Source organism: Lygodium microphyllum, chromosome 18 (assembly GCF_053477565.2).
Source record: "Lygodium microphyllum isolate KBCC chromosome 18, Lygodium_microphyllum_v1.1.10, whole genome shotgun sequence".
In the NCBI taxonomy this organism is placed as follows: Eukaryota; Viridiplantae; Streptophyta; class Polypodiopsida; order Schizaeales; family Lygodiaceae; genus Lygodium; species Lygodium microphyllum.
Genome location: NC_141152.1, coordinates 108,847,934 through 108,920,022, shown reverse-complemented (window position 1 = coordinate 108,920,022; position 72,089 = coordinate 108,847,934). Strand labels below are relative to the sequence as shown.

Below are 72,089 nucleotides of genomic sequence, written 5' to 3'. Positions count from 1 at the left end.
CAAAGCAGGTCTCTTTGTTTTTCTCAAAGTAAAGGCGATCCTTGCAAGAAGAAGGTAAAGATGGCAACTGATGAAGCATCTACAAGTGAGCAATTACAGTCTCAATTGACAGAGTATCATAGCTTGTTGGAGATTCTTGAAGTACGTCAATTGATTGACAGCTTAAGGGCAAGGGAAGAAGCTACTTATGAAGGACCGAGTCCTCCAAAAGATGGTGATACTAGAGGAAACACCATTGCACCAATTGATGGTGAAGATGCAAAGCATCCAATTGCTGAGAAGCTTCCTAGAAGGAAGAAGGATTCTTGGGTCAAGAAGAGTAAAAAGACCTCACCTCGAGTGAGGCGGATAAGGAGGAAGTCATCTCCCTCAGCAAACTAGCTACTCCCCTGATTACTCAAGTTCCTCCTCCTCCTCCTCATCATCTTCTAGTTTCTACTCTCTTGGTTCTAAGTCTCGTGCAATCTGCAAATGGACAAAGAGGGACCATAAGAGGAGCAAGCTTAAGAAGACTAAGACTTTCAAGTCTGGGGATAAGGACATAAAGTTTGACTCTTACTCCAGTAAGAGAGATCCTACTAAGGTGTTAGTCTTTGTTAGGCAATTTGAAGTTGCTTTTTCTGATGGTAAAAAAGTCCAAGCTAAGGTATGTAGGCATGCACTTGAAAGACACCGCTAGCAATTGGTGCTTGACTCTCATTTTGGAGGGAAGGAAACCTATGACTTGGGAAAAGTTCAAGAAGAATTTTTATGCTCAATTCTTGCCTCCTAATTTTGAGAATGATGTCAAGAAGGAGTGAGATTGGCTAGGACAGAAAGAGCATGAAAAGGTCACTAGTTATGTGGACAAGTTTTGGTCTACTCTTCTCAAGGTTACTCCTTTCATGGAGATCAACAATGAAGAGAAGAAAAGGAAGTTTGAAGCTGGCCTACTCCCTCATTTACACAAAACCATGAAGATGTATCCACATGAAACCTTATCTCGCATGATGGAGTTTTCCATCATAGCTGAAAGTTTGCATACACCTGGTACATCTCGAAAGATACAAAAGTACAAAGAGGAAGGAAGGTGCTTTCTTTGTGGTGAGTTAGGGCATATGAAGCCTGATTGTCCTCACAAAAGGAAGGAAGAAAATGTGGTTAAAGATCCTCCTCCGCCATTCTCAAATTATGTTCCGGATGTGCAAGCTAACACTCATTTAAATGAGAAGAAAAGACAACTCTTAAAGGGTTGGGGGACACTCAACAATCAAGAGTTTTGATACTCTTTGATCCAGGGTCCACATATAATTTTGTGTTAGCAGATACTATCGAAAGGCTACAAATTCAACCGGATTGATTGGGAACACCAATTGGATCAGGTTTGGCATTTGAAGGACTTACAGCCAATTCTACTCCTATTCAAGGGAAGTTTAATCTTAGAATTGGGGATTACCGCGACCAAGAATCTTTTCTACTTGCACCCATAGGTAACTGTGATGTTATCTTAGGCATGCCTTGGCATTACAAGATTAGACCTCTTCCTGATTTTGTTAAGAAGACCCTTGCATTTCAATTCAAGGGTTGGAACATAGTATGCATTGCTGATGTTGGAGATTGGCATGTGCCAATGGTTAGTCATGTTAGCATTTCTAAAGAAATGAAGAAAGTTATTTTTGCGTATATAATTTTTGTGAGAGAGTCAAAAGAAACTAACAATTCAAAGGCACTTGGTGCCTTTAATGAACACACAATACCAACTAGTGCTTCTAAGTCTCAGACTTTAAAAGAACCCTCTCTTTAATTGATCACGCTAGACATGATTTTGTTAAACAATATGAAGATTTTTTTAGTGATTCACTCCCAAGAGAGTTATCTCCTAAGTGCCCGAAAGATCACACAATTGATCTTATCCCAGGTAGTTCACCACCTAATTAATCGCCTTACCGAGTAAGTGCAAGTCAACAAGAGAAGATCCTAGCACAAGTAAACTAATTTTTGGAAAAAGGGTTAGTTCAACCTAGCTCTTCTCCATACTGCTCTCCAGTCTTACTTGTTCAAAAGAAAGATGGTTCTTTTCGTATGTGCATAGACTACATATCTTTGAACAAGATCACAATCAAGAATTGTTTTCCTATCCCAAGGATAGATAATATCTTGGATAAGTTGTAAGGGGCTAGTATCTTTAGTTGCATTGATCTCAAGAGCGGCTATCACCAGTACGGATAGCACCTGAAGATGTTCATAAGATAGCTTTTCGTACGACATTTGAACTATAAAAGTTCTTAGTCATGCCATTTGGTTTGAGTAATGCACCCGCCACATTCAATCGAATGATGGAGATACTTTTTAGACCTCACTCAAAGTTCACAGGTTCTTCTTTGATGACATTCTAATATTTTCACAATCTGAAGAAGAGCATAGAAAACATATATCTATTATTTTTCAAGAGCTTTGCAAGCATAAACTACAAGTCAATGCTAAGAAGAGTGAAATTTTCCTTTCAAAAATTCATTACTTAGGCCATATTGTTTCTCACAATTTGGTGGGAATGGATCCTGAGAAGATTCGAGCCATTGTTGAATGGCCTACACCTACTTCTGTACATGAAGTTAGCAGTTTCTTGGGCCTATGTTCATACTATGGTGGTTCATACGAGGTTTTACGTATGTTGCATTTCCTCTACATGACCTTACTAAAAAGCGAATGCCTTTTCACTGGGGATCAAGGCAACTACAAGCCTTTGAAAGAATTAAGTTTCTTGTGACTCAAGAACCAATTCTCATAGTTCTGGATCTTCAAAAACCTTTTGAAGTTCATTGCGATGCTTCTAGGGATTGCATTGGAGCTGTGCTTAACCAAGAGCATCATATAGTAGCATTTGAGAGCCGATGCCTCAAGGACCATGAGCTACATGTTCCAGTATATGAGAAAGAGCTTATGGCGGTGGTACATGCTCTTAAGTATGGAAACACTATTTACTTGGTGCAGATTTTGTTATTAAAACATATCACCAAAGTCTAAGATACTTTCTCACTCAGAAGAAGCTCTCAGAGAAACAGATGCGTTGGGAAAATTTCTTATCTATGTTTCATTTTCAAATCCTTCACACATCTGGAACTAAGAATGTGGTAGCAAATGCTCTATCACAGTGACCTCGAGTGAATGCAATTACAACTGTTTACCATAACGAGTTCATGGATTTACCCAAAATGTCTGCAATTGATTCCAACTTCTCAACCATATGGGATCAGCTTAACTCAGGTCAGTTGATTACACCTTACTTGAATCGAGATGGTTATTTGTATCATCATCAAGAAATTTGTGTAGCATTACCATTGCGACACAAGGTAATGGATGAAGCACATGCATCTCCATATGTTGGACATAAGGGTATTCTAACCACTACTCAAGCATTGGAAGATATTTCTTTTGGCCCACTCTTAGAGCTAACATTGAAAGATATGTCTGCGAGTGCAAGATATGCCAAAAAGTAAAGTATGACAGGCATAAACCACCTAGACTACTGAAGCCATTACTTGTTCCCAATGAGCCTTGGGAAAGTATAGCCATGGACTTTATCATGGAGCTTCCTCGCACACAAGCAAGCAATGATGCAATCTGGACTATCATTGATAGATTTAGTAAGCAAGCTCACTTTATACCTGTGCGAAAGACAATCAAAGCTGATTATATGGCTAAGCTATTCATGGCTCATATTTTCAAGCATCATGGCATGCCTAAGTCCATTATAAGTGATCGAGATCCCCGCATGACCAGCCTCTTTTGGCAAGCTCTCTTCGAGAACCTCGGGACAAAGTTAAAGTTTTCATCCTCTTATCATCCTCAAACGGATGGGTAGAGTGAAAGTGCTAATTCTATTGTTTTGGACCTTTTTAAATCCTATGTCTCTGATAATCAAAGAGAATGGGAAAAGTATTTGCCTTTAGTAGAGTTTGCATACAATAATACAGTGCACTCTAGTACTGGTAAGGCACCCTTTGAGATCATCTATGGTAAGCCTCATTTACCATCCATTCTTCTTACGAAGGATAAGATCTTTGCAACAGCAGATGAGTTTGTTAAAGAAATTGATACAACTTTCACTCACGTAAAAGCTATTATCCAAAGGACACAAGAGAAGCATAAACACGAAGCAGATAAGCATCGTCGTAAGTTAGATCTCAAGTTGGGGCATTATGTTCTTCTTAAGTTTGAGAAGGAAGAAGTAGAAATGTCAAAAGGGTAAAGTGGTTAAGCTTTCTAATCACTATTATAGCCCTTTCAAGATCATAGATAAGATAAACTATGTGACTTTTTGTTTGGATCTACCAAGTCATTGGAACATTCATAATGCTTTCCATATAAGTTTGCTGCATCCCTATATTGGAGAACCTCCAATGGAACCAATCAAGGAAGATTTACTTGACATAGAAGAAACAAAAGAGTTCCTTGTGCTGGAAAGAATTTTACACCATCAGGACAATACTCTAAGGTCAAGCAAGGTATTACCGAAGCATCTGGTAAAGTTTAAGAATTATCCCTCATTGGACGCTCAGTTTATGATGACTGAGAGAGAACTACAAGACTTTCCAGATTTTCTTAAGGACTATGTATCCCCTCTATAGTTGAGGTCAACTATTTTGAAGCCAAAGGGATGTCACTAAATTGATTGCTTATTACACATTTCCTATTTAATAAATTCATGTCAATAAATTAATGACTTACTTTTTCTTTAAGTGTTGATGATGATCTAGCATGGCCATGAGACCATTTAGAGACCAGTATTCCTAGTGCATCACTTAATGGGGTGATCAAAGCACTGTGACGAGGATATCTAGTACAGGTAGTACAAGTTATGAAGGGGAAAAGAAGTGTCTGCCAAGTGTAAGAGTGTACACAAAAATCAAGGAGTTACACATAAATGAAGATGGATTGAGTTCTAAGAAGAGGAAGTGCATTAGCATTGTGTATATGTATTTATGCGTGCATCCAGGGACACCTGGGAATGTTTTACTTGTGTGTAATGAGCATTGCATTCATTTGGGGTCATCCTCTCCCCTATAATTCAAGGGGTTTAAGGTCTTTTCTTTCATTAAGAAAGACGAGAGAGAGGATTCTCTCACTAGGAAAGACGAGAGACGTGATCCTTTGGAAGTGAGGAGAGGTCATTTTCTCTTTCTAAGGTCTAAAATGACACAAGCTTTTGTGAGGAATTCAATCTTAAGGTTGAGGCCCAAGGCAATCTAATGAACTCTCCTTATCTATGACTCAAGGTGGTTGCATGGAGCACAAGTTAAGAGTACAATTTAAAAAACAGTTTTTTGGAAAATCCATTTTTAAAATATCTCGCAATAGAAAAACAATCTCTAAAAACAGGCCGCTGGCATTATCGAAAACAGCGAGATCTACAACTTTTGTATTGGACGTTTTTTCATCCAAACATCGCACAAAGAGATATCTCAAAATTAGTGCTGTAGAGTGGAACAACCACAGCTCTCCTTGGGTGTAAGGGAGGGGTGAAGGAAGCATCACTTTACATGTATCCAAGAGGAGAAGAGAAGGTGCAAGTACTGCAGAAGCCCTATTGAAATCAAGTGCTACGAAAGCTCTACTGAAATCAAGTTCCAAGAGGAGAAGAGAAGGTACAAGTGCTGCGAAAGCTCTGCTGAAATCAAGCGCCAAGAGGAGAGCCCTACACATATTGTGTAGGAGAGAAGGAGACTCAAGAAGGATCAAAAGGTGCCAACTTCCAAGTTGTGCAAGTGTTAGCCGGTTGTATACCGTGCAAGGAATCGTGATCTTATTTCCAAGATCTACAAGTAAGAACTAGCTTATGTGTAATGGAGGAGCTTGCTCCTTATCAATAATATAACTACACAAGGGGGGGACTGGCTCATCTTCCAATCCCTAGTGTGTTGCCAATTTCTCTATCTCTCTCTCTACATCTTTCTTTTCTCTCATCTAATGTCCCTATGTGCCAACATAATATTCACCATATATATTTTAAGTATATAAGAAAGTCGAGCGTGTATCTCGGATTCTGTAACACCAATAAAATCAAGGAGTTTCTAGAGATAGTATTCATTGAGCCTAGTTCTTCATTGTATGCTTCTTCGATCTTACTGGTGAAGAAGAAACATGGATTTGTTAGGATGGTGTGTACTTCGTAATGGAATTTATGGAAGAAGGTATATGAAGGATTATGAATAAGTGAGAATATACAAGGGATGGTGAGATTCAATAATGGCACAACATAGTGAAGTCATAAGAGCAGATTACATAAGTGGAGATACTCAGGATGCCAGAATACCATTTGGATCAGAAGTTTGAAGACATTGAGGAACTTATCATTAAACTAAATTGGACTTTGAATAATGTTTGTCATTATTTTAGAGGTACTAAACTAGAAAGCATTAGCTGGAGCTTTTTCAAAGCTAAAAGTTGACATCAGCATTGAAGCATATTTACATGCATTCTTCTCTGAAGGGACTGCAAATGCAATCAAGCAAATAATAAATACACATGCACCGGTGGTCAATTTGAAGCTTCCCCTAACAACTCTGCTTCAATCAATGCGTGGAACTCTTCAATAAGTGCTTCAAAAGTATTGCAGGTGGGCAGAAAAATAGAATTGTCCTGAAACTAAAGAGAGATGCCAGAAAAAGTATCAAACCTCATCAACGAATGGCAAGAATATGGAGCATGATGGCAACAAGAGCTCCCAGCTACATGATTGCACTTCTTCTGGGGGAAGCAAGTGTGTTACGTCTCCTATTCAAGTGGTACATCATGGTGTTCAGTGTGATAATTGTGGTGTGTACTCAATTGAAGGACCTCGGTTCAAGTCTATGAAGATGCACAACTATGACCTTTTCTTGAGTTGCTTTCAATCCAAGGGAAATTAAACTGATTACCACAAGATTGAGCATCCAATACATGCTCCACCATTGCATGGTTGTCGCCCTTAGCAGTGCCCAAGAGGACCAAGGCCTTTTATGGGTTCTCATGCTTGGAGATCATCTTTTACTCGTGGCCCATATGGCTGGAAGAGTAAATGCCCATTCATTGACCAACAAATAGATCATAAAGTACTTAGTGATGACAATAAGATATTGGATGCCAGGCTTGTGGAGGATGTTACTATTGTTTATGGAACAGAGTTTGCCCAAGGTATTAAATTCACAAAGATCTTGCACCTCAAGAACAGTGGCTTGATGGTGGTTCCAAAAAGCACCAAGTTAGTGCATGTTAGTGGGGACATAGTGAGTTTGGAATCAATGGAGCTACCTGAAGGTGGTGTTCCATGTGGGCAAAATTTTGATGCTTCTATTGACTTTGTTGCACCAAGTAAAGAGGGGCGATATATTTCATACTGGCAGTTAGTGACTCCATCTAGCAAAAAGTTTGGCCATTTGTTGTGGGTGGAAGTCCAAGTTGTACCTCTGTGCGAGGAGTCTCTGCAACACCAAGGATCTCTAAGTGAAGAGACTGCAATGATTGAAGTCCCGACGCCCCTGTCGACCCCCCTTCTTTTGAGAAAGAGTATTATTGCATGCAATTAGTGATTCGAAGGAAGGAGGTTGTTGATATATGTAAGATGGTGACTTTGATGATGTCAGCATTAATATATTGCATCCTGACAGATAGGATGATGATGAAGTTGACGAGCTATCGGTTGGTGTTTGCAACATGAACACGTGGTGTAGATCACGGCACGATTATGACGACGCTTTAAAAAAACTATATACTTTATTAAAAGCCTTAAGGCTTTTAACTTTGGCAAAAATGATAAGGTTTTTTTTAGGAAGCTAAAGCATGAAAAGCTTGATGCTTTAAAGAAAACTCAAACGTGGGTGTCTAGGAAAACTATATAAGAGGTGTATGAGGAGTTTAGCCTCGCCCTCCTTGAAGATCTCACATCAAATTATATGAGAGTGGCTTGAGTTTGAGCTTTGAGCTCCTCGCCGTCCTCGAAGTTTTCTCCATCAGTCACATTCCACCTTCTTCTCTTCTCTCTTAGATCAAGATTATGACCTCGTCTTCTAATTGGCAAGTGATCCTTTGCTTGCTTAAAAGAGACATCGAGAATTTCTCTACAATGATCTCATCATCTTTGTTACGTGGCATTATATCAATGAAAAATTTATCATCACAAGATTCATCTCAAGCCCTTCATATGTCTTTTGATCATATCCTTGACCAAGAGTCTTTTGAACATGTATCTTAACCATACCTTTAATCAATGAGTATGTTTTCACATTCGCCTTGTATCTAAGCTTCTTCTTCTGGATAATTATTTTGTGTTAAGTACTCTTCAACATTCTTTGCTCCCATCTCACAAAGCATCCCTGGGGCGAGGACTTTCACGAACTTCCACGCGTTTCCCAAGCGACACCGTCTTGCCACTCAATAATGTGATAACCCTTACTCCACTAGATCACTTTGCCTTGGTGGTAACACTAGATGCTTAAGATAAGAAATGACTTTCCCCATACAATAGTCTTGGTACCCTCTACAAGTTTAAGCCAAATCTCGTTAATATGTGCAAGGGAAGTTAGCATTTCTTGTAATGCTTCCTCTTCACCCAAAGAATGATTTAGAGGAAACCTTACTATAGGCAGCTCAATCTCCAAAGGTAAAACACACTCTTTCCCATATACTAATTTAAAAGGGGTGTGTTTTGAATGTCGCATTATAAGCCTAAATAGCCACATATGACTTCTCATCCCAATCACGCTTACCTTCTAATACTATCTTAGATAAAATTTCCACAAGCTACTTATTAGTACTCTCTACTTGCCCATTAGCTTGGGGGTTGTAAGGTGTAGTTTTATTATGTTTAATCTTCAAAGCTTCCATCAAAGCCTCAATCACTTTATTCAAAAAATGTGTCCCATGTTCAAACACAAGCTCCTTACGAGGACCAATATGGCAAACAATTTGTTCCAAAATAAAAGTAGCCATTTCCTTAGCATTATCCTTCATCTAGCATGGGCTTTAGACCACTTCATGAAATAGTGTGTTGCCAAAATGATATACCACTTTGTGTAGTTGACAAAAGGATGTATAGGTCCAAGGAAATCAATGTCCCACTTCTCAAATGGTAGTATAGCCATGATAGGAGTCACTGGGCACTTCCTATTCTCCTATTGTCATGTCTCTAATATGTATCACATCTTTTGACATATGCAAATGCATCCTGGGAAATGGACAACCACCAATATCCAGCTCTCAAAGCTTTCTATGCAATTAACTATCTGGCAAAGGTGCCCTCCATACAAGAAGAGTCATGATACTCTTCCAAGATAAACAGAACCTCATCAGGTATGAAACATTGGAGATAAACATCATCGACCCTTACCAATATAGTGTTCTTGTAATCAAGGAAAATTTCAAGGCTTGCTACCTGATTTTCCTCTTTTCAGCCTTCGATAAAGTGACTCTAGCCTCTCTAGTGGATAAATAGTGCGTTATGGTAGCATATCACGATGGAAGCCATATTGATTTTGAATAGACCCTTGAGGTCATTACCTTCAGCTAAGACTTCATTTGGCTCCCTGAAATCCACACAGCATTCAATGATGCCCTACAACTTCGATAGCTTACTCCTAATTTCATAGTCAAACTCATGCAAAGTGATTAGCCATTTCACTAGGTGGTCAAGTGATTGTAACTTATTCTTCAATAGCCTCAGCCCCTCTACCTTTGAATATAATGCTACATTTTTATACAAGACGTATGGCTGAATATCTTCATTGCAATGAGCATCCCAAGGCATAATTTCTTCATGTAGGTATAATCAATCTTGGATACCCCCAATTTAGGATTGGCAAATGCAATTGGATGGTGCCACTTCTTCTCCCAAATATGAGCTAAATAGAGATGATACTATACATCATAGCCACTGAAAATATATAAAATATCTCACCCCTTTAGGTGCTTTCAGAACTGGTGTTTTTGCCAATTCTTGCATCACATCCTCGAAGGACAACTTGACACGGATTACTCCAAACAAACAAATAATTAAAGAACAATAGATTTCTCAATGGTAATGTCCTCTCAGCCAGTGCATTAACTAATTGTCGTCAATAATATTTGACTGACAACAAAAAGCTATGCACTTCTTTAGGAACACATGACATACTTATAGCTATGATAACCTTTATCTTTTGAAGATCAATCACAATACTAAAGCCGAGCTAACTACATGGCCCAACAGAAATCCATAGGGCACTCCAAAGATGCATTTTCTTGGATTGAGAGCAATGTAGAGCTACTTCCAAGCATTGCTTGAAACATTTTCTCAAAATAATCAATTGTCTCTCCCTTGTGGTGACTGCCCCTAGCTCATCAATAAAGACTTTCAGCTGCTCTTGAAAAATATCACCAAAAGTTTTATCAGTCATATGTTGCCATTGCCTTGGCACATTGCAGAATCCAAAAGCCATAATATGATACACAAAGGTGCCAAATACAATGATAAATGCCATTTTCAACTTATCTCCTTCTGTGATAGCTATTCGGTTATAACCAGTGAAGTAGTCCATAAATGAATAGATATCCCTACCTAATAACAGATTTAGAATTTGATCAATGAGAACGACAACAAATAGTAATATTTGATCATCTACTTATTGAGCTCCCTAAAATGTATGCAAAGCTGGATTTGTTTATTATTTTTTCCTGATAACTATTGGCAGGCATCACTTTGTATGTTGCACAAGAAATATCAAGCCAGCCTTACGTAAACTTTGTAGCTTCTCAAATAGGGTGTCCCTTAGCTCAAAAGGTATATGCCTCACTTTTTGTCAAATAAGATAGCTATCTTCCTTTAAGAGAATAGTATGCATGTCTAAACTAGGAGAAAAACCCCTCAACTCATCATAGCTCCAAGGCAAAATATCATAGAATTCTTGGATCAAGGACACATAGTCCTTCCTCTCTTCTAGACTAAGCATAGATCCTAATTTGATCGGTCATGGCTCATTCAATGTACCAAGATCTAGCTCAATAGAAAATATTTTAGAGAGGAAAATCTATTGTATAAGAGTTTCCTAGCAATAGTGGTGGCAACCTTATCAAAGCAATGCCTATCATCAACACCACTTAGACTTCCAATTTACAAGCCATTACAAGAGGATAGAAGGTCAAAGAAGGCAATAGGGATAATGTAAAACCTATTGAGGCAAACCCTAAATAGGATGATAAGGGGATGTAAGTCCTTAACCCTAATGTGGAATCTGGTCCTTTAAAATCTACTGATGGCAAAGCTAACTCCAATAAGGAGCTACCAAATAACAAGGTAAAAGCCAAGAAAGAGGCACCTAAGCCTATTCAATAACCAAGAGAAAGAATGGTTTGGTAGGAGAAGAGAACCATTGCTAATTATTATGAATTTGACTTAGCCAATTCTCTTTGCGAGGTAAAGCCAAATGTGAATCTCCTACAACAACTAATCAAGTTATCTCCATAAGTGCGTAGAGAGTTTAAAAAAAACTTTCGCACTAGGTATATCATCAAACCCTTAGGAATAGTCCATGTGGGAGATGACTGGTTTGAACAGCATATGTTGATGGCATATTAGTAGATCATGCCATTGTGGATAGGGTATCCTCCATCAACATTATGAGTTCAAATTTGATGGAAAGGCTAAGAGGATTGGAAATGCAAAATGATACCTCCACAATCCTCCAGATGGCTAATGACAATTTAAGACAACTAGAAGGTTGCATTACCAAAGTCCACATGACTATTGCTAATGTGGAATGCATTTTGGACTTTAGGGTTATTAGGTTTCTAGGATGGCCAAGCTATTAAGTATTATTAGGAATGCAATGGATCTTACAATCTGACTGTCAAGTTGATATGCTCCCTGGTCATCTGATTTTTGGTAGAGGTGCCAAATGCATAATAGTGGATGCATACCCTAAATCTCCTCAAAGTGAGAGAGTACCCCTATCTTTGACAAAATTAGATGCATAAGAGGATCCTTCTAGCTATGAGACTTTGTCCTAATGATGAATCAAGAGAGGGGTGCACCACACACAAGATGTCTATCAAGTGACTCTGAATGAGTTGATAGCTCAATATAGAATCAGAGATGCAAATGTGATGTTATTCCCTTGTGCTTGATGATTAATCTCGCGACTTGGTTGCCTATTCTCTTGTTGAAGAGAGATAATCTTACTCTAGCACAAGTACTACTAGCTAGTTTACTAGACTTCCCACATATGGTGCATTTGACATTAGGGAAGTTTCTCGAAAAGTGCTGACCACCACACCACTTACAACTAGATCTTGATGGACCACCCTCTTCAGGACGTCGAATTTCTATCAAATTTTGTTGCTTCTTTTGGAAATTAACATCTGCAACTATTTTTTTATACTATTTCATTATCATATCAATATAATGCTTCATCATGTCCTTGACTTTGCAGGAACATTTGATGCACTAGACTCATAGTTGTGATCATGCACTTGGCGTTCAATTGGTCTAAACACCTTATTAGTGATTGGCCATTGATTAGTTGGCATGACATTAGAATTTTTCATTTGGCTTCCATTATTTGGTGCAACCATTTGGCTAGCCATTGGCATAGCAACATTAAGAGAATCCGATAGCATGGGCATATTTTGATTATGCTTCCTCTTCCTTTTGAATTGGTCATAGGTGTACTAGTTGCACATTGACTTCCACTAATCAATGCCACATTATGTCGACTTAAACTCAAATTTAGGTTGGCCCTAGATGCGTAGGCCACTTGTAAGCATGAATCTACCTCCTCTGCTCATATAATAGTAGTGTTTATATCAGCAAGAGTAACACTACTCAACTACACTTGGATATTAAAGTCTAATCCATGTAAAAGTACTACAATTGGACAAAAGATGGAATAGGAATAGAGATTTGAAATTTTGAAACACCTCTTCTAGTTTCTTGGCGTACTCTTGAACATTCTCATGGGGCTCTTGATGTGTCACATTTAGAACACGCAACCTATATTGACCACCTCTCTTAGGGGCAAACTCTCTTCGAAAGGCTATAAAGAATAAGTCGATTGTGGTTATGGTCCCAGCTTCCAAGCCATGATACCACATTGTAGCTCCTCCTTTCAAAGTCATGTTGAAAAACATCATAAGATGTCCTTCATCCTAAATTTGGCAATTGAACATTAATTTCTAAAACTCACTCTTGTGGAGCTTTGCATCTTCCTCTGCTGACCCATTAAAAATGGATAAAGGGAAACCTAGAGTAGGCAAATCTGGCATTCCTATAGGGATTGCAATTGGTTGCATCATAACGATGACTAAATTTGCTATAGGTTTTTGTATTGATGAGACTACACCCCCACTCAAAGTTGGCTAACTTATTGGGGTAAGAGGCATGCTAGAGCTTCCCCCTTTCCTTAACAAGATGGCTAGGATAATAGGGTTAATAAGACCTCTCTTTCTCAAGGATATCAAACTATTATGCTTAGAAGAATATCTCCTAAGAATCTCTACCTGTCGACTAGCCCTTTTGTATCTTTTTTGATGTTGGATCTTGGCTTGATGGTATTTATCAATAAATAACAGATCTATTTCAATGCTCTTTGGCATACACTGAACAACTAGTTCCTAACCAAGATTCAAAAACTGCCACCTATCAACAACTTGCGGTAAATGTACCACCTATCATCAGGACCAAAAATGGGCTGACACTGGCACTAGGGCTCTAGCTAGGCTACTATACTCATCATCAAACCACCCTCATGGTCAAGAGTGTCTAGAGACTATATACTAATCTAGTTGAATCATGTGTTTGTATTGATTTGTAGTCCAACGATTTTTTCCATTCCAACTCCAATAGAGGGAGTATCCCACACATACAGGCGACTAACACCTTGTTGCATACACATAGAAAGCATCCCCTAGCCAACTATTGTGGGCTCTTAATAGCTCTCCTACACCCCGAGGATTGGCCCTAGGATACATCGTCTCAAACATAAAATACAATTGTAACATTGTCCACTCTTTTTTCAATATGCACATTTCAGGATATATTTTTGTTTCCTCACCTAATCACTCCCCAAAGAAAATCGTACTATCCTACAGCTCAGGGATCCTCATACTCTCATCATTGGTTAGTGGTTTTAGCAACCAATTACAATGCATCCAAGAAACTTCCTCTTTCTTGATACCATGTATAAGAATGCAAATGCAAGGTGTAATACTATATATTTCTTAAACAAATTAACCACAATTAGCGAACGTGTCGTGTAAAAAAAACATTCTTTGAATGATTCATTTCTAACATATTGCTACATTGTTGAGAAACAACATCGGACTAATCCATGCTATTGTCCCTTTAAACATAAATGAAGTAAGTCCTATATGTCATGATATGCATGAAAATCAAAATTCAATTGCTACTTAACTTTCCACGATCCCTCCCCCCACTACCGTTTAGGTTTTTGCAATCATGCACTGGTTTAAGAGGGTGTTTCATGTCATTTTCGTTCCATATGTAGAAAAGTGGTAAACACACACTTTCACATAAAGATAGAGGTAGGCTAAGGCAAATCCTCATGCCTTACCTTCACCATACATCCATACACATATACCTAATTTATTGTAAAATTTTACGCATAAAAACTAAATTTTCATTAAAAAACCCATTTTTATTATTTTAATAATTTATTTTATTTTTTTTATTTTTAGATTTATGAAGCTTATCTGGATTATGCTTCAGCATTATATTCAACATAACTCCATAGAAACATCATTTGAACCATAAAAATCCATGAAATTATCACTTTTCTACTAAATCCCGCATTGTGGGTTCTACGGTTTGCAAATGGAGAGTCATTTTGAATGTTTGCAAGACAATAAATTCAAAGTTATTGAACATAGCCAAGATGAATGTAACCCTTCTATCTTTTGCTTTTAAAATGAAAGTCCCTTGTTATTTCAACTAACTTGTTATGTATTCTATTACCATGTAAAGATTATCTTGAGTCGTCCATATGGTGAATAAGATATCAAAGTAGTCTTCGGGATCATGAAGGCTCAACTTCCAACCTATCTCCATATGATTATCAGCATAGGCTTGTATCTTCAAGACCAAATCTCTACAACAATGTCTCAACATACTTTATTTGACACAAAATACGTCCATCATATTGCTTGAATTGAATGCCCAAATAATGTTGCAATAGAGGCCCAAATCCAACATGTCAAATGTTGAATTTGACTCAGTCTTGAACTTAGCAATATATCTCATTAGGACTAATGAGCAGCATGTATCAATATAGACCACAATGATCAGAGATATATCACCCTCATGTTTAACACATAAGGTGCTTTTGGTTGTACTATTCTAAAAATCATGTTCAATCAACTATGCATGTATCTTCTTATGCCAAGTCCCAGATGCTTCCTTTAGGCCATAAAAAGCCTTTTTCAATGTGCAAACTTTGTTTTCTTGCCCCTTCTATAGAAACCAAGAGGTTGAAAAACATATACTTGTATAAATCACCATTTAGAATTTGAAATTTTGATGTCCAACTAATGTACATTCTAAGCATTATGAGCTGCTAATGCACAAATTTTATGAGTAGTTATCATGCAATAAGTGAAAGAAAAGGTCTCATCCAAATCAAAACCCTTCTCTAAGATAACCCTTTGCACAAGTCTAGCTTTATAGTCCAATAGTATTCCAATGGTCTTCTTGCAATGAGACAAATCACATAAGAACCAAGCACAATTTTTCCAATAACATCATACTCAAATTGCATGATAGCCATCCAACTTTCTAAAATTTTCACCTCTTCAAACGGAACAGGCTCATCCTAATCACACAAAATAGAAATAGCCAATGCAGAACAATCTAATGGACAAGAGGCACATGATACATCCAACTTACTATCACACAATGTTTGCACTAGCCATTTGGGCATAGTCCTAGGGATTGCTTAATCTCTACTCTCTCATCAACAAGTGCATTATCATATCTGCATAAACAATAGATTGCTTTATGTTATCATGAGAAACCTACATAGGTTGAAGAAGTACCTCATTTGGCATTCCATACTTACAACTTGTGAAGCAAACAATCACCTCGAAGCTAGCCTAGACTAATACAATTCATGGTTAACTTGCTTATTGTCAAAATTGAGAAGTAGATCTCAAGTATATTCTATTACTTAAAGGTATGCAACCTAGGATACTTCTTTGAGAGGGTAGTCCTTCCATTTGAGTAAGAAATCTAGGTGCTTCGAAATGAAGCATGTTTCCAGGATGAGTTCCAACTCTAATGGAAGTTGAACTAATTGTGTTCGGAGTAGCCTTTCCCTATTGAACCTATTATCTACATGGAAATGTCAAAGAAGTTGAACATTGAAGGCATCATGAATAAGTAGATGGAGCTCGAGTTGAATTTTGTATGTGACATCTTTGAGCTAGATGATGACCTTCTATGGACCATAATACTTGATATTGAACTTGGATGTGAGATTCTTGGGTAATTTGAAACTACTAAAAAGTGGCAACAAAGTATCATAGATATCTTGTGATCATACATCTATCTCTTTCATACATTAAAGTAAGGATTGAACAACATCTTCCATAAAGGCAACATCACAGATGATCAATATATACTTACTTTGTGGATATTATAACTTATAATCTTGCTTTCATTATTACATCTAACAAGAATACATTTTATAGTCTTGTAGTCTAACTTCTTGCATTATATGGAAGTGATAGCCTCATATGGAGTGATAGACTACCAAAAATGCAAGTGATCCAGAAATGGCTTTGTACCATGCCAAGCCTCATATGGAGTGATAGGCTACAAAGCCTTTTTGGGACACCTATTACTACATAGGCTACACATAAAACAACTTCAAGCTAGAAACTATATGGCAAAGCTTGATTCTTAATCATGCATCATGCAATCTTTATAAGTGATTTGTTTATCCTCTCAACTATACCTTTTTACTGTGGTGTATACGACATTGTACATTGGTGGTTTATCCCATGGTTAGCTAGATATGCATTAAATTCCTTAGACATATTTTCATCCCTCGATCAAAGTGAAGAGTGTCTAGTTTACATCCTAATAAATTTTCAGCCATGCTAACAAACTGCTTGAACTATAAAAACACTTTGGATTTAGATTTTAAACCATTTACCCATGTATGCTTGGAGTACTCATCAATGAAAGTCATGAAGTACATTTAGTTGCTAAAAGATGCCACTTGCATTGGACCACAAACATCACTGTGTATAAGATGTAGTGTATGAACAACTCTCATTGAACCATCTTTTTGAAATGAAGCATGATGTATTTTACCTAATATGTAATCTTCATAGCTGTGTTTTCCAAGTACCTCCAAAGTAGCCAATGAGGACACCATATCAATTTTTTGCAGACATTGTTAGGAGTCAATAGAGACAAGAAACTTGTGCCCTTGTAGCCACATACCTATATAAGGAGAAGTTTAGGCACAAAAAACCCAAGACTAAAACACTATATAAACTCATCTTTCTTTACAAGGGACTGAAGTCTTGCATTACAAGGCTTCTTTTCCGTCACAATTTGTTACAAGGTAGAGGAGCAAGCTAACCCATTTACAATATAGCAATGACACAAAACCATTTGAGGAAAAATTCCTCTTTTGACATAATCTAAACACCATATACAACATTAGGTAGTTCATCTCAAATCCTCACACTTTGCACACAAGCTAGTAGTTCTAAGAAAAGTGCCTACTTATCTAAGAATGGCATTGATATAACCTTCGTACAAGGGCAATCTTGCATGATTATAGCTACAATTGTAAGTAGTGACAAAACAAAATATTATGTCATGAAAAATTATACAAACCAAGAAATTCTTGGATAGGGTATGATGTTAATGATGGTCTCAGGAAAGCTGGAAGGACTTACAATTTTGGTAGAAATATAGAACATAATAAACCTCTTGATTCATGCAAAAACTCAAAAGGATTGTTGACCACATGAATAATCTTCACTGATAACTCCAAACACACCACATACAATAATAAAAAATCTAAACACACCACATAAAATATAAGACTCTTTTTTACAAGCCCACAAGGGGGGACTTCAAGATCAGATTTAAAGTTCTTTGTGGTCATATGATGAGCCTCTTTGAATTTGTCTTCAAGATTCCAGCATATTCTTCAAGCATAACCTTCAAAAGGAGAAAGTGAGGTACCAAACAAGCATTCAATATAAACACCAAGAATAAGAAGAACTCTAGGTTTTACGCTTGTTATTACAAACCTCTTGATTTGTGCAATAGCTCAAAAGGATTGTTGACCACATGAACACTATTCAGCCATACTCCAAACACACCACATACAATATAAAAAATACAAAAACACCAAATACAATATAAAAAATATTTTTTACAAGCCCACAAGGGGCCTCATGATTAGATTTAAAGTTCTTTGCAGTCGTATGATGAGCCTCTTTGAATTTTTCTTCAACATTCCAACATCTTCTTCAATCATAACATTTAAAAGGAGCAAGTGATGAACCAAACGAATATTCAAAATAAACACCAAGAATCAATAAGAACTCTCGCTTACACCAGTAGCCATCAACCCTTTCCACTCTCTCGCCTTGGATCAAATGGCTTAATATCTAGATTTTCTTCATCTCTACTACATTATTTTTCTCTCTCATGATTCACCAAGTGTTTAACATACAATGCATATAGATCAACAATTGATTCATCACCAAATAGCCAAGGTCACCCACATACTACTTTCACTACAATTAGATGCATGTTGCTTTGTTGGTAGATCTCCCATGATGCCATGCAATACTTTTTGAATGAAAGTAAGTAATTGCTTGATATCTTATGGAGAAGGTAGCAATAGAAAGCATTTCATTTTGTCATCATATGACTAGATTCCATTTTTTGAGACAATACATGTCCCAATAATTTGGCTTTTTTTTTTTGTTTTTTGGATTAAGCTGTCCACCTTCTGCATCAAGTTTCTCCAGAACATAGTCCAATGCAAAGCTTGAATAGAGTATACACAAATGTCATCCATAAAAAGTTTCAAAAACTTACCCAAAAAAGGAGCAAACACACAGTTTAATCTTCTATGATAATAATTCAAACCATTTGCAAGACCAAAGGATAATAATCGATAGCAAAAACATCCCTATGGTGTAATGAAGGTTGTCTTCTTTTGATCCTTTGGTGCTATTCTTAGTTGAAATTACGCTAAATACCCATCACATATACTATAGCATTTGTGACCATCCATAGAGTCAAAGATACCATCAATATATGGCAATGGATAATGATCGGTCTTAGTAGCATTGAGAGGTTTGTAGCAAATGCATATTCTCCATCTTCCATACTTTTTAAATTGAATCAGAAATAGAACTACCCATTTTGAGTTGTCAATTGGATAGATGATGTCTACCTTGAGGAACTTTTCAAGTTATTCTCTTAAAGCAAGCTATTGGTCAAAGCTCAAGGGTCATAGTCTTTAAGAAACTACCTTGACCCCTTTCCTTAATTCAATTTGAAGGTCCTCTCATTTGAATCTCTAAATTTCTTCATATGATGTGATGAACATACTTACGCAACACCTTCAACAAAGTTTCTTGGTCAACAAAGGATGAGTCAATAGGCAACATTTTTTCAATAAGATCCTTTGATGAATTGGCTCTTGGCTATAGAAAAGACTCCATCTCTTCTATCATCTATTTCTTAGTTGCTTCTAGTTAATTGACATCATTCCTCTCCTCCTTATCAAGCGAAAGAATCTGAACATCATCACAACTACTATCTGATCCACTTTCTTCCTTACTACTTCCCTCATCCACACTAGTGTTCACTTCTTGTTCTTCTTGTTTTCTCTCACCTTCCATAAGTATTAAACCTCTGCAACACTCCTCTTTTATCAACCAAGGTAATCATTTTCCTCCCCTAATCTTGTATGGCTCTCACTTTCCCTAACTAAGCTGACTCAAGTTTTTAAATATATCAACAACTTCATGGATCTCCTTCCTTAAATGATCATTAGTTGGCCCCTTTTTAGGACTAGGAGGAGAGGGTAAAAGTATTCTCTACTCTCTTTCATATATTTTGATGCACTTCTTTTATTAGTTCCTCAAGTTGAGACATTTTCCAATCTTTCTCTTTGGAAAGGTTTACTACCTCTTCAAAAGTTGAAACTAATTTGAGTTTCAATTTGATCTTGAGGCATCCTTGAAGTCCTATAACAAATCTATCTTTTTTAAAGCATTTAAGGAGGTTGATCCCTCCCCAAAGCTTGAGGCTGAAAATCCCAAAATTTTTCAAAAAGTTTAATATAATCATGCAATCAGTTTTGTTCATTTGCAATACTTAAAGTTTCATGTCACAATCCACTTGGATTTTCCACCTTAATGCAATGAGTTTTGTTTTGTAATACTTAAAGTTTCATGTCACAATCCATTTGGATTTTCCACCTTTTGATAGTGCTCCAAGAAGATCCCTTTAACATCTTCATATGTCACTTGAAGTGGAGGTTCTTGCCATTTTAGAGTTGTTCTAGTTTATTTTTTATAAGGCAAGTGATTTCCAATTGCTCAATAAACTTATCTACATTTTGTTTAGATGTCCCATTAAATAAGGGAAAATCTTGAGCCATAGTGAAATGTTACAACACCTAGCCTTGGCTGATTTTGGCTATATTGTTAAGTATGAGGACTCCTCAGAAGTAGAGGAATCAAACCATGTCAAGAGCCAATAGAGACAAGAAATCTATACCCCTATAGCACACACTTGTACAAGGAGAAGTTTAGATACAAAAAGTAGAAGCCCAAAACACTAGAAATTTCACTTTCTTTACAAGGGACTAAAGTCTTGCATTACAAGTCTTCTTTTCCATCATGATTTGTTACAAGAGAGAGGAGCAAGGCAACCCATTTTACAATACAACAACACAACATAAAAACCATTTAGAGGGAAAAATCCTCTTCTTCTACAATATCAACACTATATACAACATTAGATAGTTCATCTTGATCCTCACACTTTTCACACAAGTTGGCAATTCCAAGATGGGCTTTCGCTCATCTAAGAGCAGCATTGATATAACCTTAGTGCAAGGGCAACCTTGAATGGCTACAACTATAATTTTATGTAATAATGACAAAAAAATAGTGTCATGAACAATTATCATAACCTAAGAACTGCTTGGATAGGGTAGGATGTCAATGATGCCCTCAAGAAAGATAGAAGAAATTACAATATTGGTGGAAATATAGAACCTAATAAACATCTCAAAAGGAGTGGCTATTTTGTACAAAATTTCAAAAGGATTGTTGACCACATGAACAATCTTCACCCATACCTCCAAATTCACCACATACAACATAAAAGCTTTTTTTTTAAAGCCCACAAGGAGCCCCATGATTAGATTTAAAGGCCTTTGTGGTAATATGATGAGCATATTTGAATTTGTCTTCAATATTCCAACATATTCTTCAATCATAACCTTCAAAAGGGGCAAGTGTATCTTTGCAAGATCGTGTAGTAGGTTTGAAAGGTAGATAATTGATGGGTGCATAGCGTCACAACATCCGCCCCCTCCAAACCTGCACATCCTCTGAATGGGCCATAGCTATCCATCCTCATCACTACCAAGCTCAATGGTCAATGTGATCTCCTCATCTTCTCTAAAAGCATCCGCAATATCCACTTCCTCATCTACATCATCTCCTACCTCAAGTCCATCATAAAACTCATCATCCAACTCCTCAACTACATAAGCTGCATCATCTCTCCTCTTGAATAATTTGATTCTCTTTCCTACAATCAAAATCTATAAGGCCATACCATCAAGCTCTACTAAGGAATACGTAGCATTGTCACGGACATGTTGCACCAAATAAGGCCCAAACCATCATCTTGAAACCTTGTGGATAGCACTATATTGGTTGTCTAGACTACTGTCATAGACCAATACCCAATCTCCCTCCTCAATCTCTCTAGGTCTCAATCTGTGTCTACTATCAAATTAGTCTTTGCTTTGAATTCTGGTCTCTCTGAGCTTCTGAACGACTCTCTTAATGTCCTCAAATCTCCTCTCCAAGACAAATACGAAGAGCCAAAAGATCCTCTCTAGTCATTACATATTGTTGCCACAGTAAAGCACTCCAAGTGAGTGTGCAAGGATCTGTAGGCATGACTGGTTTCTGTCCATAAGCTGGCATATATCTTGTAGTCACACTTAGTAGTGTGATTAGCCCATAAGGCATAAGGCAACAATCTAGGCCACTCCCTAATCCATCCACCTCATCCTTTGGCCAAGGCTTTCACAATTGGCGGATGGCCTCTTTCTCTCTTTCCATTGCCTTCTGTATTATATGCTAAAGTCAAAGCAAGTTTAATGCTAAGGTGAGAGAAAAACTCCCTAGCCTCATTAGCATTCAACTCACCTCTATCTCCTATAATTTTCCCAATGCAACCATATCTACATATAACATCTTCCAACAAAAACTTGTAGACCATTGAAGTAGTCTTCATTCTCAATGCTCTTCCTTCCACCTGATTCATGAGATCCTCTTGTGCCAAAACAATGTAACACATCCGCCACAATTCAATAGGCATAGTAATCAAATCAAGAAGCCACTTTAGTGAATACATAGCAGGTAAGTAGGGTGAAGCTCGCCTTTATGCCTCACTGAAGAAAACAATTGACAATCAGTGCATGTTTCAACAAACTGTGAGATATCTCTATATATGCCTCTCCACCAATAGCGCTCTCTAATCTTCTCATGAGTCGCCCAAACAGCTCTATGTCCAGCCCAAAGATTTTCATGAAACTCTTTCATGATTCGCACTTGTGAAGATCTATCACATAGAACTCTCAATGGTTGTCCTCCTCGCTTTCGTGGATGCTTCCAAAGTAGCCCACTCCATAAGAAGAAACCATAAGCTTTCCTCTTGATCTTCTTTAAATCCTCATCAGTACATTCATCCTGTCTAGACATGGTACTCAAATAATGACCAATCTGTAAATACTATCCTGTATACAAAGACCCATCAAAGTTCTCCAAAGCAGATACATAGCAAGTATGATCAACATGCATGGCTGAAAGATTAGCCCCATCATCAACTTCATCAATGCAAGAAAAATCCATTTCATCATACCTGGCTCATGAAAGTATATCAGTTGTTGAGTTGTCTTTACCTGTTATGTGCCTGAACTTAGGATTCATGGATTTTATGTACCCAACCCACCTAAGCATGGCAATATCTGGAGTAGAACAACTCCTGATCATACCTAAAAGAGGCAAGCAATCAGTCTCGACCACCATAGCAGCACCAATGAAGTACTCTTTATCATTCTTGAGAGCCATGACAACTCCCAAGAGCCCCCTCTTAATCTGTGGATACCTGCATTGTCACTCGTTTAGGACTTTCACCCCAAATCGAATAACATACCTATTCCCATGTGCATCGTCTTGGCTAACAACACATCCAATGCCGATAGGACTAGTATCAACAATGAGTACATTAGTTCTTCCACACTCATAATCTGATTTTCGAAGAGTTAGAGTAGCTCTCAACAATCTGTTCAATTTCAGCATAGCTCTAATGTGTCTCATGTCCCAAGAAAAACATTGCCCTTTTCTCAAGAGCTGGTAGAGATCATATGCAATATGAGCAAAATGAGGAATCCAAATAAGATAAAATACACAAGCTCTAAGAAACCTACAAACCTCCAAAGTAGAAGAGCAAGTCTTCGCAATCTACTCTATGGCATCAACCTTCGTAGGGGAAGACCTCTTGCCATAATAACCACACATATGTCCAACAATCAAAAACTCTCCGGCACCAAAAATAGACTTCAGTCCCTGACAATGTCAAATTCACTCCTCGAGCCTGCAAAGAATCCTCTCAACATCTCTGATATGCACGACCACACAAAACCTGCATCCATGATCATCTAAAGTCTCATCCTTCTCTTTCTCCAAACAACCCTTAATAGGCAGATCATCAATGAAAGGCATGGTAACCTCAGGAATAGAATCCCAAGGCCTAAAGGTGTCTTCATCATAGTCAAATCTCTACTCTCAAGAACTAGTCATAGATGGAATAAAGATTGCCAAGTGAATAAATAGCACATCCACGAAAATCCTTTGCAAATTCATCCACAATAGGTCTTGCACTAGCATTCCAAATAGTGACCTTGTTCACCGGCTGTAAGTCCTGTATGAATTTGAGTGTCCCATTGTGAACCATCTATAAGAATATGAAGTTGAAGATGGTTATAGAATCCCCATCCTAATCTGCTCATTCAAAAGCTCCACCAATTTGGGCAAGTGAGCTCTAGGCACAGGAATAGACTGTAGATTCCAAGGGGCATGTGGAATGGTAAAAATAACCATATGTATCACAACCCTAGGATCAACACATCCAATCTCATGCAGGAAAAAAGAAAAAGCTCTCCCATGTCTGCTCAACATCTCACCTCTACTGGAAGTAGAAAATCTTTAGTCCGAATCTTCATCTCTTTCAGTGTCTCAGTTGAAAACCTGTGTCCAATACCTACAGGATCTCATAAAGGAGGATGCATAACTACTCTCCTAATCATCTCATCACTGTCCAAAGGTAGCGATCCTGCCCCAACTGATCTAACCTTCTTGTCAACTGTCTTATATATTTTTTGTACTCTGGCTTCTTTGCAACAACCTACAAATTTCAACTTTTTTTGTAAATACCTTGGTAAACACAAACTTTGCTATGTATAAACAACACCCAACTCTTTTTGCTGAAATATTTCAGCAAACAACACTTTTTGCTGAGAATTCTCAACACCCAAATTTTCTTGTAACATGAAATCGGCAATTTCGCAGTACATCGCAAGAGAATGAACCTATAAGACATATGAAAACTCTTGATTTTCAGTTTTCAGTAATGTTGAAAGATCCTGCATAGTATCCGAGCATGTCAGCCCATCATAAAGACCAGCTACCATGTTTTCATCTTGTAAAACACATGCAAGCTTCAATTCTTTTTCTTTTCTCTTCACATACTACCTGGCAGCTCTAGGCATGTCCGAAATATGTTAAAAACACAAAGTACTTTCAGTAGATACACCATAAACACATGAGGAAAACTACCGCTGCCCAGGAGGCAAGAGCTTTCCCTGTCTCGTACCATCGTCGTCTCGCAAGACAGTGCTACCAGCTCTCCCACTAGAAGAGGGGAATCCCTCAAAGAATCCTTGTTTCGTTGATGGTTGACACAAACTGTCATAAACTAAACAGCCCTCTTTCCATCCTTGCTCTTCGAATTTGTGCATAGGTAGACCCATCATCTAGAACCTTAGTCTCCATCCGAGACTCAACAGTAAATGGCTGCACCAAAATAATAGGATAGGAACAAGAGTTCTACATAAAGAAATGATAAGTCTCATCCACATCCCCAATAGAAATCTTCAAGTTCAGACAAGCAGTAGCATACAAATCTCTTGTAGTATTGTTGGCTACATGCATGCACCAACCATGATCCACATCAACTAGCCATCTACCAGTATCATACAATCCATGCACTATGACATTAATCTTAGAGCCATGATCCAAAAGAGCAACACAAGGGGTCTCTGTCTCACCAAGCTTGACTACAGTCTCTGTAGTCACACAAGCCTAGTGACTATGGGAAAAATGGCTCTTGAGGCACCAATCTAGGTGTGTCATCACTCTTAGCATACTATACAAGAGCTGAAGTAAAGGTTGAAGAGTTTTCTTGGAATGCATACATAAATCTCCATCTGTAGACTCCTCAGTAATCTCCTCATTAGAATCAATCTCCTTAATTTGCAACCCATGAATAATAGCTTCAGCAACTGCTAAAGCCTCTTGATGAATCATATCCTATGTTGGCTCTTCAATAACCTATCATTTTCTTCTAATGATGTCGATGATAACATCATGAAATTCTCTTTTGGCAATTCCCAAGACTTCTCCAAGAGTGAATTCAATTTTGTAGTTAAGAATCCGATCCTCAAGCACCTTCTTCAAGTCTGTAGTTGTCTCAATGTCAGAAAGCAGCTTGAAACCAGGTTGCTTTTTCGACTTCGGATCCTTTGTCTTCATGACTTTCTGATCTTCTTGTACTTTTTTCGGCTTTTGCACATCAGCCATACTTTGCTCTGGTCCTAAAGAAGAAGGCTGAGAAATTGGATCACTCCTCCTCGTCACCCTCTTCGAATATTCTGACTGATCATTATCTCTTTTTCACTTCTCCTCAACAAGTGCTTCAAATCCTTGAGATTTTGCCATATAATCATAGATAGAAAAGATATCATCTCAATCATCCCATCTAGTCCCTTTTCTTATCGCATCACCTTTGGCTAAAAGTTCGGATGATGAAGCTTTTCCCTTTTTCTCTGCGTGCAGTGCATAGGACCATAAAGGAGATTTGTCCTTCGGCAACTACTCTAACTGAAGACCATAGGCAGCAGCTTCTCTTGCCAACTCTCACATCACATAAGAAGAGCGCAAAAGAGACTCCTCCAACAATTTCTTCATGCCATCCTTACTAATTGATCTGTTGCTCTATATCTCCAAAACATATCATCTTGTCCTTCCAAACTACCAACTTTGGCCTTCTTGCCTCTTCAAAATCTTGACAATCCTTCCGCTCATGATCTGGACTATCACACCACATGTAATGACGGACATGATCATTCCTGGAAGAATTTGTAGGAGTAGAAGAAGTTGAGGCTGAAACTAGAGTTGGACTAAATGGTTGTTGCTCCATTTTAGCCATCTTGATTTGTAGGTTTTTTAAGTTCTTGATATCTCCTCCACTATATCTTCGACAGTCAATTTTACAGATGGTCTGATAATTGCAGTAGGAATAGGCATAGGCATAGACACAGGATAAGAAATAGGAGAAATAGTGGATGGTGCAACAGAAGAAGTAGGATAGGTCGTGGTAGGAGAAGACGTCGCTAATGGTGATTGCATTCCATTCTACAAGAAGTGAGCCTTCCATCTCCACCTCTTTCTTAGTGTAGAAATGCATTGACAGCATCTTGTCAATCTGTCTTCAATCCCATAGGCTACGTACGGTCCTCTAGTAGCTCTCCCAACTCATCCTAAAGTGCAAGATCATCCACCTATAAGAATAAATCCACCTTCTTTGAGTTTAGAGCTCTTTGCTCTAGTCCATCCAACTGGTTATATCGCTCTTCAAACTCCCGTAAAAATTCAGAAGCAACAAGTCCTTTGTTGGGCTGATAAATCCACTCTCTGAATGTCGTTTGCATAGCAATACCATAATCCTCTAGAAAATATTTGTCTTTGAGTGCTTTCTTGAAAGAATCCCAGCTGGAGTCCTGTAGAAAAAAATCTATCACTCTAATCCGCAAAGCAAGTGTGACAAGTCGTAAGCAATAATTGCTCCAATTGGTTGGAACTCTGAAGAAGCGCATTTGGCTTTCAAAGGCTTTAATGTAGGTTAATACATTCCGGCCACCATCAAATAATCTTCTCTCACTAACCACAGCCTCGATCACTTTGGTCACACCAAGCGTATGCTCCTGTTCTTGATGCAACACTCATTGTTGATCCAATTGTTGTTGATGTAACTGCTATTCCTGCTGCATAGATAACTGCATCTGTGCTGATTTTGCATCATAATGGTTGAAGAAAGAGTTTGTAATAAAGTCTTCATCTCATTGGTCAAAAAGGAAGAAGCAGTCAATGAAGAGGGTGGATTATTCGAAGAGTCTCCCATCTCAATGATCAGAAGCAACATTTTCACGTCAAGTTCACTAGATATCGCACAGGAAATGCGCGGAAGTTCATGAAAGTCACTTGCCATTGGGACGCTTTGTGAGATGGGAGCAAAGAATGTTGAAGAGCACTCAATGAAAAATAATTATCTAGAGGAAGAAGTTTAGATATAAGGCGAATGTGAAAACATACTGAAGAAGCTTAGATACAAGGCGAATGTGAAAACATACTCATTGATTAAAGGTATGGTTAAGATGAGGTTAAGATACATATGAAGAGCTCTGGATGAATCTTGTGATGATAAATTGTTCATTGATATGATGTTGGGTAACAAAGATGATGAGGTCGTTGTAGAGAAAATTTCCATGTCTCTTTTAAGCAAGCAAAGGATCATTGGCCAATTAGAAGACAAGGTCGTAATCTCGATCTAAGAGAGAAGAGAAGAAGGTGGAATGTGACTGATGGAGAAAACTTCGAGGATGGAGAGGATCTCAAGCTCAAAATCAAGCCACTCTCATAGAATTTGATGTGATATCTTCAAGGAGGGCGAGACTAAAATCCTCATACACCTCCTCTTATATAGTTTTCCTAGACACCCACGTTTGAGTTTGCTTTAAAGCATCAAGCTTTTCATGCTTTAGCTTTCTAAAAAAACCTTATCTTTTTTGCCAAAGTTAAAAGCCTTAAGGATTTTGATAAAGTATATAGTTTTTTTAAAAGTGCCATCATAATTGTGCCCATGATCTACACCATATGTTCATGTTTCAAACACCAGCCCACGTCAACTTCGTCGTCATCCTGTCTATCAGGCCACCATATATTAATGTCAACATCATCAAAGTCGCCATATTACATAGATCAGTAGCCTCCTTCCTTCGAATCACTAATTGCATGCAACAATAGTCTTTCTCAAAAGAACGGAGGTCGACAGGGGCGCAGGGACTTCAATCATTGCAGCCTCTTCACTTAGAGATCCTTGGTGTTGCAGAGACTCCTCAAACTGAGGTACAACTTGGACTTCCACCCACAATCTATGGCCAAAATTCTGGCCAGATGGAGTAACTAATGCTAGTATGAAATATATCACCCCTCTTTGCTTGGTGCAACAAAGTCAATAGAAACATCAAAATTTTGCCCACATGGAACACCACCTTTAGGTAGCACAAGATTAGCTTTTGATTGTGAACTCAGTATGTCCCCACTGACATGCACTAACTTGGTGCTTTCTGGAATCACCATCAAGCCACTATTCTTCAGGCGCCAGATCTTTGTGAACTTTATACCTTGGGCAACCATCAGAAACAGTAACATCCTCCACAAACCTGGCATCCAATATCTTATTGTCATCACTAGGTACTTCATGATCTATTTGTTGGGCAATGAATGGGCATTTACTCTTCCAGCCATATGGGCCACCATATGGGCCACGAGTAAAAGATGATCTCCAAGCATGAGAACCCATAAAAGGCCTTGGTCATCTTGGGCACTACTAAGGGTGGCAACCATGCAATGGTGGAGCGTGTATTGGATGCTCAATCTTGTGATAATCGGTTTCATTTCCCTTGGATTGAAAGCAGCTCAAGCAAAGGTCATAGTTGTGCATCTTCATAGACTTGAACCGAGGCCCTTCAATTGGGTACACACCACAATTATCACATTGAACACCATGATGTACCGCTTGAATAGGAGACATGCCACACTTGCTTCCCCCACAAGAAGTACAATCATGTAGCTAGGAGCTCGTTGCCATCATGCTCCATATTCTTGCCATTCGTTGATGAGGTTTGACACTTTTACTGGCCTGTCTCTTTAGTTTTAGGACAATTTTGCTTTTCTACCCACCTGCAATACTTTTAAAGCAATTCTTGAAGAGTTCCATGCATTGATTGAAGCAAAGTTATTATGGATATCTTCAAATCTACCACCGATGCATGTGTATTTATTATTTGCTTGATTGCATTTGCAGTCCCTTCAGAGAAGACTACATGTAAATATGCCTCAATGATGCTGATGTCATCTTTTAGCTTTGGAAAAGCTCCAGTTGATGCTTTCTAGTTTAGTACCTCTAAAATAATGACAAACAAAGTCCAATTTAGTTTAATCACAAGTTCCTCGATGTCTTCAAACTTCTGAACCAAATGGTATTCTGACATCCCGAGTATCTCCATTTATGTAATTTGCTCTTATGACTTCACTATGTTGTGCCATTACTGAATCTCGTCATCCCTTGTATATTCTCACTTATCCATAATCCTTTGTATACCTTCTTCCATAAATTCCATTATGAAGTATACGCCCTTGAAGTCTTCAAATTCTCTTCATATGAACTTGTTTATCATGCAATGTGCCCTAGCAAGAATATGCTATATAATAGAAATTTGTGCTCATCCACTCATGATTCAAGATCAAATACAATGTCAAATCCATGATATGCAACCAATCAAACAATGTCCACACAAAAATTATGAATGCACTGAAGAAATGTGCCTATCCCTAAGTACATGTGCTCGTGCATCATGCAAAAAAAAAGACACACACAACTGTAAACAAATTCCTAATGACGCTGACAAATGAGTTCAAATTCCAAGTGAGAAACTCTGCCCTCAGGTTCACAACAGTGGTGGACATGCAGTGTCATGGCAATGGCTCTTTCACATGATATTTGAGTCTATTACCATCATTTTCATAGGATTGTTACTAGTATCCATATTGAGTTTAGTGAGTAAGGAGGGATTGTACCTGTCTTACACCCCCTCTCTCGATTAGCCTTTGATTTTCATAAGTATGAGTAGGTTGATCATTATGGCATGTTATATCAATGAAGCCTTGGTTTATACATTATATTTTGATGGAGCTTGTCGAGGACTTACTAAGCATGTGAGTATATGGGTTGTCATAAAAGACCCCCATTGTCGAGAAGTTTAAAAAATGAGAGTGTATTTAGGAATTGCTTTTACAAATAACATGGCAGAATACAAAGCCTTGCTTATGGGATTAAATCTAGCTAGACATAGTGGTATTTACCTGCTATTGGTGAAAGACGACTTGTAATTAGTGATCAACCAATTGAATGGGACCTATAGTGTGAGGGATCCCATTCTAAGGATGTACCATCGTGCAACCTTGGACATCCTTGAGATCTTTGAGGCAATGACTTACCACTTGATTCCCTGACAGTGGAATCACTTTGCAAACTCCCTAGCTAATTATGCCTTTGTTGAAGATGTTGTTCTTAACTATGGTCTTGAGAGGCTTTTACAATTGCCTCCTAATGTTAGTCTAGGGATACTGTGGGGACTACTTGCTAATATGTCTTGTTTTGACCGTCGTGTTAGTACGGGTTATGAGTCATGTAGTGGTTGATCATCTTCCTATTCTTTCATGAATGCATCGGATTGTTCAATGGTATATTCGTCAGACTCCCCTTGCTATTTATGCAAGAGGCTTAGCTAATAATTCGATGCATTTGGTGTAAGGCCTAAGTAGCCCATCCCCTTAGTCTAGTTTTGTGCTTTAGTAAGGTTTATGTGGGGATTAAGGTTTTGCTTTCAGCAATAGGTTGCTGAATGGTGTGCTTCATGGTTATATTTCATTAGGTCAAGAGGTCCATTTATTTTGCAGTGAAATAGTCTATCGTATTAGGCTAAGAGGGCCATTTGTTTGTTTGATACATGTGCGGCTAATGGGTTTAGTTTTTGTGCTACACTATACAACAATGGAGCACCTGGATGGAGTCTCTTGCTGTGTAGAAGCTTCTTGTGGCCAAGTCTAGGTGATATCCTTCCTTTACAAGTTCTTTTCCTTTATGTTATATATGTGTGTGTGTGTGTGTGTGTGTGTGATTTTTGTTGGGGATCAACTATTAAGGCATAAAGTCCCAAGGTTAGGTTAGGTATGTTTAGGGAGGTGTAAGCAGTTATCTACCTCTTGTAAAGACCCCGGGGGGTCCACTAGGGTTTATCGTATGGTACCATGTGAGTGTAAGGGAGGGGATTATTTAAGGGAAGGAAGGTACATTTGTTAAGGTAAGGTCCCATAAATAGGGGGTAGATAAGGGGTATTTTCATATATTTCTTGCATGCATGTGACGTCTCCTTATTACTACTAGTGAATCTCCCGTGGTAAAGACATCGTCGAGGACTCTAAGAGCTCTTTTGGAGGGTAGTCCTAGTGACCATGTTTTGCTATATTTCTAGCTTGCTATTTCTAAGAATCTCTGTTGTGTGAGGTAGCTACTAGGGAAGCCTACCAAATAAAAGAAAAAAAACAATGAATATATCTAAAATATATAAAATAGAAAGGTGTGTAAAAAGGGGTTCTAACCCCTGAAATAAGAAAATCCAAAGGAAGAAAATTTCCAAGAGCAGATGATCATCGCCTTACTAAGGCTTGGTAGGTTCTTAGGGGCGAGTCTTAGTAGGGGGACATTTAGCTAAAGAATAAATAAGGATGGTTGAAGAAAAAACAAAAGTGAGCGGAAGAAAAATGAATTAGTATCACCTTGCGAGATCTTGGTAGGTTCTTGGATACTGAGACTAGACTTGAGGTTGATGCCTTGTTCTCCTTTGGTCATAATATGCTCAACTCCCTCCTTTTTACATGCTCAACTAGACTTAAAGTTGATGCCTTGTTCTCCTTGGGTCACATTATGCTCAACTCCCTCCTTTTTACACCCTCAAGTATAAAATATTGAAGGAAAAATGTGATCAAATAGAAAAATATATGATTTTCAATCGACCAAGCTATAGGAGTCCTTGCCTTGTAGGAGTTCTTGGTCAAGTTGTCTTAGATAAGGTAGGTATGTCAAACCACCACTTAAGATGACTTCTTTGATATCTCTTTTTAGTTGGTCTGTGTTGGGCAACTAGCTCCAGATCTCTATCAGACTATGCTCATGCTTTGATTTTCTCCGAAGGTAGGGTGAGGGATATGTTTGTGCTCTATTGTGTATTTTCATGTGAAGCAGCTTGATGCTCTTTAAGGTTTATGTTTGTGTAGATTAATTTATGGATTTGACAGACTGAGTTGCCCTATCCCATGGTTGCCAATGAGAGTTGATTTTAAGGCACAATTTAAAGTGCAAGAGTGGCCCAAGATCCATAAAAGAGGATTTTTAGTGAAAATGTTTCAATCATAGATCAAAGAGCTAGAGTTTTTCTAGATGTGTTTCGATACCAAAATCCAATGCAAGTGTCTGTCGTCGATCAAGGTCCGTTTGGCTCCTAATTTAATGGCCGCAAAGGTTTGATATTATGAAGCAACTACCTAATCTGAAAGCCAAAAAGCAAGTGATGGAGACTAGGATAATAGATTTCGATGCCAAAAAATTGCTCATCTAGTTGGATCGTGAATCCGATGTCATTTTTCCCTCCGTTCTGTTTGAAACCACTTGTGGGATAGTGTGAACTGTGAACTAGTTTTTTTAAAAGTTTAAAGTGATTAATGTAGATTAAGACGATCTACAAACCAAGAAAACTATTGAGACAGAGGAGGGTGGAAAAAAAATTTGCCTCTTTTTTTGGGTTTTTGGAAATTTGCAACTATTGAAATCATTGTCCCTTGTCCTAGCCATGAGTTTCTGAATTCTTATTTCCACGTCACGAAAAATAGCAAGTGATTTGATGCACTCTATGAAAAGATAGAAATTCAGTATTTCTCTCTCCTCTTTCTCTTTGTCCATAAATGCTCCTCATATGGGCTGAGAGAATGAGGGGGAATTAGTATTAAAATAAATGATAAAAAATCATGGAAAATAAGATTAATATTGAAAAAAGTAAATTTCATACGTAAAAAATAACAATAAATTAGGCATATGTGTGTGGATGTATAATGAAGGTATGGCATGGGGGTTTTCCTCAACCTACCTCTATCTTTATGTGAAAATGTGTATATCGCCTTTCTACATTGAAAATTTGACATGAAACACCCTCTTAAACCGGTGCACGATTGCAAGACCTAAATGATAGGGAGAAAGGGGTTGTGGAAAGTTAAGTAGCAATTAAACTTTGATTTCCATGCATATCACGGCATATAGGACTCGCTTCAATTACGTTTAAAGGGAAAATAGCATAGATTATTCCGGTGTTGTTTCTAAGCAACGCATCAATACATTAGAAAGGAAATCATTGAAATAATGTTTTTTTTAACATGACACATTGGCTGATTTGTGGTTAATTTGTTTGATCACTATATGGCATTATACCTTGCATTTTCATTCTTATACATGGTATCAGGAAAGAGGAAATCTCCTGGATGCATTGCAATTGGTTGCTAAAACTACTAACCAACAATGAGAGTGTGAGGATCCATGAGCTGTAGAATATTATGATTTTCTTTGGGGACTAATTAGGTGAGGAAAAAAATATATATCGTGGGACTTGCAGATTGGAAAAAGAGTAGACAATGTTACAATTGTGTTTTATGTTTAAAACAACATATCCTAGGGCCAATCCTCAGGGTGTAGGAGAGCCTTAGGAGCCATAGAGATTGATTGTGGGGGTGCTCTGTATGTGTATGCAATAAGGTGTAAGTCACCTGTATGTGTGGGGTATTCCCTCTATTGGAATTGAGATGGGAAAAATCATTGAACTACAAATCAATACAAACACATGATTTAGCTAGATTAGTATACATCCTCTACATGCTCCTGGCCACGAGGCTGTGAGGGTGGTTTGATAAGCATAGGAGCCCAACTAGAACCCTAGAGCCAATTTCAAGCCCATTTTTTGTCTCGACATTAATATTTAGTATAGCTTTTTATTTGAGTTGTTATCATTAAATTAATCTTTGAGATTAACTTTGAGAACTTTGTGTATATATATTTCCATCAATGAGTGTGAAATGATTAGTCATTGGAGTAACTCATAAGTATCTTTGACGTCATGTATGTTGAATTTGGTAAACTTATTAACATTTATCATCCATCATCCTATTTCATTGAAAAGAATGTATATGTTCACTTTATAACTTATGTTGTTTGAACAAATACATGTATATTTGGAAGGTTGAAATAGCTCCCTTTATCTAATCTCAATGGATTGACAAATTGAGAAGATTTTGATGACGAAACCATCTACGGCTTCAAGTTAAAGGTGATCAAAGATATTCAAAGTTCTATGAAGATTGGGAGAATATCAAGGAGAGTTAGTTTATCTTAACTCATCTTGATTCATATTTCTGAATTAATCATTCAAGGAATAGGTTTGCAAAGAAAAATAATAATGTAGTTGGGTAGGAAAATCTCATCAATCTTATTAGTCAAAAGCTTTGGACCATATTGGAAGTTAATGTACACAAGGGTGATTTGTTTCTTTTTTGAATGTCCAAAGAACCTTATTGCCTTAGCATATGATATACCAATACACACCGTTTATCTTGCTTTCTAGTACAGAAGATGGAAGAAGACTACGTGTACATGGGCACATTTGGACTCTAAGGGAAGCAATGACGATCACTTTACTATGACTATCTACTTGAAGGATGAGGGTCCAAAGTGTTTTTTAGCAAACAAGAAATGGATATTAACAAATGGAAGAGAAGCCCTTCAAAGTCTATCTACTTTGAAAAGGTGAGGATCCAAAGTATTTTTTAGTAAACAAGAAATGGAGATTAGCAAATGTAAGAGAAGCCCTTCAAAGTCTATCTGCAACCATGGATATGAGATCCCAACTTAGGACTAATACTAAATTGATTGGAAGAAGAGAAAAAAATGCTTATATATGTGATAGGCTATCCCAAGAGAATATCATAAGATTTTCAAAGCCTAAAACATACCACATTTATCAAACTTTTTGTGTGTTTTTTTACTATTTTAGTTCATTCAAGATTAGGAGACTTAGAATGAAATACATTAATTGTACTTAATAAATCTCATATTTTGATGAGAAAGATACAAGATTTTTAAAACACACAATTCATGGAAAAATAAGAGAATGAATGAATAAAGAAAATAATTGAGTTTGTATTAATTTTTGTTAGATACAAAATCTTGTGTATATATATGCAATGACATTTTTTACATATTTTCTCTCTCAACTATCCAAGCCTTGAAGACATAAAGAATATTGATCCTTTAATGGGGTCCTTCAAAGGTCCTTTTAGGGGATATCCTATCTTATGACTCATTGCATGGGGTTCTCCTCCTAGGGTCTTTCTCAAGGATGTTTGGCTCTATTTTGACATAACATTTACACTCTCCTTATTCCTATAAACCTCTTCTCCTTGGTATCTTTAGGGCATTTCCTATCCTTGAAGTTTTTTTTCTCTTATCAAAGCTTGATGATAAATCATCTAAATCTTTAGAAGAATCTTTATTGCTTTGGCTCTTACAAGCCATACATAGTTTTGCAAAAATCTAATATTATAAACTACACAAATGAGACCATTAATATTACTAATAATAAAAATAAGTTTCCAACAACTAGAGAGATTATTTAGAATCATCCCCTTCGCCATAAGTATAAATCTTATACTTTTTCAAATGTACAAGTGTAGAAATGCTTTATTTGTAGATACCTATGAAATCGATCACTTGGAAAAATAGGTATCTATTTAAGCTAACACAACAACTTTTAAACATATAATGATAGTAAGTGCCTAGAGAAAAAGATAGATTCATGAACCAAATTTTGAGACGGAAGAAAAATACAAGTAGAAATGTGTTAATTCTTTATGCTTTTTTTTTCAATTGGGAATCTTGACTATTTAAAGGCCATATATGAGATCAAAACACCCGTTCTAATCATTTTGAGTATAAATGTGATCTCATTTCAAGCTCCAAAGTGAAAATTATGGCCGTTTTTGTGGGCAATTTGGGTAGGACCCCATGGTGTGCTTAGGACCAATCAAATCTAAGTTCATCTATGGCGTTAAATGATCAATATCCCCACCTTTTAAAAAAACATTAAGAATTTAAATATTTCTACTAGTGTTCGCCTTCCATGTCAAATTTTGACTATGAAACTATATTTTCTTAGCTTGAACACTCTTCTTTTTTCCCTGTAATTGATGGCATGAGTGTTTATGAGTATACCAATGCTAACCTTGCATTTTTAAAATTTTTATGTTTTACACACAATAATATAACGTATTTTAGTATGTAATACTCATATTACATAAATATGTAGTGGCAAGTCTTCAAATATTTTAGATATAAAGAAATGATGTAATCATGTATATGGACCCTATGGTGCACTAGGAGGTAATCTAAGAGTGTCAAATTACCTCTTAGCACATTGTAGGGTCCATGTCAATTTTAGATCCACAATTCACTAAATTACCATGTCGTGGATAGTTTTTTTCATTGAAGTACAAATGGAGGTCCTAAAGGAGAAGAAGATAGCAGTCACACTATATCACTATAGAGGACCCTTTAAAAATCTAGATATTGAAGAGGAAATAAGAGTTCATGTAGAAGCCTCAAAGGACCTTGGCATCATGGAGGACAAGTATGTGGGAGAAGAAATTACCAATGGAGAATGCTTTCTAGCTAACAAATTGTTTTTTCTTCCTTTATCACTTGCTCCTTCATTAATGCCATGACAATCTTCCATGCACCATATAGCATGTAAGAATGATAACATCTCAATTAAGGATTTCTCTTCCATGCTATATGTGAATGGTGGATTGAATGCAATAGCTTTAAGGAAATGGTGGAGATTCAAAAAGTGATTACAAGGTCCAAGACTTTTATCTAGTATCCATTTAAAGAAAGGTTCAATAATAATAGGATTAGTGTTGCTTCCCTTGGGATTCCAAAAAAATATTTTACTTCTTTTTCTCTTATTTGAGCTTCTCTAATTGTGACTTCAATCATTATAATTCTATCTATGCCGCCTTAGTTGTGGTTTAATATATATTTGCCTTCCAATTATCATGGTTTTGATAAAGCTTTTACCTTGCTTATGAATATCATTTTTGTGTTGAGAGTGCAAACAATTACAACATTCTAGTAAGTTCCCACTATTTTCAAATCCAAATAGATCTAATTTATCATAAAGCATATAAAATCTAAATGGTTTACCTATCAATAGATTTGCTAGATATAGTTCTTTATTCATCCACACATCAATAAATTTCTTGCAATCATGTTATAACTTTTTAACTATAGCTTGAGAACCTTGTGATTCATTCTCTCCATGTCAAATACTATATTCCATCGCTATGCAAGTACAACTCTTCATTTTTTGTGGAGCTTCAACCATTCTCTTAGAAGGAAGAGAAAGGCGTGCGATCTTCAGTACCTCTATGATATGTGATAAATACAAACAAAAATAAATAAGTCCAAAGATAATGAGAAAATCCTTGAGGCAATAGCCACCTTGAAAAAAAGAAAGAGTTTCATCAACAATTCTAATGATGGTTGTAAGAATTTCCTTATGGTAAATTCAAGTTTTCAATAATCCCCTTATGGGATAAGAGAGAGAAGGACCTATAACAACTACAAATATGCTTATTAGGACCTCTAAAACTATTGCAAATACAAATATTGAGACAAAACTTTGATCTAAGTATTCCAAACAATACCTTGATCACTTTCTTATTTCTTGTACTCCAAATGATATCTCAAGCTTCTTCCAATGGTATGTACAAATACAAAAGAGAAAGAAAGATAGTGAGAGAAGAAAGAGGACAAAGAAAAACACATGTAAGTATTATCAGATGTTTGTCCATTGGGACTTCTAATATGCTACAAATGCAAGCATAAATGAAAAGTATACTTTTGATATTTGAAACAATACCTTATTTAGTCTATTGCTTCTTGTAATCCAAATGATACAACAAGCTTCTTCCGATGGCACATACAAATACAAGTAAAAGAAAAGTGATGTGAAGAGAAAAAGAAAAGAAAAAAGAAGTAACACATATGAGAGTAAGAGAAGAGAAATTGATACATTTGGCTTCTTTCATGGTGCAAACGAATAGAAGAAAAAGAGAAAAGAAATGACAAGAAAAAGAGAAATTGATACATTTGGCTTCTTTCATGGTGCAAATGAATAGAAGAAAAAGAGAAATGTCAAGAAGAGAAAGAAGACAAAGGAACAAAAAAGAACAAATGAAAACAACAAAAGAACATGTGAAAGTATTAAAGTGCAAGAATTAAAATGATTAAAGGCCAAAAAGAAAACACAATTAAATTTAAAAATTTATCGTATTTAATTTTTTAAAATATGGAATATTTTTTTCAAGGTTCTAATCAAATTTTATGGGAATGGGGCTATTAAATATGAAAGGAAAGTAAAGAGAGGGAAAAGAGAGAGGTGTCATGATTATTTAATGCTAATTTAGTCCTAAAATTAGAGAAAAACAAGAAATTAATAAGGTGTCTTTCATTCCCTATTTTTATCTAGTTAGGATGTGATAAAGAATTAATCATAATCCTTACAAGGCCTTCGACCTCAAAATTGCCCCTAATGATACAGAGTTTGATCTCCTAGTTAGACATTGTAATTGAAACTATATAAAAACTATAAGTAAGTTGAATAAGAAGTTTATGAGAAGACATCACAAGTAAGGTTGTATATCTATCCAAGTATATCAAGTTATTGGTATGGACAACCCATTCATGGATTGCCACAATGAGGAGTTTTTTTAAAAGCAAGTGAAACCGTCAAACTTTAATGGGGAAGGAGAAATTGATACGAATGTAAATGTGAATTGAAATCATTGATGCTTATTTATTAAATGCTAGAACTCAAATGTTAGATTGGTCCATGCTTGCTCAATATGTTACAATAAATTGATTATACCCATAATAAACCACTTTGATGGTTATACTTGAAATCATGCTTATATTTGAACCATATTTTCTTATGGAGTTAGAAATAGTGCTTTAGATTTTTAAAATAATGCAAAGCTATATGGTATTAATGAAATATACATAACCCTTCTAAAAAAAGGGGATTATAGAGTGATAAAACACTCATAGATCTCATGAAGGACTAGTACTAAGTTTCTTAAGGACAAGTGTCAAGCCTTTGCCTCTCAACCTTGAAGTTGTGATGAGTAGTTTGCAACAAAGATAAATTTAGAAATACAATGGAAATCCACCCGATATGTCTAGTGTGCAAAATAAAAGAAGAGAATGTACCCCATTTTGTTTTGGGGGGTGTAGGGAAGTTAGTCACCTTTGGGGTCCAGTTGACAATAGGATGAAGATTGTAGTTTTTAAATAAACATTAATATGAAGGTTGCTTTGCTTGAAGATTAAGCGCAATTCAAAGAAGAATCTCTTCAGATTTGGAATATCATGAGAGTGGTAACTATTGGCTAGATTTGGAAGGAAAGGAATAATAGGTTTTTTGGCAAGAAATCCTCCTTAAGGTCAATGAAAGAAGAGAGACATGGCTTAAGGAAAGAAAATTTAATGTACTTGAGATGCTTTAGATTGTTGAAGATGTTTTTCAAAAATCATTGTGAGAAGTGTTCTTTGAATTTGAAATAATTCCATGGTTAAAATTGAATATGGTAGTACCCTTTACAAGAAAGGTGTTGAAGTGACTTTGCCCTTTAGAATAAAGATATATGTAGAGTAGGAATAGTGCGATACCATTCAACTTTCTTTCCAACTAAGGCAGAGGTTTTACAGGAGCATGTTGAATTTCAAGTTTAAGCTCTTCAGTATTCAAATGAAGAGCTTAAACTAGTATTCGTGATAGATCAAGGTTTAATATATGTATTTTCAAGAAATTAATGCAAGTCATTAGAAGTGCTCCTTGGGAAGGAAGAAACATGTATGTGTTTTCGAGAGAACCTTGGCTTATATTTGATCTTGTCAATAATTTTGTGAAAATTTGTTCTTGAAGACTTAGTTTGCTAATTGTCAAAGCCAAAGAGCCACGTAGGAAAATAGTTGTAACTGAGCTTTGGGGTGTAGAGAAAGAGCTTGATTTCTTTTTGTAAGGTGGCACATATCCTTACATAAACTAAATGTCATGCCACATTTAAAAAAGGTTTAATGCAAAGTGAATTGCAAAATTGTCAAAGGCCCCTTGACAATGTATAGGAGAAGATTGAGTAACATCCAAACTTAACGTTGAAAAGGGATTTAGTTATGAAAATTGGTGGATGCATCTTTACTATTAGTTAAGGGGAGGTGGGGGCGGGTGCCACATGGTAGCCCCCAACCTCCCCACAAAGAAACGCGGGGGCGGGTGCCACGCGCCCAGCACCCGCCCTCGACGCGAAAATCACACCCGCCTTGGCGCGTCTAGGCGCGGAGCGCCTAGTGCAAATTGGTTCCAAAGCTGCTCATAAATTTTGAGTTAAAGGCTTGCTTAAAGAAAACCAAGAATGTTTGAGGCGATGCTGGAACCGCTTGGCTTAAAAGAGAGTAGTGATCTTAAGGTGTCAAAGTGTGAGGAGGTGGCTGCAAACTTCGAAGAATGATGGAGAGAAGGTGCGTCTTGTGAAGGGAGAGAAGACGGTGGTGGAATCTACGTGAACTAAAAGTGCAGCGCGACGACAGTTTGTACGACCCACCATTCAAAAAGGTGTGACGCAACCCGTGTGGATGAAGAGTGCGTGCGTGTGTGAGGAGAGTGTGTCACTGTGTACGCGCGCGAGAGAGAGAGAGAGAGAGAGAGAGAGAGAGAGAGAGCACCAGAGATAGAGAGAGTAAATTTTCTGTGTGTTTTCTAATTTCCTTGGATTGCACATGCACCATGTCAGTTTGCGGGATTTCACCTGGAATGACAGTGAATGAGGCCTGCCTCTCCGCAACAGAAGCATACTGACCTCCCATCTCCACTGATTGCATTGCCTTGCCATTTTCATTAGCCTCTCCATGATCCATCCCTTCGCCTCCAACCCCTTCAAGGCCTGACACGTGGCTGCCTCTGGTTAGGCCAATAGGCCAAAATGACTGACTTGAGGTCACAGAAAGGCTGTGACGATGGTGAAGGCTTTCAAAGAGAAGGGGCAGATGAATGCATCTACAAGCCTTTTGTCCCGACTCTACTTCGTTTGGCTTTGTTTTGTTTTCCTCTTACTTACTCCATTGCAATTGTACTGAGAGGTACTTAATGGTACAAGGATAGTGTGCTAAGTCATCACAGCCTCATTAGAATACACAATCATTGAATGAGAGATGGCCTAAAGCATCAGTATTAGTAAAATTCAACTTGCACAGGCTGAGGAAGTTTGTCGGGCTCCGCATTTCCGCAGGTGCCCTCACCCATCACCATGCTTGCACTCAAGCCTTCTTGATGATCAGGTTCTGTGGTGATAGCTCTGGTTTAGGGTGCAAGACCCACATCTAGGGCCAATGGTGTAAGAGCATCGCCGCTAGCGGTACAATGAGGTGTCACTCAAGGTTGAGCTTGCTTGTTAAACTTCAAGAAAGTTTACCAAGTGCCTCATGTGGCACCTTTCTCACTAACACAATTGCCCATCTAGAGATCACCATGCCAAAATCCACCCCATGACCTTGCTATGGTGCCACTATATGAGATGGCCACCCCATTATTTTCATATTGTCCACACAATGTGAAGTTTATTAAAGCACCTCCTAGCCAAGATCGTGCTCCTCAGTTGTAATTCTCTAGCTTTCAAATGACTGCTTTGATTCCATCAGTTCCAATCAAATGTAAGAAAGTACATGATGTCATCCAAATCACACCATATCCTGTACTGGCATTACTCATAAGCTGTATGCATCTTCATGCCTATATATGTAGAGCACCATGTAATCATGCTTTGCATATCATATTTCTATATCCTCTATGACACCAGTTCATGTGCTGAACTTCACATGCTCTCTCTTTTTCACTTATTTCATCTGTATGTATGCGTTCTATGCTGTCACAGCATGTGCTATGATGATGGACGTGGTATTACATACACTACCCTCAGGAGAACATGGGTGGCTATGTCAGCCTGTTTGATGTGGATGGAAGTCTTTAGAATGCAAAGTGGTACATGATAAGTGGTAAAACTTGGGGTGGAGAAAGGCCTGGATTTGAAGTAGAGGAGAAAACAAGAGTTATTTTCCTCTTCTTCTCTAACTGCTGGCTGAGAAAGTAGTTCTGATTGTACAAATTTTCCAGGAGCCTTTTCCATCCTCTAGCCACCTCCACACAACTCTCTTACTTGTCTTCTCCTCCTCTCAGGCATGCATACCTACATATATGCATACATGAGGACCTGCGAGCTTGTGAACACCCTTAGAACACAATTCATTGTAAAGTGCATACCGGTTTACCACCCTGGATTGCCTATATAGGTGTCATCCCTCCTCTTGCTTCCTCTCCTTCCACTGAATACACATTACATTCTCCCTTACACTCTTCCTAGTCCTGCCATCTTCAAAGCCACATTCAGTTGAAGATCAACTGAACTGGATGCCCTTTTCTTCCATCCACAGTTCTGTTTAAACATCTGCTCTTAAGAGTACTCAATCAATCCAACAAGTTATTATTTTCTTCCTTTGCTCAGGAATGAGCACACATTCAGCTGGTTATATTTCTCTATCAGCATGCTTCCTACAGTTTATAGCTCCAGCAACACTGTTAATCTGGGCTTGCTGTTGCGTAAAAGTTGTTTCTAACAACACAGGAAGCCTTTGAAATGATGAAAACAAATATGGCCAGCTCAAGCCACCATCCACCTTCCCACTATGTGTACACCCTTTTGAAGCTACTCTTAATCTTGCAAATAGTGTGCCCATTTCATACCAACATTGGGTCAGCTGCTGCTGCACTACATTCCATAAAATTGCATAGAAAGCATTCAGTTAAGCATGCAGTTGACCATGATAGATCTGCCTCTTCTGCTTCTCATGCTCATCACCACCGGAAGCATTCTCATAGAAGCTACAGTGATCGCATTCGTGGCGAGAGTGCTCCCTACCCATCCAATTCCAAAATTTTTGATGTTCTTGCATTTGGAGCCAGAGGAGATGGGAGCTCTGATGATACACAGGCAAGTGCTACATAGGTGTTGGAACAAGAATGTATGTGATCCTGAAAATGAACCAGAGAAAATTTAAGGTAGAATAAACCACGTTGTCAAGTACATACTGTTTAAGCTGAAAAAGGACCCACATTGAATAGTTATTTGCTGGACTGCGTCTTATAATCAGCAGGAAGGTCTTAAATGGTTAATTTTTTTGGCAGGCATTCCTGGCTGCATGGCAGGAGGCCTGCAAGGAAGAATCAGCTATTTTTGAAGTTCCTGCATACTTCACATTTGTTATTCGTCCAATTGTTTTTTCGGGTCCCTGTGCATCCAACATGGTCTTTCAGGTGACTCTTTGAAAAGATGATGGACCCTTTTTGTGTGTTATTAAGTGAGCAGGCAGCTGGCGCCTTCAGCTGGGATTTATGCCCAACAAAATCTGATGCAAATTTTGTTGTGCATGTATGCATGTGGGTGTTATGTGTGTCTGTGAATTCAGGTTGATGGATCCATAGTTGCACCCAATAGCTTAGGCAAGTGGGGAGCCAGCAAAAACCTTCTACAATGGATCAACTTCTCCAAACTGCAGAATATGGTGCTTCAAGGTGCAGGTCTAGTGGATGGCATGGGGGCTTTATGGTGGTCTGCTTGCGGATCCAAGGTAGGATCAGGATTGCTTGTAGGGGATCATCAAGCTAATTAGTTAGTCAGACATATCTGGATTTCATTCCTAACAAGGAAAACTTTCTTTTTTTGGCAGGGGAGCAAAGTTTCTAGATCAATGATACGACCCACAGTAAGCACTGGATTCCTTTTGAAGTTAATTGCTAAACAGATGCTAATCTGAGGTTTGAGAGGCTCATAAGAAACAGCAACCGAACCTCATGTTCTTTTCCTGGGTTTTGTTGTGGGCTGGATGATGACAGGCAGTGAGGTTTTATGGGAGCTACAACGTGACAGTGAAGGACCTGCGCATCCAGAACAGCCCGCAGACCCACCTCAAGTTCGACAGCTGCATCGGCGTGCGAGTGAGTAACCTCACCATCTTCTCCCCGCAGGACAGCCCCAACACCGATGGCGTCCACCTCCAGAACACCCAGGACGTCGAGATCTCCCACTCCCTCATCGAAAACGGTAACACACCTTATCCCCAACCTTAATCTACCAAATTCTTCTCCAAACCCCAAAGCTTTTGTGTACTCCATGCAAGTCTTTTGGGTGGGGGGGAGAAATAATTTTACATTTTTAAAGGAGGTTTCACATCTCTCCAAACTTTTCGTCATAAACACAACACATATATGTCACTTAATTCCAACATTCTGAGCTTCTAGGTTTTCATATTTGCTATACCCCAAGTGTTTTTCGCAAACCTTGTTTCAATTATCCATAGCCTTCTCGGCTCTATCTACAAAAACCTATTCTCACACTAGGGTTCCGTTATCCATACCTGAGAGCACTAGTCTATATTATTCATTTAATTTCGAGGAATGACTATTTTTAAACACACGGATAAGTTGTGGTTATGTAGTACTGGTAGGGAGTATCAATCTTTTTTAATATAGTAGCCTTTCCTAGGAATAGAGAATAGTAATAACATGTGCTAGCTTGAACATTACCATTTGGCCTTCTATTTGAATATGTGCAAGCTTTTCTCAGAGGATTTTGAAAGATTTTCGACAATCTAAATTGGCCTTGATTTGTAGTCAACTTTTTGAGAAATTCATAGGAGAAATTTTCCATATTCTCTATTTTTCCTTCATGTTAGACGGAAATTTTCTGCTCTACCTCTTGATGACAAATTAATAGATATTTTGTTAAGGAAGGTTATGGTCTTAGGAGTGTTTAGGGTTGCATCGATTTGTCACATTTATTGCTAGTGGACTTCTGTAAAAAGTGCCCATTTACCGTGCAAGCATAAGCGCACACACAAATACACACAATTTGCTATGTTGATAAAGTGCAAGGGTGGTCCTCTCTCTTCATGATTTTCCCACTTCAAAATTTATGCTATGAATGCCACATTGTTCTCTCTCTTCATGAGATGTGTCTTTACGCATGCAAGCCCCTTTTACATTCTCTTACAAAAGCAAGGCAAAAATGCCTTTATAAGTTAGCCTTTAGGCCTTCCCTTTTGTCAAGTATGAAGTAGATTGGTAGGTTGGTATATCAAACATGGTTTGGATTAAAGAACATTTCAAATAATCACGATCTTTCAACTTCCTACTTGGACACGTGACCTTTGAACTTCTACTTTCAAAATTTTAATCATCAAACGAACTATGGTATTTGTATTTGAGAATCTCACCATTAAGCTTATGAAATGTAAGGAACAATAAGGCAAGATATTTATTGGTAGTTTTGATACATTACATCTCTTGACTAGTACCAACCTCTTTCTCAAGTTTCTTGGCTAATAATATCAACCTCTTTCTCGAGTTTCTTTATTTATAATTGTCTATGCATAAATGGGATGTAAACGCTTAACTTACTTAGAATGTCTTGCATTGCTCATAGGCTCTAGGCATATGCTTGGGCTCCTTTGTATGCAAAAAAGAAAATTACAATAATTAAAAAAGGTAAAATAAATACTTTGAATATGGAAGCAACACAACTAGAATGGATGCTCACATTGCTGATATATAAGCTCACACACCAATTATAAGTGTAAGGTTATCAAGGATGTGATTATGAGGCAATAACATTATTTGCAAGCTCGGAATTGTAGACATGTGAATAATACTAACAACGCCAATACAAATGCAGGTGATGATTGTGTGTCCATCCAAACTGGTTGCTCCAACTTGGACATACACAATGTAGATTGTGAATTTGGGCATGGAATTAGGTACAAAGCATGCTACATTTGCCTGTAATGTTTTTAATGTGCATTTCCCATGTCACACTCTCATGGAATGAGGGTTTTTGAGTTTAAGACATTTCGCACATTGAGGGGCTTCAAGTGTTATTATGTGTGGTTGTGTAGTGTTGGAGGGTTGGGTCGTGGTGGGACACAAGCATGTGTGTCCAATGTGACTGTGCATGATATCACGATACGACATTCACAAAACGGTGTCCGCATTAAGACATGGCAGGTATAATGTTGCTTACTTTTATCTTACAAAATGCATTAGGGTACATTTTTATTCTCTAAGCTTAATGGCTAAAACTAGCCACATATCATACTTGATGTACTAGTCACAAGGTTTGGTTTTTGTTTTGCCCATGTGAAGGGTACTCGACAATCTACTCCTAGATTACCAAGGAAATGTCAAAATTCAATGAGGACAAACTTATGAACATTCATTCCAAAGGGAAAAAAGCTCAAAAGAGTTTTCACTTTTGCTTGATGAGACTGAGTTGAAGTTTGTTTGTATGTATGATGACTTTACACTTTTATGATGTACATAGCATGCTATTCTTTTTCTATTTTTTCTTTCTGGGATTTCCTCTTTAGAAGCTATTTGCTTGGGGTAGAATAGTTTTTCCTAAGGTAGAAAAGCACAATGTGACCTTTGTCTGATGAAGGCGACACGCTTCTTTGGCTTCCCCTTGGTCCCTTTCAACCTAATTTAATGCTTGCATATCCAGTTATCCCCCAAAATCAATGCACTCTCTAGGCCTACCACTAACAAGCCTTTGTTTCCGTTCTTGCAAATAGTAGACAGCATAGCCATAGAATTATGGTTACCTTTATATCCTTTGGAAATATGCTGTGATGGTGGCAATTAGTTCTCAATAATAAATTCTAGCATCATTAACATTGACTAAGGATAATAAGTTGGTAGTTGAAGGTATGTCACTCGGTCTCTCAAACCGTGTGATATATATATATATATATATGCAGGGAGGCTCGGGGTCGGTGAGGTCGATATCATTCACGAATGTGAATGTCATGAACATAAGCAATCCGATCATTATCGACCAATTCTATTGCGACGCGAGCAAGGCGTGCAAGAACCAAAGCTCTGCGGTGCAAGTGTCCGGCATCACCTACAAGAACATTCGAGGCACCTACATGAAGAGCAGCCCCTTGCACTTCGCTTGCAGCAACAGCTTCCCCTGCACTCAGGTCACCGTTGCCCAAGTGGAGCTCCTTCCCCAACACGGATTCTTTGTGGATGAACCATTTTGTTGGAACATCTATGGTTACTCCCAGATGCCCACCATCCCTCCTATCCAGTGCTTGCAGAATGGCCTCCCCCCTTCCCCTAAAGGCTTGAAGCAATCCTCCTTTAATGATGCATGCTAAGTACTCATAAAGGTAAGCCCTTAACCACCTCTCCTTTCACTCTAAATCATCTTCTCATTCCATTAATATTTCCTTCCTTTCATTGCATCTATGTTTGTCATTCATTTGATTCTTTTCCAAATCACATGATAGGATGGCAATTTTTTATTTTTTTTTGGGTAATATGATTTTTCTAGCTCGTAAATAAAAACTAACCCCCACAGAAACCAGAACACTACCCAACTGTACTTAGACACATACTGCAAGTTTAATGTACCAATGACCATAAAGAATTTGCAAAAGCTAAAAGTCATGAGAAAGGGACGTGTTTAAGAAAGTTTACAATTGCCAATATGTTGATTCAGTAGTCCATTCCATGACAAAAAAATTTAGACCCTTGAAGAGTCTGTCAACTTCTTACTAGCTAATTAGTGAGCAAGTGATGACAATGTTATTGATTTACAAAGATTCTTCATTATTTCTCTTCTATGATCAAAGTTCAAGCTTTTTATCTAACTGCTGGCTATCATTTTCATTATCTTAGGTCTTCTATCAAGGCTACCAAAAGGACCGAAATCGCATCAGTAAAAAAGGTTTTCTATGCTCTCGATGCCATTATCGGACACTACTTCAACTTCATAACATACATGGACTCGTCTCATAAATAAACATAATTACCTATTGTATCCTTCGACCCTTTTCGAGTAGAATCGCTGCATGAACCAAATGTTTGATTCAATGCGTAGAGTTTGTACATTACCATACTCATAGAGCAATGATAGGATCATTCATGCCTAGACAAACCTCTAGCGCCTAATTTTTGAAGGCCTAAAGTGGCAACAATTAGGTTATGGGTTCACAACCTAATTCATTTGCTTGTCACTAACTCCCTATAATACCCGCATTTTTCTCATCACTCTAGGAATTTAGGAATGAACCAACTCGTGTTCTTGGTTGTTACCATCCTATCTTTATAGAAATATTTCAATGTCGATGTATCTTTTCTCAAATAAAAATTGTGTTCAAATGTTATTATGTATTCTTCTTTGATGGGTTGAAAGTGGAAACACCTCTACATTGCATTAAGATTTTAAGTTTACATATCCTCACATGAAGATTTCTATAGGATATGTCTTCTAGATTGTGATTTAATAACATAAGCAATAGATATATGGGATCATGCACAACATTATTGGGATTCTCTCAACTAAAAGCTAGATATCACCTCTTGTGTGCATGGATATGATATCACACCATAAATATAGTCATTGTAGAATAGGAACACACATAAAAATACTTGTTTTGTCAAACAACTCTATCAAATCATTCACACAAACCTTTATCATATGAGAATGTTGTAGATACCTTTAGGTGGCATGGAAGAAACAATTGACAAAAACCTTGTATGTGCCATTTTGAAGAATATTTCATTTGTGATATCACCAGCTTTCTAAATTGCTCAAAAGTCCTCCATCTCTTTAGAATATAAAGAGTATCACGAAGACTTGTCATTACATCCAACCCAGTTTTTGCGACAAATAAGATCATTGTAGAATGCTTTTTATTGAGAAGAAGAATTGCTAAAATACTTAGCTATACTAATGGTCCTTGGATGCATTTCACATGGAGTTGCCATGCACTTGCTTATGCACTTCTCAACCTATATCCTCTTATGAAGTTTCTATGCTACACTTCTTCACTTTCAACCATCCCTTATTTTGTGCATTTGAATGTGTACATGTTGGCATTGCAATGAACTTTGAAACCATAAGGCCACGCTTCAATGGATGAGACTTGAGAGCTACAATGTACATCAAAGTTTGGCAAATAACTATATTCTCTCAATATTCATTCCAATATGTATGAAATCACACACACACACACACACACACACACACACACACACACACACACACACACACACACACACACACACACACACACACACACACACACACACACACACACACACACACACACACACACACACACACACACACACACACACACACACACACACACACACACACACACACACACACACACACACACACACACACACACACACACACACACACACACACACACACACACACACACACACACACACACACACACACACACACACACACACACACACACACACACACACACACACACACACACACACACACACACACACACACACACACACACACACACACACACACACACACACACACACACACACACACACACACACACACACACACACACACACACACACACACACACACACACACACACACACACACACACACACACACACACACACACACACACACACACACACACACACACACACACACACACACACACACACACACACACACACACACACACACACACACACACACACACACACACACACACACACACACACACACACACACACACACACACACACACACACACACACACACACACACACACACACACACACACACACACACACACACACACACACACACACACACACACACACACACACACAGAGAGGTGGTCTAATGACTTAGTTCAAAGTTACAACTGTCCTTGTACATTTATAAGAAGATCATGGATCCCCTTATAAGGTTTGTCTAACCTTATTCAAGGCATTAATTTAATCTTGCTTCTAAAAAATAATTCACCTTTGATATAGGCTAAACCCCCCTTTTCCCAAAACATCTCTAAGTAATTATGTTCAATCCTTTTCTTTTCCTTCCCTAGCTTTTCATTTATCTCTTCAGCTTTGATTCCCCTTGGTCCCCCAACCCACCACAAAGAGACATAATAATTTTGTTTGCACCCCCTTCTTAACTTAATTTCTCTTTAAAAACCATCACTAATGCTTTTTATGATAACTAACTGTTGCTTCTAGTTTCCCTCCTTACCCCTAACTTTAAAAAATTATATTATGCATTCATTCATAGTTTCTCTCTTTCATTCGAATTCCCCTTGGATTCCTTCCTCTATTTAACTGATTCAACATACATCCCATGAGCTAACCACTTGATATTCCCTCTCATTTTCAATACATAATAATGTTCTATTATAGAATGGAAACTAATGATGGCTTCTATTTGCACGTTTGACCTGAATCTTCCATGACTATCCATGCTCATTTGTGCTTCCTGACAATTCATTAATCTATCATTAGTGAACTTATAGTATTATCTTTTTTCTAACAAACTTTTGACTTGTTACCTTCTCATTTCTTACTTCCCTCACATTTTGATAATTATAAATATCTATGGAAGGAAGTTGTACATTTTGGGGCTCTTCCATCAATGATCAATGAAGGGGTAGTCAAGCTAACCCATAAAAAAGATGACAAAGAGCTAGTGGGGAACTAGATGCCATTACTTGTCTAACCTCAGTGTGCAAAATCTACGCTAAAACACTATTTAGAAGACTAACTTCCCACCTTACAAAATGGGTTAGGAAAGAACATAAGGGATTCATAAAAGGGAGATACCTTCTAGATGCTAACATAAGCCTACAAGGAGGGTTAAAGTATGCTTGGAAGAAAAAACAAGACTTTGTATTCCTAAAAATAAATTTTGACAAAGCCCATGACAAGCTTAAATGGGACTTTATACTACAATCCCTCTCTAATATGGGTTTAGGTAGGAGATTTATTAAATTTGTGCCAGTGCTTTTTGGTAATGCATCTAGAAGAAATTGTAATAAATGGGGACCTAATTGATGCCCTCCCCTTGAGAAGGTCTATTTGACAAGGTTGCCTATTGGCCCCCTTACTATTTGCCATAGCAGCTAATGGTTTAGGATGGCTTATTGAGGACCAAGTTCAATAAGGGAAAACCAGAGGTATAAGACTACCATGCCATAAATAAATGCTTCTCAACCAGTTTGTTGAGATGGGACAAATGCGATTCTTAACAATAATTTGGAGTTCTGAATGAAATTATTGGAATAACTCGAAACTTTCTATCTAGCCTCATGCTTAGTAGTCAATCATAACGACACTTGCATTAAGACCTTGCTTAAAGACACCCCAAAATGGATACTCAAGGTAGGATGTTAATACATACTAGTGGGCAAAACATTCAAAATGTTAGGCATCCCTATGGGCTTTGGGGTCACTCTCAAACAAAGGTGGCAATGGGTGCTAGATAGAGTCAGAAATAAACTAGAAAAATGGATGAGATTGCAACTAAGCTTAGTGGGCAAAACATTCAAAATGTTAGGCATCCCTATGGGGTTTTGGGGTCACTCTCAAACAAAGGTGGCAATGGGTGCTAGATAGAGTTAGAAATAAACTAGAAAAATGGATGAAATTGCAACTAAGCTTAGCCTCTAGATGTGTGATTCTTAATCACATATTAATACCTTCCTCTACCTACTTGTTGGCTTGCTGGAGACCTCCAAAGAGTGCCCTTGGCTAAGTGGAAGTAGTATTTATGATTTTTCTTTTGGGGGGGGGGTGTGACACTAACATCTTAAAAATCCCTAAGGTCTCCTAGCATATATGTACTCTTCCCAAGAAACAAGGAGGTCTAGGCATCATTAACATATGTGGATTGGCTAATATACTTGTAGGTAAATGGATGAGAATCTAAATGAGGATTGGGATGTGCTATTGTTAGATAGCATAAAGGATTTTAGACTAGAAGAGTACCCTAGATTTAAAAACCTCCCCTCCCACACACTGGTGTACTCCACCCTCAGTTTTAAATCTTCAAGTGCCTCCCCATTCATCAAAAGGATTTGGAAGGCATGGCATAAATTCAAGGATCAAGTCATCATTATGAACCCAAAGAAAGCCCTCTATTGGGACAGTTCAAATTTAGTTCGGATAAGTCTTTCCCTTCCTCAAATCCCAAAGGGGGACCTTATCAAGTAGCCAAACTTCACAAAAAGGGATTCGTGTATGGGGGGACCTCTTTGATCATAGAAGGAGGGCGTTGTTGTGCCGCTATTACACGAGTGGTGATCGAGAGCGAGCCTCACTCACAACTGGATACGAAACATTAAGGTGTGCCAGTTAGGATAATTAACTTTGTAATGATCAACACAAACATGAAAAAAAATTAAATTTTGCAAACACCACATAAGGCACACACGAAACCAAACGATACACAATGCCTCATGTAGCTCAAAAACATCAATAAATACAATCCAGGTAAAGTATCACACACCTTATGCAATATTTGAAAACTCAAACTTTGGAAACAAAAAATCAATTGAACTATTTTCTCATACCTCATAAAACCTTGTTACAACCCTTGGCACTTCAGCATCCAAGTTCGCGATTACATCAAATAGCATGCCAAGACTCCACACTCGTATGTGTAACCCTCCACTCTCCTCACACAAGATACCAACTTGGATCTCAAAGAGTAGGGCAAGGCCCTTTGCACCCCCTTCTACCCTCATTAAATAGATTTTTCACATACATATGTTTGTGTTTAGGATTTTTTTGAAAAGCCTAAGGCTTTCAAAACGTTTTTGCTTTCCAAAAACACCTTAATGTTTAGGATATGTCAAAAGCTTTAAAGCATTAAGTGAAAAGCTTAAAGAAAAAGATTCTCTCTTCTTTTCTTATTCGTATTATCATCGTTGTGGAGTATCAAATTTTTCTAACTACACTCCTTGATTACGTTATGTGTAAGTCGCCGAATCTCCCCGTCATTAAAAAATGTCACCAAATGATTGTGCCGTTAAACTTTGTACCATAACCGTCAAATCTTGCCTTTATCAATCTTAGAAAATACATTGCACCTGTTGCAACAACAAATTTGGTGAAGTAAAGATATTGGTCATCAATCAAAGGTTGGACCACAAGTCGATTAGCCAAGAAGCTATCCATGTGTTTTATGTTTATTATCCATGCTAACTTGGTGATGAAAATCCCAACTCTCGTACATGCAAGAAATAGTGCGTGCTCATTGAAGGTGCTCTCTCATGTGTGTGTGCAACTAAAATTTATTGTATATAGCTGTAGCGAGCCTCATGCTATGCTAGTGCTCAACGATGGTGCAAAACATGCATCAACCCAACCCTTGGCATGGACATATTTTATAAGATCAAGAGACAACCCTTGAGTGTAGTGCATTAGACAAGCGCAAGGTGAAGTGCTCGTGAACCCATAATCCCTGTGATATGCAAAAATCTTGACAAGAAAACATACCTGTTCCACGATGTTCGGCAACTATTGGCAAATTGTATCTCCAACTTGACCAAGCAAAAAAAAAAAAAGAAATAACAAAGTCAATTCCTTAGCTAAACAAACCCAAAAAATCTAACTACCAAATGACAAAATAAACAATCACACAAACAACTAAGCTAACAAAAATCAAACCTATCTACAATTTTTCTAAGGGTTTTTAGTTTTTGAAAAAACAGTTGACATATTTAGCCCTTCCCCTAGTCTAAAAACATTCATGTGCAGTAGTTGTTTTCATAAAATGATGCAATATCTATGAGCCAATCAAAATTCGAATCTAGTATTCCATCCCTAAAGTCTTCAAATTCAAAAATCAGAAAAATCAATGGCACATTTCTCGCAAACAACTCCTCAATGAACACACAAAAGTCTCTCTTGATCAACAAACTCACTACAAATCTCAACAAAACTCATCAGGCAATAATTTTGAACCCTCAACTCCATCTTGGAATCTTACAGTTTTAAGCCCTCCTCCTCACGATCTTTAAACAAACTCAAAAAATCTTCCTCAATTTGTTCGTCTTCTTCTCTAAAACACTTAGTTCTATCATGAAGATTTCCTCGAATTTCTTGTCTCTCCTTATCTCTCTCTAGATTAACTAACTCAACTGCAATAGATGACACCTCCCGATCAAAATCACTTTTTGAACTCTCATCCTCATTATAATCTTCCTCATTAGAGCTATCACTCTCTTCATCATCTTCTTCTTCCTCTTCAGTGTCATCCTCATTCACCAGTTCTTTTATCGACGACATATCAAATTTCTTTGCTACTCCCCTTTGATCATAAATTGTTATAGCATGACAATCAATTTTCATAGACACACCATAAACCTTCACTTCCAAATTCTGAATGATACCTAAGAACCTCACTTTAGCATGATTAGCAAGCCTAATTCAAAACTTAGATCCTTCAATAATTCGAAGTCCAAACTGCTCTACACAAGCCTGAGTAATCACACTAATTTGTGCTCCTCCATCAATATAGGCTTCACCTATGTTTTGATTCTTATGCCAAGCATCAACAAATGGGACAAATATTAGGCAATTATTCTACACTCAAAACTCTCATTGTTCTTTTCTTTTTTTCCTTGAACTTTGGATTCACTAATTTCTTCCATTGTCCTCTCATCTTAGGGCACAACTCAATCAACTGGGCAAAAGATATATTAGTTTTTTTACCCATCATATCCCTTTTAAGGTCATAGTCACTCTCTCCTTCCCCCAATGAAATATAAGTAGCACGATAATGTTTTCTAGGTGCTCTTGATTTATTTTCTTCTCTTCTCTCTTTTTTCTCCTCTTTTTGTTTTTCTTCCTCTTTCCTCACCAGCTTTACTAGTTTCAGGTTCATCTCTCTCAGTATCTCTCTTTCTTTTTATCGTAGGCATTACATAAGCAATTTTCTTTTCTAGAAGAATACAATTTATGGCACTTTTTCCTTTCTCCTCTTTAGTCAACCTAGAATCTTGTGATGTAGAATCATTTTTTATTTTTATCCCAAAATCATTTTGTCTATAGGTAAGTTTTGAGGTAAAGAATACATATTGCCTCTTCCTCTAGGTGGATAATGACAATTTGTGCTCACATGATCTAACTCTCCACAAGAAAAACATGTCACCATTGGTCTTTGAAAATATCATTTCCCATTTCCTCCTCTTCCACTTCCTAAATTTTCATGATTGGTTTGTCCTACAAGTCCACTTTCTCTTCCCCAAAGTCTTCCTCTCAAAGTCCTAATCTCATGTTTTGCATTTGACTTGACAATGAATCCTCAACCTCCGGTGCTAATTGAGCATTTTGTCTCGTTAAAATCTAAAAGTTTACCCCCTTGCTAATTTTGGTCTCTATTTTCAACTGTATTAGGTGTTCTAAATGATTCTCTCTTTATAAATTTCTCAAAATTTTTCTCTTTTTCTATGGCAATCATTATAGCTTCCTCAAAAGTGCTTGGTTCCTTGATTTCCAATTTTTCTCTCACCTCTCCTTGCAAATTTTCAACATTTTCGATGCTCTCTCACTTGGGCCTAGAGATACATCCCAATGATCCCGAAGTTTGGTGTACTCTAAGGCATAAAATTCTATGGTCTGGTCTCCTTTTTTTTGGCAAGTTTATACTTTTCTTCATAGGTCCTGGGAAGTTTTAGTTTCCTTAAAATGGTTAAGAAACGCCTACTTGGTTGCTTCATATTCCATAGGAACAAGAGTATTTCTCAATCTGAGAGTCTTTTCATAATCCTCAAACCAATTATGACCTTCATTCAACAATTGAAGTTTTTATAGAATTTGGAGTTTCAGGGTTGAGTCACTTATTCGATGTTGGAGAATATATCCAAGCTCCAATTTTTTGAGGAATTGTTGAGGATCCTCTCATTTTTTCCCCATAAAATTCAGGAAAATAACTGGCCATCGAAAAACAATCTCAAACAAGAAATCAATACACAAATCACACACAAAGTCAACTTTTTCGTCACTCCTCAATGGGGGCACAAAAAAAGAGATGTTACACGAGCAGTGATCGAGAGCAAGCCTCACTCACAACTCGATAATGAGATGTTAAGGAGTGCCAATTAGGATAATTGACTTTTTAATTATCAACACAAACACAAAAATTTTTAAATTTTAGAAACACCACACAATCCACACACGAAACCAAACGACACACAATGCCTCATGTAGCTCAAAAACATCAATAAATACAATCCATGTAAAGCATTACAAACCTAGTGCAATGTTTGAAAACTCAAACTTTGGAAACAAAAAATCAGTTGAACTATTTTCTCATACCTCATAAAACCTTGTTACAACTCTTGGCACTTCAAAATCCAAGTTCACAATTACATCAAACATCACATCAAGACTCCATACTCGTATGTGCAACCCTCCACTCTCCTCACACAAGATACTAACTTGGATCTCAAAGAGTAGGGAAAGGCCCTTTGCACCTCCTTCTACCCTCATTAAATAGATTTTCCACATACATATGTTTGTGTTTAGGCTTTTTTTGAAAAGCCTAAGGCTTTCAAAACATTTGTGCTTTCCAAAAACACCTTAATGTTTAGGATATGTCAAAAGCTTTAAAGCATTAAGTGAGAAGCTTAAAGAAAAAGCTTCTCTCTTCTTTTCTTTTTTGTATTGTCATCATTGTGGAGTATCAACTTTTTCTAACTACGCACCTTGATTACGTTATGTGTAAGCCACCGAATCTCCCCGTCATCAAAAAATGTCACCGAATGATTGTGCCGTTAAACTTCGTGCCATAACCTTCAAATCTTGCCTTTATCAATCTTAGTAAATCCATTGCACCTATTGCAACAACAAATTGGTGAAGTAAATATATTGTTCATCAATCAAACGTTGGACCACAAGTCGATTAGCCAAGAAGCTGTCCATGTGCTTTATGTTTATTATCCAAATAACAACATTTATGCTCATGTTCAACTTTCATATCCCTAAATAGTTAAGTTGACGACTCTTTAATAAATTGATGCTTTGATGAGCTTTGACTTGCTTATAGTCACGATCATCACCTGATGATAATGCTAAGATCAGAGCCGTTAGAGCAACCAAAACTTCGTCAAAAAATTTGTCCTCCTATGTGGAAATTTTGAGAGTTCCCACGATTCCATACATTTTTGAATGTCCTTCTTCATGTTTGAAAATGCTTTTGCTCATTAAGCTTTTATCAAAGTGTCATAAAGGCAAACTTTTCACCACCTTTCCTCACATCTGATATAGCCATATTCATTATCTTGCCCATGTCCGTCATTACCAAAAGAACCTTATCTTCCAAGCCTGTAGAGACTCAATGGGAAGCCTGCACAAGACAATGCCACCATCCTTATCATCAAAACTTGATTTTCCTTTCAACACCATAATAGGAAGCTTCCACTCTGGCCAAAGTAGCCTAGTTGTACACAAACAAAGCCCTTCATGTGCCTCGGAGTAAATAGGTATAGACTCATAAACCACTTTTCTTGTGTTGAATGCCATGCCTGATGGAACTATTGTACTAGAACTTGCAGCTCCTTTTCAAATAGGTGCACTTGACCTGTCTTCTCTTTCATCACAATCCACTTCATACTTGAAAAGCTCATCTACCTTTGTGAGAATTGTCAAGGCTTCTTCTTCATGAGATCTATGGAAATTTACCATCTCCTTCAAAGAGTACTCACTGATTATATTGTAGTTGAGAACAACGAATGGATCTCCTGACCCATCTAGAAGTTTGTCTTTAGCTAATAGCAAAGGGTCTGTTGTGCCCATGGGTTATTATTTGTCATCATTCATGCAATCTGAATGCCTTTCCAAAAATTTTAAAGCGTTTTTTTTCTTGTACCACAATGATTAAAATGTTCCAACTTAGGCCATCAAGGAACCCCATAACTTCACTAAAGACAAATGACCATTCCTTTGATCCTTGAGACTTCAAAAATATTTTTCTTTGCTCGGATATATGTGCTTTGTTGCAATGAAAAATGACCTAGCAAGAATATGCTTTGCTATAGAACTTCATGCACAACCATACATGATTTGAGAAACTATGCAATGTCGGATCCATGCTATGCAACCAATCAAGTGATGCTTCCACATGAAAATATGGATGCACTGGTGAATTATTGCCGAGCCTATCTACATGTGCCCGTGCATCATGCAAAATGAAAACATAGTTCCTTGATTATTGGGCCTTATCCTCACCTCTCAACACTCATTAGGAAAAATATCATACTCCACTCCTCCCACCCAAATCTCACTCTTGCTTAAAAAACGATGGTCCTCAAGATGTTGACTAGGAAAACAATCCATCTCACAACTAGTGGCATCCTTCAAGACCCTCAAACTCACCCAATGACCTTTCACACTCAACCAGAGGTTCCTAACTTAGTGATGAAAACCCCAACTCTCATGCATGCAAGAAACAATGTGTGCTCATTGAAGATGCTCTATCATGTGCGTGTGCAGCTAAAATTGACTACATATAGATGCAATGGGCCTGATGCCATGCTAGTGCTCAACAATGGTGAAAAACATGCATCAGCCCAACCCTTGGCATGGACATATTTGATAATATTAGGAGACAACCCTTGAGTGGAATGCATTAGACAAGTGCAACGTGAAGCACTCGTGAACCCATAATCCTCTTGTGTAAAAATCTCGACAAGGAAACATACATGTTCCATGATATTCAGTAGCTATTGGCAAACTCTAGCTCCAACCTGATCAAGAAAATACCAAACTAGACCAAGGCCATCAAGTTTCCACACTATAAAAACCAAATGAAATAAGAACATCAATTCCAAAGCTAAACAAACCCAAAAAATCCAACAACAAAATGGCAAAGCAAACAATCACACAAACAACTAAGCTAACAAAAATCAAACCTATCTACAGTTTTTTTAGGGGTTTTCAAATTTTGAAAAAACACTTGACATCGCTTTGCGAACACAATGTGAAAAATGTTAGAGGGCATCATCATCCAAATTTCTTATTAATCTAGAGATTCAATGTCATTTTAGTCATTAGTGTTAGTATCCATAGCATGGACAATTTCAAAATATGGAAATTTTGGACAAGTTCAGCCTATTTTTGATATTATTTCTTGTAAATATCTTAAAAATGTGTAGAAAACTTCTAGAATAGGGTGACATCCAAAAGTAAGTGGGTTTTTAGCTAGTTTTGGGAGATCTTATGCAAAAAGAAGGAGCTTTCAAATTCCCGTGGCCCCGAATCACACTTTTAAGGCAACAAACAACACTTAAAACGGAGAGAAGAAGAAGGAGCGATGTAGGAGAATTATGATCAAGTGTCTTCAGTTTTACCCTCCCTTTTGGAGCTAATGGAACCATAAAATTTGTTGTTTGAGTAGCAGAGAAGAAGCTAATGTTTGGTGCACATTTTTTGTCTACCAAGGGGCTCTAGTAGATCTAATGCTTGGAGATTACTTTCGAGTAGTCCCAAACAAGGATTTTGTTTATCTTCTTAGGTTCTATCAATACATAGTGCTTTGATTCATTGAGCTTTTTCTTTATCTTGTGTACCTCTTGTCTATTCTTTATATTCTCTTCTATCTCCTATTCTCTACTTCCTTCTCTCATTGATCCTCGGTGGATATAACCGTTCGACTAAAACCCCTTAGGCAACATTGGTGAACTTGATGTGAAAGGTCGTTCGAAAGGAAAGATAGGATGGGAGAACCTTCTCAAGGACAATTTCTAGTGATGTTTTGTAGCTATTAGTGCAGAATATGAACATACTTATGTAGGCACAACAACAACAACAACAACATGTGATGCAAGCTTTTGCTCAAATAGAAACTATTGTAATGAATGCTCTATAGGCAATATAGTGTGAGACGAAGTTGTGTTATTGTACATAAATTAAAAGCATGAGTTATTGAATTGTATATGTAGGATACTGACTGGGTAGCTTTTAAGAAGACACTTTGAAAAGAATTTTACATTGAAGACACCATTTTGATTACCTGTAAGACTTTCCAGGAATGCGTTCTAAAGCCCGATAAGGATCTTGTGGCTACAAAGTTATTAAGAGAATTTGAACGTCGGTTTGAGCAGTTAGATCTTATAGAATAGCAAGTTCTTGCAAGTTAGAAAATTGAATTGTTTCTACAAGTGGTAGATTTTGGGCTTCAAGAGAAACTTGATGATTTGTTAGAGGATCAAACTATAGAGACATGGCTTAAAATAGAGCGGAGACATGTTAAGAAAGCTGTTACTACATTGGTGAAAAAGATGGAAGAAGAGAAATATTACATGTATCTAACTTGCCCACTGTTACGAGCAAAATATTTGATGTATCTATTAAGCCACCCACTTCTGTGGCTAACCCTATGGCTGCACCTACTATTCCAACTATTAGGGAAGATGCATTGGATGAATTGGTATGGTGTGACAGTGGCTGAAATTGGTCATATCTTGAATATAGGTCCCCAATAGAATAAATTTCTCTACCTGCAAAAGCTTCAGCAAACTCATCAACAATTGGGCCCGAACCAACATTTCGGATTGTGACGTGATTAACAGGCTGTAGATTTTGGATGAATCGTAAAGATCCATTTTTCTTGGGTACGGTAAACTATCGATTTGAGTAAGGTGCTGAAGAAGGTTTTAAAATTTTCATTCTAATCTTCTCATTTAGAAGTTCCAATAATTTGTGCAAATGCACCCTTGGAACGGGAATAGGTTTGAGGTTCCAAGGCACATGTGGGACCATAAAAATGACCATAGAAGCCACAATATTTGGATCCACATAGCCTATTTCAGTTGGTTAAAATGCAAAAGATTTTCCATGTTTTATTAGCATTTGCATAAAAGAGTGTTTTTTAGCCAGCAAAAGGAAAGAATTTTCACCTATTTTGAGCTCTTTTATACTTTCAGATGTGAACTTCTGACCAATGTTGGAAGGATCACAAAGAATTAAGCTAATTTGTTGCCCTATCAGCGAGCCCTTCACTTTCAGGAGGCAGTGAGACTGCCGCAGGTTTGAATTTCTTATCCATTGTCTTGTATTTTGTCTCCACTTGCGCTTCAGCCTTGTTGAGTAAACCAATGTCTTCCTGCTCAACAAATTCTTGAATTGTTTGATAAAAATCCAATGTACATACTTCTATGGATTGATTTTCAACCTGGTTTTTTGCATGAGCAGCTGCATATATTTCAGTCAATGTGTCAGTAGTAACCAGTCCAAAAAAAATACCCGAAATATCTTCATTTTTAGCCATCATATCATAAGTTTTTAGCTCCCTTTTTACATGACATAAATATTTTCTTTTAGCTTTAGTCATGGTTGGAAGAGAATTATAACATCCCATACTATTGATTGTACATACATACAGATTTGCTAGAGACACAGTTTCTGCAGCATAAGGAGGTTCAATATTTTTACATGACGCACTGCCATAGCCTCCTTTTATAGCAATGAAGCCCAAAAACCCTTGAATTCTCGGGCATTAGGAGGCACACAATAATCACGCAGTCGATCTCTGTTTCAATGATGGTTAACACACACAGTAAGAAATTAGACAGCTTGTTCATTATCCTTGCTTTGGATTTGAGCATAGGAAGAACCATCATCAAGAGCTTTTGTTTCCAAGAGGGCTTCAGAAATGTAAGGTTGCCCAATAATGATAGGGTAACTGCAAGAATTTTGAAAAAAAAGTGCAAATTGTCTTTTATGTCTCCAATAGTTACCTGCACATTAGGACATGCAGCATATAACTCTCCAGAAGAGTTGTTCGCAGCTCTCATTCGCCATCCTGGATCAACATCTATCGGCCATCCGCCACTTTCATAGAGACTCCTTGCCATGACGTTTATCTTTGAGCCATGGTCTAAGAGTGCAATACATGGTGTTTCTTTTTCTCCAAATTTGACGATTGTCTCTGTTGTTGCTCTTGCCCAATGCGTATGTGTGTAGTGACTGCTTGGAATGAACCGAGCCTCTTCCTCCTCATGCATATGCTGTAGATGGCCTTCTTTTTGAGAGGTGGGTTGCCCAACTGGTTTGGACCAGCTAACCATTACATTTTCAGCTTTCAATTCTTTAATTTTTGTATTCGTGCTTTCTTTATCTTCAGCTTCAATTGCTACAATGAATTCTTTAACTGCTTCAAGATGAATTTCTTGTGAAGTTAGCTTCTCTTCATCCTGCACAAAAACTCAAAAAACTTGCAAAAAAGCATGCACTGTTTCTTCAACTTTATCACCAAAATATTGTATTTTCCTTTGATTACATTAATAATTACATCATGAAATTCACGTTTGGAAATTCCAAGAATTTCACCTAAGGTGAATTCAATTTTGCTTCCCAGAATTCGTTCTTCTAGGACTTGTTTGAGATCGATTGCAGATTCTATATCAGACTGCAATTTGTAGCCTGGCTGCTTGCCTTTCTTCTTTCCTTCGGTCTTCTTTGTTTGTGGCACATCTTCCATCTCTCGATCTGGGGTTATATTTTCAGCAAGCTTTGGTTGTTTAGGCATTCTTCTAGTTACCCGTTTTGGAGAGCCATAAGAGGAAGGCCCTGGTTCATCTTCTCTTCTTCTCTTTTCTTCAATCAAGACTTCTTTATGATTGATGTCAGCCAAATGTGCAAAGGCGGAAAAAGAATCTACCGGTTCTTTCCAACCAATTATTCCTCGAATGCACTGATTGGCATTAGCCAAATCTTCTTTGGCTGCTTTACACGTTCCATTTGATCTAGTGCTTGCATCCATAATTTAGATTGCACATTAGCTTTACATGCTTTCAAACTTGATTTAGTTGGCTCAATTTGTAGCCCATAGGTAGCTGCATCAGTTGCTGCGTAGGCATTCATTACAGCTAAATCTTCTAATATTTTATTCATTCCACCATTGCCAAAATTTGGCTCCAATGGAAGACCAGTTTCAGTTGCATGAATTTTTTCGTCTTTCCAAAAGACGAGCTTCTGTGCTGCAGCCTCATGGAAGGCAAAATACTCCCTCTTATCATGTTGTTGGCTGTCACACCAAATACAACGCCTCTTAAAGCCTTCTCTCATGGGTCTTTGAGTTTATGATCATCCTCGCTCTTCAACTTTGACATCCAGCTTCTCCACATTTTGGAACTAATTTTTGTAAGATTTAGATGAAGGTCACGCATGCTTTCAATGAGTTCATCCATTGTATCATTTTTAGAAGGAACAGAAGAAAAAAAAGTTTGTTGATTAGTCAAAGGAATAAGGGATTTTGAAGGTGGAACAAGCTCCATCAATGGAGTTGTTGAAGTTGAAGTAGAACCCAATCTTAGTCACATCCACTCTCTTCGAGAAATCATGTTAATTGCATTAGTAACATCTATCCATGCAGTCTTGACTCCTGATTCCGAGGTAGCATCTTCTAGGCGATCAGCAAGCTTCTCTTGTAGAATGGGATCTGCAGCCTTAAGGAATAATTCAATCTTTTGACCTTCCATACTTTGTTGGTCTTCAGCATCAAGTTGTTCAAATTTACTTTTAAAATCGTGGTATAGAGTTGTTGCAGCTAAACCTTTGTTGGGTTTTTCAACCCATTCAGTGAAACTTTTCTTTTTCATAAGGCCAGAGTCTTCTAAGAAGAATTCTTCGCGTAGGGATTTTTTGAATGCAGCCCAATCCACATCTTGTTGGAAAAGACCATGGATTCTTCCTTGAAGACTATGCTTGGCTAGTCTGTCAAAATAACGGCTCCATGCATGTTGCGGTACACCAAAGAAGAGCATTTTCTCAACATACAAACGAATGAAAGCAGAGAAATTTTGACCTTTAAATTGTTTTGATTCACGCCCAACTTCTTCTAGGGCCTTGATAACTGTGGAATCAATCTTCTCTTCGTCTTGCCTTTGTTGTTGTTGTTGTAACATTTGGATTTGTTGTTTTTGAGTCTGCTGCAGTATGTGCACCAGTTGTTGTAGAGTATATCCTAAAGAATCCCCTATCTTGGAGTTCTCTTACACCGACCTTCATGTTGGGTTCACCAATGTTGCAGCGCGTAGGGTTGAAGGTCACCACAGGGGTTTGGCAAGAGAAGAATGTATGGGGGTTCAAGAGCTTAGACTCCAAAGATGGTAGAGATAAGAGAAGAGTTGAAGGTTTCAAGCCAAGTTCTTGAAGATAAGAGACAGCAGGGTGAAGGTACATTTAGGGAGAGGAGTAGACGGAAGAGAAGGGGTTCGAACAAATTGAAGACGTAGAAGAATACTAAAAAAAAAGAATTAGAAAATGTAGAAGAATACTAACAGAGATGAAGCCTGTCAGTTTCTTTCAGCATTATGAGAAGATATAACTCTAATAGACAAAAACGTATACAAAATAATACCTTCCTCTATGTTGCTCAGATCACCAATCTGATGCTTTCATTGACTCCGAAAGGGGGGTAAAATATCATGACACCTGCCCAGAAGTCTGCTAGATCACTCCTCCTTCATCTCCCACTTTGGAGTGATGCACTATACTTGAAAACAACGATCACACAAATCGCACGTCATGCGATTTCATCAATATCTCTTTTTACATAAAATCCTCTCAAATTGGTTGAAAGCTACATGCTTTCTTTTACGTGTAATCCTAATCTAGAAGTTGTCTATAGTTTTATGGATTTTTACAAGAGATAATATTTGAAATATAAAAAATTGGCTAAAAAATTGTCCAAAAAAATCTAATATTTTGAACCATGGATACTAACACTAATGCCTAAAGTGGCATTGGCTCTCTAAATCTAAAAGGAAGCCACACTCTAGATTTTTTTACACGGTGTGCGCGTAGCGGCACGACAACGCTACGTGGACGCATCGTGAAAAACTCTAGAGTATATCATCATTCGGCTTTCTTATTGATCTAGAGAGTCAATGCCATATTAGTCTTAGTGTTAGTGTTCGTAGTGTGGATGGTTCAAAAATACTAGATTTTTGGACAAGTTTAGCCTATTTTTGATATTTTGGATATTATTTCCTGTAAATATCCAAAAGCTGTAGACAACTTCTAGAATAGGATGACATGTAAAAAAAAGCAAGTGAATTTCAGCCATTTTAGGGGTATTTTATGCAAAAAGAAGGATTAGTGAAATTGCACTACGTGCAATCGTAATTTACAGGCAGTAAATAACACTTCAAATTGGGAGAAGAAGAATGAGTGATCTGGGAGAATTGTGAATAGGTGGCCTAGAATTTTACCCCCCTTTCGGAGCCAATAGAAGCATTAGATTGGTGGTCCGGGCAAGAGAGAAGAAGCTATTGTTTGATACACGTTTTTGGTCTACAAGGGAATTATCTTCTCAGGATGTAGAAATAAATTGACAAGCTTCACCTCTATGAGTATTCTTTTATATCTTCTATTTCTTCGAACCCCTTCTCTTTCATCAATTGCTCTCCTTGGATCTCCCTTCACCCTACTTTCTCTTACCCCTATGGCAGACTTTTGACCCCAAATGCTCCGACAATGGTGAACCTGACGTGAAAGTCAGCCTCGGGGAGGGGGGGGGGGTCACCTTATAGAACATGTAATATACCACGTGAGTTCAAAAGAAAGTATTTTTATTATGTTGACTTACAGTTTTCCAAAAACAGAAGGGGTTTATAAATGCACCTCATGTAAAATTTACATTAGGGGTGTTTTTATTCAAAAATTTTCAAAAGCACACTTTTTAAGGGAGGCGGGGGGAGGGGGGTGTGTGGGGTGGGAAGGGGATGGGTGGGGGGAAGATGGGGAGAGGGATCAATACTTAAAGGCATATATGTTCTCATGAGACAAATATTTACAACTAGCATGGGGGAGGGGGAGGGGGAGTGGATTCTATCATAGCTTTTCATCAATATGAATTTACCTTGTGTTCACATTAAAATCGAGACAACTTCCAAGTTTGAGGATTATAGGCAGCACACCAGGTGCTTTTTTCGGGTGAGGCAAAGCATCCATAGTTGTTTCCTCTCCTTGAAATATTATTAGCCTTTCCCTTTAGGGCATATGCTAGTAAAATGGTGCATGGCAAGGTGGTGCATGGCTCCAAAAAATTAGCCACACTTTACTCAAGTTAAGTGGCTCACTATCTTGAGTAAAGTGGCCCATTCTATGAGTTAAGGGTTGTGGATCTTGGAAAAATGGGAGTCCTTAAAATTAGGCATTGATTACATCAAGACAGATTAGAAGTGTTGGAGGAGGGCAATCAAGAGGTTGCTCAACTTGCTCAACCTTGTAAACTATCATGGATAGTGGTCAAAATAGAAGTGGTACAATGGTGTAGTAGTAAATCGCATCTTAGTATGGATAGCACCCCCCTCTCTACATAGAAGGCAAGAAGATAAGCCAATCATTGTCTTCCACTCATGTTAGGAAGCTATTGTTAAGGTGTAAACCTAACTTTAGCCACCTTCCTAACAAAAGCTCCTTATGGATCGCGAGTCATTGGCAAGCAATCTGCTTACTCGTGTCTTTCTAATTTCATGAGAACCCATATATTGGAAGGTCAAGTGCATCAAATAAGATATTTGACAAATCAAGGGTTGATGGGATCGACGTCTAGCTCAAAAGATGTAGAAGAAAGCAATGAAGACAATGTGGTTGCAGTTTTAGCTGCAGGTAGAGGAGATGGATATTTTTAATAGCACTCACAATGGTAAGTAACATCTTTTTAACCATTGAAACCTCTAGTAAAATGTTATTTTCATATACGATAATTATTGCTTTATGAAAGAGTTGAGCTTTAGTAAGGTTTGGGTTTGTTTTAAAATCACTTTTGTATATGTATCTTAGGGCTAATTTCTAATCATTTTGGAGATTAATTTGTGAGAGTCTTGACTTGAAATTATACAGGATCTGATTTTGAGCTTATTGAGGCAACATTGAATGACTATAAAGATAAAGGGAGAGTAAGAGTTGTATGCAAAAGTATGATCAGAAATGATTGCATTTGTGCTCTTCAAGATCAGACTTGCACACGATTTTCACAGAGCATATCAAGTCAAAGTCTCACATCATGGTTGTATCCAAAAAAACATCTACCAACCATGTAGTTAGGTTTTCCTAAAATGCAACAATTGAAAAAAACCTTCTATATAAATGAATCACAAAGATCAACTTACGAAAATGGGAGTGCACATTGGGTCCTCTTTAATACAACATTTTGAGCTAGTTGTCCTGTTGAAATGTCGTGTGTGATGTCTAAAACACAAAATTACTTTTTGGGGATGATATAAGAACCATGATACTTTGAAAGGCAATTTAAGGTAGCCTAACACTCCTTCTCATGCTCAAAAAGGGTGATCAAAGAGAGTGAAAGGAAGGCTCTAGTCTTGACCCAAAGAGTCCCACCCCAACGAGATTAAGGCATTGTGCCAAGGGTGTCACTCTGGTCCACTCAAGGACCTAGGAGGATCACGAAGGTGATGGATATTTTGTTTGAGTTGCCCAAGAGGTCACCCCAATGAAATCAAGACATCAGACCAAGGGTGTTGCAACGGACTGTTCACAAGCTTGCAATGATCGTGAAGGCAATGATTTTTGTTTGGTGGATGTTTGTTTGTTTGAATTGGCCCAATAGTTCATACAAAAGTGAGACTCAAAGTACAAAACCAAAATCAAGGGTGTGGATGTAAAGAGTAGATGAGGGTAACTGCCTAACTAGTGTGGTAGTTGCTTGGGATCTTGTATGAGCAATGAATGCTCATAATGCTCCACTTGATGAGGTAAAAGGATATATGATGCTCAATGCATGGTTTTCCATTTGGAAGAGTTGAGTTGGAGAAGTAGTCACTATGGTAGTATCATGTTTTAATTTGAATTGTACAGAAGGGGCCATGAAAATGCACGTTCAATTTAAATTTTAGATTTATAGAGGGGATATAACTATTGCCTTCAAAATTCACAAAAGGGGTATATAAAATGGTAAAAAAAATTTAAAAAGGGGTTTTTAAAGTATCCTTTGAACGCACGTTATATAGTGTACTTCTATAAGGTGATCCCCTCGAGAAGTCAGCACAACATGTGTGTAAAGATGGGGGATTCTGTAGGTTCAAGTAATGGTGATGCTTTACAACAAATGATTGCTTTGTTGCAGCAACAACAACAACACCAATTTTTGTTACAAGAGCAGATGCAAACTCGGAAGGAAGTAGAAAAAAAATGATTACTTAGCTGTGAATGCATTGCAGGCAGTGGGACAAGAATTGAAGTAGTTTAAGGGTCAAAACATTTCAGTTGTATGAAGAAAATATATTGTTTCATGGGGTACAACAGTATGCATGGCCGTTTGGCCATGCATGCCTTGCATGATTGGATTGATGAGTTACATAGAAGAGATGTTGATTGGGCAGCTTTTAAGAAAGCTTTGAGAGAAGAGTTTTTCTTAGAAGATGTAGGATTGGTAACTAAAAAGACATTTACAGATTGGATTGAAAAGCCCAATATAGGGTTGATTGCTATAGCTTTTCTCCGTGAATTTGAAAGTCGGTATATGTGTAGTTGGATGCCGATGAGCAGCAATCATTAGGGAGTCAAAAAATGTTGGCGCTTTAGAGATGTATGAAGTCATTCAAGATTTGCTAAGCATGAATGTTATGGGATGCAATATGGGCTGCAAAACAGGGCTGAAGCAAGGATGGATACAAAGAACAAAACAGTTGCAAAAAAGGTTAAGCATGTGGCTTTTCCTTTACCACCTGAAAGTGATGGGTTGGATGAAAAAGTGACTCAACAGCCTAGTTTATGGGATCCACATGGAGTAGGACATAAATTTATAGCTAAAACTTTACAAGAGCTAAAAATTAGTGACACAAGCTTCATTTTGCTGCAGAAAGAGCTTGTTTCTTGCAAATGTTAGCAAGGCATGGGAAAGCCTTCGTATTTCAGCCAGATGAAATTGGATGTGTTGATCCAACCATAGTTGCACCTATGGTGATCTTTATAGTACCTCATGTGCCATGGAATCTAAAGCCTATTCCAGTTCCTAGGGCATATTTTCCTAAGCTGTTGTTTTGAATGAGAAGATCAGGATGTGGATTTTGGAGCCCTCTTCAGTTCCATATTCGAATCAGTGTTTTACTGCTCCAAAGAAAAATGGTTCTTTGAGGTCTACAAGATTTACAACCAGTTAATAGGTTCATCATAAGGAATGTTGGATCAGGCTTGATAGTGGATGAATTTGTAGAAGCATTTGTAGGCAAGGCAATTTACTTTATGGGTGATTTATATTCAAGATATGATCAATTCCAACTTGCATTGAAAAGCCGGATATCACTACCATGAAGACACTGCTTGGATTGGTTAGGATGTGTACGCTTCCACAAGGAGCAACCAATTCAGTGGTGTAATGAATGCTATGCATAAAGTTTTGAGGGAGTATATTCCTAAGTTGACCTTACCCTTTCTTGATGATGTGCCAATCAAAGGTTGTGATATCTATGAGAAGAATGAAGAGTTGAATGATCATATATGTAGAAGATTTGTGGCTGATCATATTGCTGATTGTGACAGGATTCTGAGCCGTCTTGAAGAAGTGCAATTGACTCTATCAGGAGAAAAGTTGGTTTTTGGAGTGGAGGAAATATTAGTTGTTGGGCACATGTGTGTGGATCATATGGGAGAAAGCCCTCATTAGTAAATATTGATGCCATAAGCAGGATACGGGAGACATGTTTGAATGTATCCAAGGTGAGAAGATTTTTGGGGACATGTGTCTTTTACTTGATATGGATTCTGCATTTTGCTCATGAGGCTGAAAGTTTATATCAACTCTTGAGAAAATGGCAGAAGTTTTGGTGGGGTAAACATCATATGAAGGCAGTTCAAAAGTTAAAGAGCTTATTGATTTCAGTCCCAACACTAAAGAGAGAAAATTATGAGAATGGGAGCCTATTAGTCTCACCATGGATACAAGCCCAATTGGTATTGATTGGATAGTGGGCCAGGATGATGTTGATGGGAATAGGTATGCCATTCAGTTTGGAGCAAAGGTCCTCAATGAATGGCAACGACGGTATTCTCAAGTCAAAAGAGAGCTTTGGGGTGTAATGACAGCCCTTAAGTGTGATAGGGAGTATTTTATGGGAGCTCATGTAGTGGTAGATATTGATTGTCTATCTCTATTGGGCATGATAGTAAATTGCTCAACTCCCGATATTGCCATGTTACGGTGGATTGCATATATAGTCACTTAATCTTGATTTTCAACATATTGCATGTAGAGAAAAACCCGTGACTGACATGCTTTCATGAGCAAGGTTTGAAGATGAAGAGGAGCTAATGGAAGATGATGAGGACAATGTGATAGGTGTTGAAAATGACTTTATGACAGCAGGGAATGAGTATGCAGCTACTATTTGTGCAGATACATATCTTTAAACAGCAAGTACAGCTGTCATTAAATGCAGGTACAGTTGTCATAACAACAAATACAATAGGTACAACTATTGTAATAGGGATTTGAGCAGTGAGAAAAAAACTTATAGCCATGGAGAAGAGATGGGTAGTAGAGAGAAAGCATCATCAGTGTTATGATTCAGTGAGAATACAAATTTTGGAAGAGTTGTATGAGGATAATTGGCTAAAAATAGGCTAATATCTCAACCTCATGACAAAGAAGGCTGAGTGTTCTAAAGCTGAATTCAAAAGGATTAAAAGAAAATCTTATGGGGTTTTCTTGAAAGATAAATATTTATGGAAGCATGCAAAGAAAAAGAGAGGAGTTCTAGTACATGTATTGGGAGATAGAGCTTCTCAACAACAGGTGATGCAAGAGTTTCATGAAAGTTTATGGGTTGGACATAGAGGAGTTTGGGGCACATTCGCCAAGATCAAAGAGAAGTATTGATGGCATAACATGTATAAAGATGTGGAACATTATGTGGAATCATGCAGTGACTGTTAGATGTATTCCATGGTAAAGCATAAAGGCAGGTTGCAACTGACCTATCCATTGTCTATGCATTACAAATGGGTAGTTGATTTGGTTACCATGCTTACAGGTTTATGGAATATGAGATATATTATGCTTGCACGAGAAGACTTGACAAATCAAGTGGAAGGTCAAGCTCTTAGGGAAAAGATTACTCAAGGAGTTTGCAGGTTCTTATTGAAAGAAGTCTTTTGCAAGTATGGTTGTGTTGGTAAAGTGGTTGCAGCTAGAGGAGAATTGGATGCAGATGAGGCTCATGTATTCTTTTCACGATTGGGTATCAACTTGGCTTTAAATTTAGCCTACAATCCTGAAGCAAATGGAAAAAGTGAAAGAGGTCATCATCCTATCATTAAGGCATTAGCAAAGTCATGCAAGGGCAGGATGAAAGAGTGGCCAAGAATATTACCCTTTGCTTTATGGGCTGATAGGACCACTCATAGTGCAGTTATAGGGTATATGCCTGCTGAATTAATGTATGGAAAATAACCAATCATGCCTATTTAGGAGACTATTGCTACTTGGAGTGTTCTACCATGGGAAGAGGGTTTGAATAGAGAAGAGTTGTTGGTCCTACGCATTAGACAATTTGAAAGAAGGCCTAAAGA

At 37.7% G+C, this 72,089-nt stretch overlaps 2 protein-coding genes across 3 annotated transcripts; one reads left to right on the top strand and one right to left on the bottom strand.

Annotated features, from left to right (window-relative positions):
• Positions 1-28,836: 28,836 nt before the first annotated feature.
• Positions 28,837-29,458, bottom strand: LOC148021253 (protein NBR1 homolog). The gene is made up of 2 exons (XM_087698228.1): positions 29,257-29,458; positions 28,837-29,075 (listed from the first exon to the last, which is right to left on the bottom strand). The coding sequence occupies exons 1-2, from the start codon at positions 29,444-29,446 to the stop codon at positions 28,837-28,839; spliced, it is 429 nt and encodes a 142-aa protein (XP_087554354.1). The 5' UTR covers positions 29,447-29,458.
• An 11,642-nt stretch (positions 29,459-41,100) lies between these two features.
• Positions 41,101-48,903, top strand: LOC148021252 (Pectin lyase-like superfamily protein). 2 transcript variants are annotated; one of them, XM_087699103.1, is made up of 9 exons: positions 41,101-41,243; positions 43,866-43,994; positions 44,147-44,308; positions 44,408-44,443; positions 44,574-44,781; positions 46,411-46,492; positions 46,631-46,739; positions 47,492-47,908; positions 48,420-48,903. In XM_087699103.1, exons 2-8 carry the CDS (start codon positions 43,983-43,985, stop codon positions 47,894-47,896), a joined length of 1,014 nt encoding a protein of 337 aa, XP_087555229.1. In that variant the 5' UTR covers positions 41,101-41,243; positions 43,866-43,982; the 3' UTR covers positions 47,897-47,908; positions 48,420-48,903. The 2 variants fall into 2 exon arrangements, with proteins under 2 accessions (XP_087555229.1, XP_087555228.1); XM_087699102.1 differs by lacking the exon at positions 41,101-41,243 and adding an exon at positions 43,318-43,671.
• The last annotated feature ends 23,186 nt before the right edge of the window (positions 48,904-72,089 follow it).

Bases quoted from the DNA above. Each gene is read 5' to 3' on its own strand.
- LOC148021253 (XM_087698228.1), bottom strand. From the start codon at position 29,446: ATGTCTCCTATTCAAGCGGTACATCATGGTGTTCAATGTGATAATTGT. The intron at 29,076-29,256 runs GTTGCCACCCTT...ATTGGATGCCAG, and splicing joins ACACGCTCCACCATTGCATG to GTTTGTGGAGGATGTTACTG.
- LOC148021252 (XM_087699102.1), top strand. From the start codon at position 43,318: ATGATGAAAACAAATATGGCCAGCTCAAGCCACCATCCACCTTCCCAC. The intron at 46,493-46,630 runs GTACAAAGCATG...GTGGTTGTGTAG, and splicing joins GAATTTGGGCATGGAATTAG to TGTTGGAGGGTTGGGTCGTG. The intron at 46,740-47,491 runs GTATAATGTTGC...ATATATATGCAG, and splicing joins TCCGCATTAAGACATGGCAG to GGAGGCTCGGGGTCGGTGAG.